This window comes from Hevea brasiliensis, chromosome 4 (genome assembly GCF_030052815.1).
Source record: "Hevea brasiliensis isolate MT/VB/25A 57/8 chromosome 4, ASM3005281v1, whole genome shotgun sequence".
In the NCBI taxonomy this organism is placed as follows: Eukaryota; Viridiplantae; Streptophyta; class Magnoliopsida; order Malpighiales; family Euphorbiaceae; genus Hevea; species Hevea brasiliensis.
In genome coordinates, this window is record NC_079496.1 from 21,933,480 (window position 1) to 22,005,568 (window position 72,089).

General features: G+C 30.9%; 3 protein-coding genes and 1 pseudogene across 4 annotated transcripts; 2 read left to right on the forward strand and 2 right to left on the reverse strand.

Moving 5' to 3' along the window:
• Positions 1 to 17,567: 17,567 nt before the first annotated feature.
• Positions 17,568 to 18,536, reverse strand: LOC110640188 (cell wall integrity protein scw1-like; annotated as a pseudogene).
• A 384-nt stretch (positions 18,537 to 18,920) lies between these two features.
• Positions 18,921 to 26,098, forward strand: LOC110640189 (uncharacterized). 2 transcript variants are annotated; one of them, XM_021791401.2, is made up of 9 exons: positions 18,921 to 19,098; positions 19,192 to 19,291; positions 19,394 to 19,574; positions 20,176 to 20,248; positions 20,342 to 20,521; positions 24,705 to 24,802; positions 25,046 to 25,134; positions 25,235 to 25,408; positions 25,680 to 26,098. In XM_021791401.2, the coding sequence occupies exons 1-9, from the start codon at positions 19,056 to 19,058 to the stop codon at positions 25,849 to 25,851; spliced, it is 1,110 nt and encodes a 369-aa protein (XP_021647093.2). In that variant the 5' UTR covers positions 18,921 to 19,055; the 3' UTR covers positions 25,852 to 26,098. The 2 variants fall into 2 exon arrangements, with proteins under 2 accessions (XP_021647093.2, XP_058001573.1); XM_058145590.1 differs by having other exon boundaries at positions 18,934 to 19,098; positions 19,375 to 19,574.
• Positions 26,099 to 28,656: 2,558 nt separating this feature from the next.
• Positions 28,657 to 30,957, forward strand: LOC110640190 (photosystem II 10 kDa polypeptide, chloroplastic). Its single transcript, XM_021791404.2, has 5 exons — positions 28,657 to 28,872; positions 29,022 to 29,080; positions 29,822 to 29,877; positions 30,528 to 30,580; positions 30,666 to 30,957. Exons 1-5 carry the CDS (start codon positions 28,722 to 28,724, stop codon positions 30,758 to 30,760), a joined length of 414 nt encoding a protein of 137 aa, XP_021647096.1. The 5' UTR covers positions 28,657 to 28,721; the 3' UTR covers positions 30,761 to 30,957.
• Positions 30,958 to 34,710: 3,753 nt separating this feature from the next.
• Positions 34,711 to 38,930, reverse strand: LOC110640181 (NAC domain-containing protein 21/22). The gene is made up of 3 exons (XM_058145591.1): positions 38,629 to 38,930; positions 36,058 to 36,335; positions 34,711 to 35,337 (listed from the first exon to the last, which is right to left on the reverse strand). The coding sequence occupies exons 1-3, from the start codon at positions 38,795 to 38,797 to the stop codon at positions 34,864 to 34,866; spliced, it is 921 nt and encodes a 306-aa protein (XP_058001574.1). The 5' UTR covers positions 38,798 to 38,930; the 3' UTR covers positions 34,711 to 34,863.
• Positions 38,931 to 72,089: the final 33,159 nt, after the last annotated feature.

Here is a 72,089-nt window from a genome sequence, read left to right on the forward strand (position 1 = left end):
TTTTGAACAATATGAAGTTAGAAAAGAACTCAGGAAATTGCAGTCATACCTTTATCGTATGATTTCTATTCTTATCCTTTAGCTTACATAATACCCTTACTACCTCGAGAACTGATTCTGCAGTAATTTTATTTATTTGTTATTATTATTATTTTCCATGTTTACTCAATTAGCCAAAACTTAAGATTCCGGGCACCCATACCCGTTATCCAATTCAAAGGATTTACATCAATCGTGATCTGATTATATATGATTCCTATAATAGAACTTGCATCCTCCGCAGGACACCCGAGCCAACTACTCTCTCCACACTCTACAGTCCCATCTGGGACACTATTCTATAAGTCATCATTATCAGCGATAACCTTCGATCCCTTCTGAAAAGATAGATCTATACCCTAACTTGCTGCAACAAAGGTACTACATTTACCACCTTGCCCAAAACCATGTCAAATTAATATCTCTCTTATCATATCATAGCTCTGTAAATCATCAATTCATAGTTTCGACCTTCTCTAGGTAGTAGAGTTGTACTTTACATCTTATTGACACACACAAGGTATACTATTCTCACTAAACTCTAAGCAAAACATCTGTCGTACTACAAAAATGATCCAAAATTCCATACTGAGGACTAGATGATCTCACTCTATAAGTGTCACGTTTACTTTGCAACTAATCCGAAATCTCTGGTCTGATGGTAACTCTTGATGTAACTCTAGCTCATGCTAGGGTAACTGAGTCACTGACTCTAGTTATCACCCAACTGTGACCTTTCAATATTCTAACTCTAGACCCCTAACCAGGAGTTCCCAACTCCTCTGCAGATATAGAACTCTGTTCTGGCATAACTGTACCAAAACAGAAGCCATCTCAAACACCCTCATTATGGAGCACCACGGGGATGCACGCAACTCTACACAATAATCTCATGTCGGTATTGTAATCTGCAGCTTACAGGGCAGACATCGAGAGTATTGTATAGTTACTACGATACGTCCTGATACACTAGGTCTCTTAATCTCTTATCTCTCTTGAATCTTCTATTATCATAAACTTATTCTAACTGGGTCATCCACTGATGACTGCCAGTAGTGGTATCCTCATCCTTATCTAGGGCAACTGTACTTTCAAGACTCACTTTTATGTACTCGTGCCTTGCACGAAATGGGCACACCATTTAAACCCATACTGACAAAAATATAGTATTTATTGGAGTATGTGTTTCCATGGTAGACCTCAATAAGTTTGCTAAATCTATTTCATGTTTCTATGTACTCCACGAAAATCAAGACACTAACTGAGGTACTCTTATATTTCCCGAGGTATAACGCAGAATCTAGAAACAAAGAATTACAGAAAAAGACGAAACAGAATCCTATACTCCGCATGTTACATCCTAACAAGACTCCTTTTACACTCCCAAGTATATTATTTCCCATGAATCTAGAGCCTAAGCTCTGATACCAACTTTGTCACGACCCAACCTATGGGCCGGACCGGCACTAGGACCTAGGCCAGCTTAAAGACCCTAAGGCCCGTAGTAAGCCTAACTATTCCTCAAATCCATAACCAAGCCCACAATTTAGGCCCAATATGCGTATAAAATAATTTAAATCAAACTGTTATAATTTCATTTCGGGCCAACTAAATCCAGTAATTATCAGAAACTGAAATTAGGGGAGCTTAGCTCAACCCTGTTACATCATTTACAAACTATTTAAAACTCATAAAAATTTTTCATTTATTAATACAAAAACTTAAATTCACGCAGTCCCTGACAGGATTAATACTACTACTAGTACATGCGGAGTCCTAAATTACAAATTTGGAGAATAATAATACAATTAAGTAAACTTTTCATAACCTGAGAGGAAAGGGATAGATTATTCTGAAAAATGTCTCCTCCTGTAGCCTAGAAAAATATGGTGAACAGGAGTGAGCGTTCGACTCAGAGAGTAAAATATCAATTTTAACCATAATCTCTATAACTATCTAAAGCTAATGCACCCTGTAGAGTGAAATGCAACATCAGCAATAATTTTCACATCATAATAACAAAAAGGTAATTTGGAGCACTCACACACCCAGTAATATCAATCAATACATATATGGGAGCTGATCCCCTATATAGCTCTCTTAATCCAACCTGTGCCAGTGAAGAACTCAGCTCGGACTTCCACTTAATAACCAAATCGGGGTCCCAGCGAAGAACTCAAGCCGTGTCTACCCAGAAGGACCGGGTCCCAGCGAAGATCTCAAGCTGTGTCTACCTGTCCTATCCATAGTCCACACCACATCACACGCACGCCAATGCACGCACACTGCTCCAAATTACCACAACAACATCCAAGGCACTTTAACAGTTATGAATGCAACATAAAACGTGCCTAGAGTTTAACTACATAGATACATACATATAAGTGATGCATGGGCATGCTTGAACATATAATAATAGTGAAATTACAATTAAAATTAATATTTTACTCACAGTACACCGATGACTATTGTGGCTGCTGGATGCAGAAAAATAGCTGATCTCGATCACCTAATAATTAAATTATAAATTTATTAGTACTAAGTTAGAATAAAACTCTAAAGAGGCAATAGACAGCCTAATTTATGCCGGAAATCAGGCTGAGTTTCCCCTATACCTGGGACCTACCCAACCTGCAAAAAGGCTCAAATAACACTTCTAAATTCAACTCATATCTCATCATCATTATATGGCCCCTCCTGGGCCCTCCAAACCAAGCAATACTCAAAACCTTAAAAATTATGTTTTAGTCCCTATAATTGACATTTTGTAAAAATCCACTCAAACATGCTCTAAAAATTTTAAAATTTTGTCTCGTGGTCCTTAATAATATTATAAGGCTATTGTAAAATGAATTGAAATTTTCTAATCAGCCATGAATATTTTATTCAAGAATTTTACTCGATTCCATAAGTTTCCAACATCTAACATATTCTTAATTCAACCCAATTCAATATTCACATATTTAAACCTCCATCCTCAAGCTTCAACCAATTATATAAAATTTAATTATCTTAATTTCAAATAATCTTATATGCCCATATGCTAAAAATCTAACTAAAATCCATCTATATTTTTCAAAAATATTCTACAATCATTCAAAAATTCAACAAACACCATAGAATATCTCCAAATAATTTTACTTTCATTATATATTTTTCTTAGAATTTTTCTCCAATTTTTCCTATTTAAGAAACACTGTATTTATGCTCCACAGACAGAGAAATAATAAAAATTGTCTTACTCGAAGTTTATCTGTGTCTCAAAAATTCCAAAAATTTATGAGGAAGCCTCTGGAAGTTGAATCATCTCCATAGCCCACCGGAGCCACCGCCGGAACCACCGCGCACGGTGGCCGGCCGTCGGTCGCCGGCGACATTTGCCGGATCCGATCATACCATCATGTTCCTCTCCTCTTCCTCAGTCCATAGATGGTCTCGGATCGTCGATCCAACGGTCGGATCGTCCTAGATCTGACGAAAAAGTTTGAAAAACCAGAAACTTCTCTCCTCCATATCTCACTCATCCGACCTCCATTTGTTGCAAAATTGGTATCAAAAGAAAGCTCTCGGAACAAGCTTTCCAACGCCACCAGAATCACCTCGATCGGACGTCTGATGAAGCTGAAATCGCGTCGGAAAGCTGCTGCCCGCTGTGCATGCGTTTTCTCTCTCTTCTCCCTCTCTTGCCGCCGTTTCTGGTGTCTGGTCATCGCCAGCCGGGTGGGGAGTAGCTTGGGAGGTCGCCGGCCGGTCACCGGAGAAGGAAAGAAGAAGAAGAGAGAGGGAAGGAGAGGAGAGAAGAGAAAATGGGGGAGGGGGGGTTCCTCCTCCCGATTTTCAAACTCTTTTTTTATTATTATTATTATAAAAAGCTGGCTGTGACAGTGGAAATCCACTGTCACACGCCAAAAGTCCCATCTTTTTTTTTTCTTGTTGTTACATGGAGAGTCTAAAGGACATGGACCACCCTCAGAAGGGAGATGGTGTTGGAATGAAGAAGTACAAAAGGTAGTGAAGAGAAAAAGGAAATGGAATAAGAAATTACCTAAATGTGATAATAATGAGGCATATGAACAGTACAAGATAGTAAAGAAAGAGGCAAAAAAGGCAGTTAGTCAAGCAAGAGCACAAGTCTTTTGAAAAGTTATATAAGAAACTTGGAACTAAAGAAGGGGAGAAAGATATTTATAGATTAGCAAGGAGGAGATAAATGAAATGTCAAAATCTCAATTAAGTTAGGTGCATCAAGGATAAAGAAGGAAAAGTGTTGGTGAAAGATGAGGACATTAAAGAAAGATGGAGAAATTATTTTAATGATCTCTTTAATAATAGTCAAAATGGTAATAGTGTGAATATAGACTATAGAACGATAGAAAAGAATATGAATTATACTAGAAAGATTGGATCTTTAGAAGTAAAAGAAGCACTTAAGAGAATGAATGTAACACCCTCCCGGTAACTACTCCGTACATCCTGCTGTTCCGGTGACCGGTGTCGGTCCGGACAGCTAGAACGTCCGGAAAAATATTTAAACTAAAGTGAGGGACCATAATTAACTCAAATATTAATAAGAAAAATTTGGTAAAAATTTTAGAAATAAAATACAACCGAGTTAAACGAGCCGGTGCCCAAGCGATGGGTAACCAGAGGGAAGTTGCGGTTCTCGCAACGAGGAGTCCTAGACCCGGGGGAAAAATTATAAAATAATTTTTGGGACTCCAGAGAAGGGTTATTGAGGTTCCCATGGCATTAGAATGCTAAGAAAATACCTAGAAAAATTTTTCAATCGGTACAGATAATTTTGGCCCGTTGAGCCAAACGGAGGGCATTTTGGTCATTTCGCCTTTAGAGGTGATTTTTGGCTGACTTGTACAGTTAAGTAAATAATTAATATGACATAAAATATGAATAAACATTACTAGAAATTAAATTGGAAATAAGTAGTGGAGAAAAAAAAAGAAAAAAGAAATAAAAAGCAAATTATGACATAATGTGAGGTCATTTAAAAGCTTCCACCAATCAAAATTTAACAACCCTTTAATTAACCAATAAAAGAGACCAAAAATGGACCAAAGGAGAAAAAATGCAGCAGCCATCTTCTTCACAAACAGCCAGCCGAAACCCTCTCCCCATCTCCCTCTATTGATTTGCAACAAAAGCTTCATTTCCCTCTTGTTTACACTACTAAACCCTAACCCCTTTCATTAAAACTTGACCATATCTCTTGGGGAAGCTTTTGGCAGCCAAGAAGAGGAAAGAAAGTGAAGTTTTGAGTTGGGAAAAAATTCTGCCACTTAAAGGTTTATGCACTATATACCTAAAACTCTTTAATTTCATGTATAGGAACTTGAATATAGTAAGAAAATGAAATTTAAATGAACAAAACTCATGTGTATGTGTACATGAATTTCGGCTGCCCTATTGAAGGAATAGGAATGAGTGTTTTTGATGAGCTTGGAGTGAACTAGAAACCATGTTTGAAGTTTATAAACATAAGAATAGTGAATTAGTAGCTAACTAAGGTAAATTGTATAAATCATGACTTTGAACTAGGGTTTTGGGAGTAAAATGTGAACTTGGCTTATGAAATTGTTAAAGAACATTCTAATGGTCAATTAGTTACCATTTGAGGAGATTTGACCATAATATGGACTGAAAAAAAAAATGGCAAAGTGAATGACTATGCTGCCTAGGGACAGCAGCAATGGACTGAGATTTCAGTCCAATTACACAGCCATAACTTTGGCTGTGTTGGTCCAATTGGTGTTTGGCCAATTGGACATGAAACTAGGCTTATAATGGCACATTTTTGCTGAAGAAACCATGCCCAAAAGACCAAATCAAGAGGATCAAAAGTTGGCCCCAATCTGGATCCCCTGCAACAGCACCTGCAGAAATGACCAAATGAACAGTAACTGTTCATTTGGCCATAACTCACTGTAGAAATGGTCAATTGACCTGAAATTTTTACAGCAACAAGTTACGACATAGACAAACAACTTTCATGAAGAAACATACCCCAAATTATGGCCAGAACCTATTCCAAAATGCAATCACAGTCACTGTTCATGGTATTGTAGATTTGGTAATTTCTGCAGAATGGAAATCCGGCCAGCTGTGGTTTTTGGACCATATCTGGAGCTTCAAAACTCCAAATGGAGTGATTCAAAAAAGGAAATTCAACTAGACAAAATAAGGAACAACTTTCATGTTTACCATTTCCTCAAATTCCCACTACAACAGGGCCCAATGGAACAGTAAAGTTGGGTCACAAAAACTGAAATTTCTGCCCTTTTAGATTTAAGTTGAGAAATGGTAATGGTGACCAATTCCAACAAGTTTTAAATGCCAAATGTGGTATGTTGGGAGTGCCAAAGTCAATGTACATATTTCCTATCCAAAAGTCAACATTTTTGTTGACCAATGAGGTGAATAGTAACACCAAAACTTGAAATTCACAAATTGAAGAATTTAAAAGTTTCAAATGCCCTAGTATACCTAACAAGATTGGTTTGGATAGTTTGGCATGCCAATAGGGTTCGATTAGCGATCGCACATGGCAATATGCCATTCCGTGATTTTATGGCTTTTAGCCATTCGACCTTGCATTGAGATTTGGCCTTGTGCTCGATGTATTCTGACTTGTTAGCTGCTGCACACCGAGAGATGCATATGTGACCGATGGTGTGACAGCCCGAGGTACTAGGTACCCAGTGCCAGTTTACCCGTTTATCCAGTCCAGTCATCTAGTGTAGGTTACTTGGGCAACCAAATGAATGAAGGTGAACAAAGTTAATGAAATGATGGATATACCAATACCAAACAAACAAATCATACACATTCTATACATATTTATTTTCTGCTATTTTCTTTTATTATATTATTGCACCACTAAGCATTATTGCTTAGCGCGTTGCTTTTGCCACACGTAGGTACTGGAGATACAGATCGTGAGCCCAGTAGACCGTAGACTGGGTGAGTCCATCCTGTAGTTCTGCACAGTGTCCATGTCACCTCAACTTCTGTAGTGCATTGGTAGGACACTAGGCGTCATTTTGATATTTTGTAGCTAATTTTTACTTCCTCATATGTATTTGAACTTATGTAATGTATTTTGATGTTCATGTAAATAATGAAAGTTATGGTTATGAATGCAAAATTTGAGCATTTATTTATTGTTATATATGAGCATTATGAGAAATGGATGTTTGAGGAATGAAAAGGTTGTTGAGAACCGAAATTGAAAATTGTTGAGATTTTGGATATTGGAGTGAGATGATTGAATACAAATATTGGAAGTGTTTTTAACAGGTTCCGAAGAACTGTTTTCTCCATTTTTAGCCGGTACTCTGCCGGATTTTCTTTAAAATTTTCGGAACCTCAAATAAATGACAATTTCGATAAATGGCTTAAATAAATTATCTTTCACAAATTATATTCAAAAACATGATATAAATTAATTAAGGTATATTAGAGTGTGCCGGTACACCGTGTGGCATTACTTACTCGGGTATACTGTACACGGGTAAGGGGTGTCACAATGAAAGTGGGTAAAGCCTGTGAACCCGATGGAATACCAATTGAAGTGTGAAAGTTTTTAGGAGATATGGGAGTGGCATGGTTAACTAAATTATTTAATAAGATTCTAAACTCAAAGAAAATGCCTGATGAATGGAGGAGGAGTATTGTAGTACCTATTTTTAAAAATAAGGGAGACATACAGAGTTGCTCGAACTATAGGAGAATTAAACTCATGAGCCATACTATGAAATTGTGGGAGAGAGTTATGGAGCATCGACTACATCTTGATACTTCTATCTCTCTCAATCAATTTGGCTTCATGCTCAGTCTTTCAACTATGGAAGTGATCTTTCTCATTAGAAGCTTGATGGAGAAATATAGAGATGTGAAGAAAGATCTACACATTTATTGATTTGGAGAAGGCTTATGATAGTGTTCCAAGAGATATTTTATGGAGTGTGTTAGAATAAAATAGGGTATCTATTAGGTACATACAAGTATTGAAAGATATGTATGAAGGAGCAATTACTATTGTGCGCACAGTGGGAGAAGACACAAGAGATTTTCCTTTCTCAATTGGATTACACCAAGGATTAGCTATAAGTCTTTACCTTTTTACATTAGTTTTAGATGAATTAACGAAACATATACAAGAGAGTATTCCTTGGTGCATGATGTTTGCAGATGATATTGTTCTGATAGATGAGACACGAGAAGGAGTCAATGGAAAGCTAAAGCTTTGGAGAAGTACTCTAGAGTCAAAGGGCTTTAAGTTAAGTAAAACAAAGACAGAATACATGCATTACAAGTTCAGTGAAGGCCAAACTGGTGATAAGGAAGGAGTTAGTTTGGATGGAGTGGTACTGTCCCAAAGTAATCACTTTAAATATCTCGGTCAGTCCTTCAAGTAGATAAGGGATGTGAGGAGGATGTTAGTCATAGAATTAAAGTCGGATGGTTGAAGTGGAGACATGCCACGGCAGTTTTATGTGATATTAAGATTCTCAATAAGTTGAAAGGAAAATTTTACCGTATAGCCATACGACCGGCTATGTTATATGGTAGTGAGTGTTGGACACTGGAGGAGTCGTATGTGTCTAAGATAAGAGTTGCAGAGATGAGAATGTTAAGGTGGATAAATGGCCATACTAAACTAGATAAAGTCCGTAATGAGAGTATTAGAGAAAAGGTAGGAGTGGTGCCAATTGAGGATAAATTGATAGAATAGAGATTGAGGTGGTTTAGTCATGTGAAGTGTAGACATACGGAGGCTCCAGTTAGATAAGTAGAGCACATTAGGTTAGATGATAGAAAGAAAAAAAAGGGATAGACCTAAATTAACTTGGAGGAGAGTAGTACAACATGACCTAAAAGCATTACAAATTTCTGAGGATTTAACCCAAAATCGTTTAGAGTGTAGAAAGCGAATCCATATAGCCGACCCCAAATTTTTAGGATAAAGGCTTAGTTGAGTTGAATTATATCTTGAAAATCAATTATTGTAAATTAGAGAAAAAAATTTTAAAATAAAATTAAAATTAAATTATTTTATTATAATAAATTAAAATTTAAGGGCAAAAATAAAATAACTCTTTAAATTCAGCAATGATTAATACAATTTACTGTATCTCCACGCTTAGTTATAGTTATTTTTACTGCCATCATTAATTACAAGAAAGAAGACATTCTTGGTCAAATGAATCACTCAGCTTTTCACATATCCTATTTGAAGTCTTAAAATTTTATACAAGTATAATTCCATTGATTTTTTTTTTAATTTTTATATTTAAAATGAAAATTTTAATTTTTTTAAATTTAAAAAATTTATTTTTAAAAAATAAAAATTAAATATAATTATGTAAAAATTTAATTATATATTTTTTATTACAAATGATTTATTCCAAAAGAAAGGTATTGTGCATTTGAGAGCAGTAAGCAACTCTCAAATTTGAAGGCAAAAGATTCTTTACAACTTTATAAAAAATAAAGATATATTTATAATAATTTAAAAATTTTTAAAAATATAAATATATTGATTTTTAATCGATAATTAAATTCAGTCATTAATTACTATAATATAAAATTATCATTAATATTTTTTAGAATCTCATTATTCTCCTCTTTCCACACAACATATATAATTATATCAATGAAATTAATTTTTTTTTATTTTTATGTTGTAATTAGTGATTAATTAACTCTTGAATGATTGTTTGACAAATTTAAGCATCATGGGAAGGTGGCAAAGATATCATAGCAGTCTTTACAATGTAGTTTGAATGACTTGAGATAGGGAGATAATTTAATTATAGTTGTTTTAGAAAATTTTCAATGTATATATTTAATTCAACATGGAATGGCTTTGCTGCAGTTGGAGAGATGGCTCCACATTGCCAAAGCCTTCATTGACTAAGATTATAATTCTATTTATTCTTTCTTAATTCAAACACACACATATATTAAAAACTTATTTTATTAAATTATTAATTTATAATCAAATATTTATCACAAAGGGAAATAATATAATGTTGACTGAATGAATTTAAAATAATAATAATAATAATATAGCAAAATGATTAAAAATTAATATAAAATTGAGAGATTATCAACTTACATGTGTGTAACCTACACAATTTATTATATCTTCTCATAATTTGCCCCATGATTTAAATTTTTGAAAGTTGACAATTAAATTCACTATTCTGTCTATGGAAATTATGCATGCCAAATTTCAATTTAATCAGACATAAATATATGTGATTTATTTGTCATAATACAGTTTGATGCTAAATTATATTTATCAAAATATTTAATTTTGAGAATTGTCTAGATAACAAATCTTTTTTATTATTTAATTTTAATATATACATTTTTTTTATTTTTTTTATTATCTTATATATAGAGTATTATCTATAATTTTTAATATGTATATTTTTTTTAATAATATTTTAAAAATTTTTAAAGGAAATTGTTAAATATTGGTGTTTAGAAATTCTAAATTCTTTTGGTGTTTTGTTGAAGTGAAAGAATTAATTAATTTAAATTTAAATAGTTGTAATTTTTTTAAATAATATTTTAGTTGATTTATTTTGTAGATTTTATTGTTCTATTAATAGTATAAATTAACGTAATTATTTTATAAATTTAATCATGAAAGTTTTAAAATTAATTTTATTTATTCGATAGGCTTAAATGATTATAGCTTTTTCTTAGTAGTTTAAATGGCCATATTTATTTAATTGAAAAATGGGAATTTAAATTTTATTGAGATATTTTCAAAAATTTATAGGTTTAAGTGATTTATTTAATTTAATTAGGGCTTAAATGACTTTTGATTTATTTCACAGGGAGTAAAAAAGCTTTTAACATAATAAGTTAAATGGTATTTTTTTATAATTAATTTACTTTTAATTTATTCTTTTAACTATTAAATTATACATTATCAAATTATCTAATAGTAGTTATTAATTTTTTTTTATTTATTATAGAAACTCCCAACTTACATATTTGTTAAGCAAATTACAAACTCTCGCAAAAAAAAAAAAATCCTAAACTACATGATATTTTTTAGAGAAAATTACAAAAAAAAAAAGAAAATCATTTAGTTTCACTCATTTTCACTTCAGGGTTTAAGGTTTCTTTTATAATAAAATGATACCATGAGATTACTACCTATTATCAAATCACGACTTCTAGCCTAACATCATCTAACTATAAGAGTAAATTGTAATACTAGTTGATAGAACTTTATTCAATTTATCTAGATATAAGGAAAATAACTATGAAATGTTAGTTTTTTACCGTTAATTTTTAAGAGTCATATTGGTTATGATTAGTTGTATTGGTTAACAATACTAACGGTCATATCGGTTATGATTAGTTTTGTTGATTCACAATACTAATGGCTATAAACTGCTGTAGATTGTTTTCCAATCTTCTATACATATGATGTAGATTTTATGGATTCGATAAATTTTCTTTTCTTCTTCCTCAATTTTTATTTCAAGAAATATCAATAAGAAATCTTTAGGAATTACTACTTGCAGGTTTTGGTTGGTTTTGTTATATTCTGGAAATGATTTGCTATAACTCTACAGTAATATATAAGGGGTAAACATCGCTTTAAAGAAAGTGTTCTCATGCCTCTAAATCAACAATAGATTTATTTTTATTCAGTATTTTTTTTCCAACAATTTTAAAGTGATATTCGCAATGGAGCCTAGTTCAGAGTTTGCAATCAAGATTATGAATCAAGAATTTTTGAAGTTAAACAAATTTGATGGCACCAATTTTACCCACTGGAGAGACAAGATGTTATTTATACTTATTGCTTTGAAGATTGCTTATGTATTGCATCCTTCCTTAATGCCGCTCCCTAGACCAACATCTGATGATACTGAAGCAACCAAACAAGTAAGAAAAAAAACGTAAGGATGATGAATTTTTGTGTAGAGGCCATCTTCTCAATTCTATGATAGATTGTTTCTATGACCTATTTGCTTCTATGACATCTCAAAAAGAGATTTGGACTGCATTGGAGACCAAGTATAATATAGAAAAACAAGGTGCTGATAAATTCTTAATCTCTAAATTTTTTGATTTTGTTATGGATGAAAGTCATTCAAATTTGGATCAAGTGCATGAACATCAAATCTTAGTTTCAAAACTTAAAGATTTGAAAGTAAATGTTTCTGAACCACTATAATTTGGTGCTATAATTGCTAAACTTCCTCTTAGTAGAAATGACTATAGAAAATAGTTGTTACATACTTTTGGGAGTTTTACTTTAGACTAACCCATGAAGCATTTAGGCATTGAAGAAGAATCACGAATTCGTGAAAAGAAATTCGCTTTTGAGTTTGGTAATAAGGTAACTTATATTGATAGAAATAATAAATCTCAAAAAGGCTATAAAGGAAAGAAGAGGAAGGGTTTTGAAGCAAGTGATTCAAATAACTTAAATAAATTAAAGAAAGACAAAAATTGTTATAATTGTGGAAAGAAAGGGCACTTTAAATATGATTGCAGGTTTAGAAAGAAGCCCAAAAAGGATAATGCTGCCAGTACCAACAATGCAAATAATGCAAATATGGTCAAGGAGGTCGCAAAAATTAGTCACAGAATTACATATGGCTACGGTTTCTGATCAAATGACTGGTGGTATAATTCTGGTGTTACTGTTTATATCTGTAACAACAAGTCTTATTTTAAAGAATATAAAGAAGTAGAAGATGGACATGAAGTATTAATAGGCAATCATGATACTGCAAAAGTGCTAGGAAAAGGTAGTGTCGAAGTGTTATTAACTTCTGGAAAAAAGCTTTTTCTTAATAATGTGTTACATGTTCCAGATGTTAGGGAAAATTTAGTGTCTGCAAATCTATTATGTAGGAAAGGGGTTAAGGCTATCTTAGAGTCGGATAAATTAATCTTGACTAAAAATAGAGTTTTTGTTAGGAAAGGTTATTCATGTGATGGGATTGTTAAGTGTTAATAATAATAATAATAATAATAATAATAATAATAATAATAATAATAATAATAATAATAATAATAATAATAATAATAATAATAATCCACATGTTTCTATTTACACTGTTGATTGTTCTTTTTCTTTATGGCATAATCAGTTAGCACATGTTAATTATAAATCATTAAAATTTATGGCCAAAGATGTGTTAATAAGTTATGTCAATGAACATAAAGAGAAATGTGAAATCTGCATTCAAGCAAAAATGACTAAGCAATCTTTCCCTAAAGTTGAAAGAAATACTTCATTGCTTCATCTTGTGCATTCTACTATATGTGAACTTAATGGTAATTTAACAAGAGGTGGAAACAAATATTTTATTACTTTTGTGAATGATCAATGATATAAATGTTCAAATTGTACAAAACGAAAGTTGAAAAAAAGAAAAAGAAAAGGAGAAACTAAAAATTTTGTGCATTGATAGAGGTGGAGAGTATTTTTCAAATGAATTTTCCTCTTACAGTGAAGAGCAATGAATTATACATCAATCAAATGCTCCATATACCCCACAACAAAATAGATTATCAGAAAGAAAAAAATAGAACATTGGTTGATATGGTCAACGCAATGCTCCTTAATATTAGTTTACCTTTAAATCATTGGGGTGAAGCTTTGCTTACTGCATGTGCGCACAACATAATTCCATCTAGAAAAACTAAGGTTTCTTTATATGAAATATGGAAAGGAAGGAAATCTAGTTTGAATTATCTTCAAGTATGAGGCTATTTAGCATTCTATAGAATTCCAGACCAAAAAAAAACTAAGTTGGGGCCAATAGCTCTAAAAAGTGTGTTTGTAGGGTATGCAAAAAATTCCAAAGCATACAGGTTGTTAGATTTGGATTCTAACATTATTGTTGAGTCAAGGGATGTAGAATATTTTGAAAGTAAATTCATTAATGACTCAACTGATTCTCGATTTATACAAATACAACAGTCAAATAAAAATTCTGAAAAATCTTCTGGTAACAAAATGGTTGAAACTGAACCTTCTTTGGAACCTAGAAGGAGTCCAAAAGTTAGAAAAGAAAAGAATTTGGGTCTAGAATTTATTTCTTCTCAAGCTATTGTTTCCTTGTTAAAGGCAATAGAAACGAAGTTACCAATAAAATACCCATTATCTTTAACTACTGTAAATGATCCAAAGACTTACAATAAGGCTATGGCATCAAGAGATACTGCATTTTGGAAGAAAGCAATAAATGATGAAATGGACTCATTATTATCTAATAATACTTGGTTCCTAGATGACTTACCTCCTAAAGGCTTTAGGCAAATAGAGCGCATAGACTATTTTGATACATATGCACCTATGGCAAGAATAACATCTATAAGAGTATTGCTTGCATTAGCTTTTATTTATAATTTATATGTACATCAAATAAATCTTAAAACAACTTTGTTAAATGGAGACTTGGATGAGAAAGTATATATGGAATAACCTGAAGAGTTTATTCTTCCAGGAAATGAGACAAAAGTATGTAAGCGCTTTAAGTCATTATATGGATTAAAACAAACTCCCAAGCAATGGCATGAAAAATTTTAAAACAAGCTCCCAAGCAATGGCTTGAAAAATTTGATTATGTGATTTTAGAATATGGTTTTGTGCATAATAATGCAAACAGGTGTAAGTTCTAATATGAAAGGATTAGTTGATATTAAGAAGTACCTATCTTCAAGATTCAAAATGAAAGATTTAAATAAAGTATATACTAGCTTAGGTATTAAAATAAAGAAATATAGTGAGGTTGTTGCTCTTTGTTAATCTCAATACATTGAGAAAGTTTTAGGAAAGTTCAAATCATTTGAAAGTTGAAGAAGTGAATACTCCATTGGATGTTTCAGTTAAGATAACTGGAAATTTTGATAGATCTGTAGCTCAATTAGAATTTGGAAATGCAATAGGCTGTTTAATGTATGCCATGCATTGTACAAGACTTGATATCTCCTTTGCTGTGTGTAAACTTTCGAGATATACTAGCAATCCTAGAGTTGAGCATTATAAAGCAATTGGAAGGATTCTAGGATATCTAAAGAAAACTAAAGATTTGTGTTTGAATTATGGTAATTTTCCTATTGTTTTAGAAGGCCACACAGAAGCTAGTTGATTAATTGTGTAGGAGATAATAAATCTACAACTAGCTAGATTTTTACTTTAAATGGTGGAGCTGTTTCTTAGGCTTCAGAGAAACAGGCATGCATAACTCATTTCATAATTGAATCAGGGTTTATTGCTTTGGCTACGGCAGACAAAGAAGCATATTGCTCATGAAATTTGTTGTTAGATATAAAATTGTGGCCACAACTGATGCCACCCATTTCTTTGCATTGTGATAGTGAAGCTACTATGTTTTAAGCAAGATTTACAATGGAAAGTCAAGGTATATTAGCTTAAGACATGAGTATGTTAGACAACTTTTGTCAGATGGCATAGTTACTATAATTTATGTAAGATCTTGTAATAATTTGGCTGATCTGTTCACTAAAGCTTTCTCAAGAGATAAAATTAAAACTATGTCATTAGGAATGAGTTTAAAACCATTCATTTAAATTTATCAATAACAAAAACCCAACCTTCATTTACTATCCTACTAACTAAAGGGTTGGGTAATAAGTTATTGAGTAATTGAACACTAAAAACAATTCGTTTAAGACTCCTATATATATTTTTAGTGAATCCATTTAGAAAGGATGAGTAATTTAATTTTAGTGAATTTTAATATTAACTTGATTTTCACCTATGTGAACATAAGGAGTGGTGCCACTCTTAACAAAGTTTGAGGATTAACTTTGTAAATGTTCATGAAACAGGATATAGCACAAGGCCATAATAGTGCTAATGTCTTTGATGGATATTTCTTGAAAATGTTATAGTTTTATGTGTGGGGTAATTGTGGTTCTAAAATATGAATAAGGGTTTAAACATTAATTTCACCAATATTTTCTAGAATTTTGAATTATCTATACTAACTTGAGGTTTAAGTTGAAAAAACCTTCTTGAAAGCATGAAGCTGTTGATATTTGCACTGCTAACTTATATTACCATCTAATTGGGAGATTATAAGAGTAGATTGTACTACAAGTTGATAGAACTCTATTCAATTAATCCAGATATAAGGAAAATGATTATGAAACATTAGTTTTTTACTGTTAGTTTTTAAGAGTAATATTGGTTATGATTAGTTGTGTTGGTTCACAATGCTAATGGTCATATTGGTTATGATTAGTTGTGCTGGTTCACAATGCTAACAGCTATAAACTGCTATAAACTATTTTCCTATCTTGTATATATATTTCACAGGTTCACTGGATTAGATAATTTTTCTTTTCTTCTTCCTCTTATTTCTACAATTTTTATTTCAAGGAATACTAATAAGAAAACCTTCAAAATTGCTGCCTGTAGGTTTTAATTAGTTTTGTTGTATCCTGGAAGCCATTTTCCGTAACTTCGCAGTAATATATAAGAGGGCAAATATCACTTTAAAGAAAGTGTTCTCATGTCTCAAAATCAACAACAGATTTATTTTTATTCAGTGTGTGTTTCAACACTAACCATGCTAACATGGCTTAAAAAATTAAGAGATTATGAATAAAAAAAATAAAATTGACTCTGTATCTCTCTTTTTGCTCTCTCTCTCCCTCTCTCTCTCTCCCCCCTCCCCCCCTCTTAAAACCTTTTCTTTCCCTTTCTCTCTCTTCTTTTCCTCTTCTTCTTCTATCCCTGAAATCCCTCCTTATCTCATGAATAAATAAAACATAAAATATAGTCTCTTGCCCATTAAGAGATCCCTCCACTCTAACAAGAACCTAATTTGCTTCTTCAATTGTGAACTTTAGAGAATAAAAAGAAGCATGATACCCCGCCTCTAATAGGTTTAAAACAAAGCTCTATGAGAGAAAAGGCTCCATATAGGAGCAAAGCCATGGTGCATGTCTCTTTCTATCGCAACTATGAGAAGACATTTAAGAAGCCCCATTGTCCCTATGAGAAGGAACCATTTTTTTGCTATGAAACGCATAAATTAATACCATATTATTGTAACAATAATGTTGTTCATTATAGAAAAATAGAAGACTTGTGGTAGAAGACCCACTTAGTGTTTAAGATTAATAATGAAACTATACTCCCTTGCTATGATACTTTTCCCTCAAACCATGCATTATTATTCGCTTACCTAATGGCACCGACTACCACAAAGATTAAGCCAAAAATCCCTTTCTCATAGGGCTAAGAAGATGGCAAAAAATATGAAAATGAGGCCACCATCAACATATGCTACTACAACTACATGCCCTAGAGAAATTAGTATTTCATGACTAGATGGTGCTTTTATGATAACATTATGTGCATTCATGCATATGAGAAGAGATGCTAATGCTAATGTTAATAATGAAATGGATGCATGCAACAACTGCAAGATTGATCCTATCATGTATTTCTCGATGCATAAGGACCATAGTACATCCCCTTTGAGCTACTAGCAGGTAATAGTTGGTGGAGCTCCATGGGCATTAGGAGAAGCAGCAGGGTGACTTCCATCTTTTCTCTTCTCAAATGGGTTCTTCGAATATTGTATTCACATGCCAACATAACCAGAGCTTGGGATAACAACACCTTGCAATGTACTGTGAAAATTTGTTGTATTGTTCACATCTTCAAATTCAATAAAACAAATAGTATGCCTTTCTTGTCTGAAAATTTTCATTTGCTTAAAGCACAGTTGTATGCTAAATAGACCCTTCAATTCTCCCTCATTGATATTCTCTCCAAGATTACCAATAAGTAGGGTATTGCAAGGAGGGTTATCTTTTGTATTCTGAATAGGTTCATAACTACTAAGAGCTAGTATGGGCATAGGGGGTAGACATTAGTACTTAAGGAACATGATGGCCTCCGTATGAATCATATGGAGGTGGAGTAAGGGCCAAGCAGGGGCCATGTACCCATGAGATCCCCAGATTGGAGCAGAAGGAGGAGGGTGAAATGGAGATGGAGTTGTATAAGCAGTGTGAGAATAATTGCTGCTAGTTCTCAAGCGTTTACTTTGATCATAAGCATTAGAATATATTATTATTTCTCTTTTCACAAATAGATTCTTCTTTGCCATCTCTATGCAACACTGACTTAGAATCCGCATAAAAAACCATGTCTTGAAAGCTATTGGATGCAAAGATGAAATTGGTGGGGGAGTATGGATTATAGTGTAAGAGAGAGTTTTGGAGGGTTCAATATGCTTTGAGCCGCACTGTAATGCTACTAGAATGCTTTTGACTCTTGATGAGAAAAACCCTTACGAGATCTTTTAGGGTGAGGCTCTTTTCCTGCAAGATGAACCACTATGGTCTATTAGATGAGAGTAAGAACAAGCTTGATTATGTCTTGATCTTGGCTTCCTTGAGTGCCTACCGTAAACACTTGGCTTCAAGTCTTGTAAATCACTATGCATGAGTTCTTACTAGGCAGAGGCACATCAGGATTGGAAGGTAGGTGAGGGTTATATATTCATTTATTTACATATTTTAATTTTATTTTAAATGCTATTTAGATTTATAATTAAAAATTATTTTTAATTAAAAAGTTAATACTAAAAATTTAGATATGTTTAGCATTATTGATGTAATTGGTATATAGAAAAATATATTTTTAAATATATTAATTAGGGTATTAAAAAGTAATTTAAAATTAAATTTAATAAATTTTATATATTTTTTTAAGTTAGTTTTGACGTGAAACCCAATGCGTGGAATTTATTATACAAACCACATGGCTCATTTTTATCACAATTTTAACTTACGTGGCAGAACCAAATTTGTACTTTGCCTTAAATTTTGTACATTGAATTTTATCTAAGCCATTAAGGAACAAGGTTAAAACAATCCTAGTCGAGCTCGAAGGCGATCAGCATTCAGCAGCGACTTGGATCTCTGATTCTCGCTCTCTTGTCTCTGTATGTGAAGCACACACCATGAGCAACATTGTTACTAAGGTCGCAGTGGTTGGAAGTGGAAGTCAGTATCACCTCTCTCTGTTTCTCTTTCTTCAATACATGTCTCTGTGTGTGTTTTTGTTGCTCTTTATGTGAAATTTTATGGTTGGGGCAGTATCTGGAGCTGTATGCGCATCAACTCTTGCAAGGAATGGAGTTTCAGTCACCCTCTTCGAATCCGCCCGAGGCCCTGGTGGCCGTATGTCCCAGAGAAGGTAATTGAAATCTAACACTATTAATTCCAAATTTTCATTAATTTCCCCCTTTTATTCAGAAAAGAAATTTGGTAACTTGGCAGTCTTTGAAATTTCGTATAGAGAAATTGCTGAAGATGGGAAGGAGCTTTTGTTCGATCATGGTGCCCCATTTTTTAGTATTAGCAACACTGATGTGTTAAAGCTTCTTCACGAGTGGGAACTGAAAGGTCTTGTTGCTGAGTGGAAAGAGAATTTTGGGTCTTTCGATTGTCTCTCCAACAAATTTCTTGACATAGATCAGGTTTAGAGCTATTCATGCATATCAATAAATCATTGACGTTTCCCATTAGGTAATGCTTGGTTTTATATTTATATTTTGCTGACTAAAAGTGTTAACAGTTTTACATGTATAATTTGCTCGCAACTTTTTGCTTTTGCCTAAAACTGTGTGATTCTTAAAATGGAGCAATTATTTAGAACTCCTGGTGCGTAAAAAACGAAATTTATAAAATTCACCCGGAACACTGAAAAATAGTGCCTCTCACACATAATTTCAGTTATTTCTTATATTAAGGGGATTGGATCCCATGTACTGTAAGAGAGGTATCTCCACCAAAAAATAATGAGCCTGCTTTCTCATAAATGTTGGGTCCATATAAATTGTGGAAGATGGATTCCATGTTCATGTGAGAGTATGTGCAATATTTTCTATTTCACCTGGAGCATTGAATAATCCCTTAAAATTTTAGTAAGCATGTAGCCTGTCATTGTGCCTAAACTGTCTAATGTCAATTTTAGTTTCGAGCAGATACTTGATGCGCGGTAATAACCAATGAGCTAGACATACATTTTTTTTAATCTGCCTTTATCATGGCCATGACTTTTGATATTAATTTATTTAGGAAGGATTGGGCAAAAGATATGTTGGTGTGCCGGGCATGAATTCTATTTGTAAAGCATTATGCAATGAGACTGGTGCGTAGTTATCTTGCTTCTTTTCTTTTGGAATGGTTATTGCTCAAGGTCAATGCAAGCCTAGAAAATTGCCTAATTTTTATATGTTTTCAGGAGTGGAAAGCAAGTTTGCGATAGGAGTTGGGAGGCTGGACTGGTTAGATAGTGAGAATTCATGGTTGGTGATGGGCATGGATGGACAAAATCATGGTTCTTTTAAGGGAGTGGTTGCATCGGACAAAAATATTTTTTCTACGAGATTTAAAGATGTGACAGGATGTCCACCACCCCTTGGTAAGCATTTATACTCTCTCTCTCTCTCTCTCTCGCCCCTATTTAAAAGTGATAGTTAGAACCATATTTGTCAAATCAAGTTTTAAAATCCTCATTTTGTGAATCAAGAATTGAATCATATTGTTAGATTTGGTATGAATTCTCAAATTTGATTAAGAACGATGTATATCTATTAAAAGACACAAAATATGAGACAGAGTGATCATATGGCCAATTAGACTTGTGCTTGATTCTAAAGGAAATGCAAGTCCAAACCCTACCATGATCCATTCTTCTAGGATATAAATGCATATATGAATTAAAAAAACATAAAATAATGTATTACCATGTTGTATTCGTTTTATTAAAATATTTATGTTCCATATCATCTAGCCATATGCCATAAAAGTTGAAAACCTATACTGTTTGTTTATCTATGAATGATCTGTTTGCTTCATGAAGCCAAGCCTTAGTTTTGATGACTTGTGGCTATACCATGTTCACAATAGGACCTACAAATAAAAGGTGGAAAAAGTATGGCTGAAAATCACAATAGATGGCCCATATAAGATGGGCATAAAATGTTGCGATGTGACAACAATAGCTAATTAGCTGTACTTAATGGAGAAAATAAAGAAAAAGATAAGAAGGAAGAGGGTAAAGAGTGTTGGTGGAAGAAGGTACCTTCTAACTGTGTCGTAAGTTCATTGTTAGCCTGGGGGAAAAAGTGAAATAGGAGTAGAAAATGCATATTTATGCACAACTATAACAGTCATTTGGTTTTGTTTAGCTTTAGGCATGTGGAAACTTTCTTTTCTAATTTTTTTTTTGATAAATTATTTTTTAGTCCCTGAGGTATGCCAAAATTGACATATATATCCTTTTAAAAGTCAATGGTTTGGTCTCTATAGTTTCATTCTGTCAAAATGAAGGTCTTTTTGTCAAAAAGTGTTGTTAGTTGAACATGAAATGGCCTTAATGCCCTTGCTCTTCATCCATCTTCTCCAAATCTTTTATTGCAACACCATCACCCTCTTCTCACCTCATCTCTTCTTCCCCATTTTACACACACAAAACTAGTGCACTGCAACAATACAAAGAAAGAAATCCATTTAATGATTTTTTGCTTGTTTTTGTTTATTACTGATCACTTCAAAAAGAAAAGGAACAGAAATAGAAAAGAAAAGAAAAAAGTAATCTAAGCCCAAATTGCAGTGAAGCCGTCGATCCTGCAAGATGTAGCCTCAAAGTGCAAATTATTCAAAGAATTGATAAAATGATCTCATTAAAAAAATAAATAATTAAATTTGATTAATTTGGTTTTAAAGATTAAAACTCTATAGCTAAATGATCCCAACTCGTGCTTGCTCCTCACTTGCCCTGTTCAATTCTTGCTTTCTTTCGTAATATTGAGTGCGCACAAAATCAAGAAGAGAATGACGCCATCGTAGCCAAAAAAAAAAAAAAAGAAAAAAAAAGACGAAAATGGGAACCAGGACCATGGGTATTCATGCTGGCAAGTGAGAGAGATAGAAAGAGTTGTGCGATGGAAATTGAGCTGTGGGTGTTGCCGAGGATAATCTTATCTTGCTCACATCCCATTTTACGCATAGCAGGAAGAGGAGATGGAGGTTTTGAGAGGTAAATGGAGCTGTAAGTGGTGCCAAGTGCTGGTGAGAGAGATGGAGAGAGTTGGAAGTAAGGTGAGGGTGTTAAAATTCCTGGATTGAAGATGTGAGCGCCAAGAGGAGTGGAGGAAGAAGAAGCTTGTTTTGGAGATTCAGTGTTTCAGTAGATTTATCTTTTTAAGGGCATTTTGGGAAATAAAAGTTATTCTTTCCCATTTGACTGACTTTAACCATTGGCTAATAGATTTATTAGATGGAAGGACCTTTAATTTTAATGGAATGAAAATCTAAGGACAAAACCATTGACTTTTGAAAATTGAGGATATATGTGTTAATTTTGACATAACTTAGGGACTAAAATGCTAATTTACCTTTTTTTTTTTTAAATCCAATTTCAAATTATTTAGTGGAAGCTTTAGGGTGTCTTTTCACAATAAGATTGAAGTAAATTTTGACTTTAAAATCTTTAGGCTTCTATAGACCAATGGGGAAAGAATCAAGCGAATCAATTGATTCATATCCATTCACCTAATTCACCATCGATTCATTTGATTCAGGCATATGTGTGATTTGGCCTATAGATTTGAATTTCTATGGTGGGGAGTCTACTTGAATTATACTATTTGAGTAATTGTTAGAACATAAAGTTTTCGTTTATGGGTATATATTCCAGTCAAATATTGATTTCCCTTTTTCCCCTTAAACAATAGTAATGTTTTCTTCAGAAGCAATATCTGTAAACTTATGGAAATAAGATCATATGTTCATCTACAAGCAGTTCTTCTCTTCGATGCTGATATGAAAATGAAAGTGTGTGCCTCTTTATCTTTCAAATAACCTTTGAGTTTCTACTAAATATACATTCATTTTGTTGAAAGGCTTAACGGCCAAAAAAATTCAAACCTTTGTGCATTTCTGTAATATTGTCTGACTTTTTTATTTTGGCAATTTGGTCTTGAACTCTTGATTTCAAAACTTATTTTCAATTCTATCCAGTGGATCAAAATTGAAATAAAAAAATATTTTATCACCAATTTGAACAAAAAAAAAAATTGTCAGTATTAGTTGCCAGTCCTTCCTCATGCTGTAATCAAATTATTTATTTTATTCAAATTGATAGTAAAATATAATTTTTTTTTCTACTTTGAACAAAAGAAAAAAATTGTCAGAATTAATTGCAAGTCCTTCCCCATGTTGTAATCAAATTATTTATTTTATTCAAATTGATAATAAAATATAATTTTTTTCTCTAACTTTGACCAATTGGACATAATTGCTACTAAGTTTTGAAATCATTACAAAATTGCAAAAACAGCCAAAGGTTTGGATTTTATATATATATATATACCATTAGGTTTTGTTGAAACTACAAGATTATTTTGTTTTAAACTAGTAGGGAGATGCATAATGCTTGTGGTCGTGTTAATATCGCTATAAAATTTGAACGGAGATGGAAATAAAATAATTGGGAATGTTTATACTACAAAATAAAATGAGATAAAATAAAATGAGATAAACAATCTCATACTGTTGGAGTGTGTTGAAGGATTCTTGATAGGTTAAGGAAATTAAATTCATATGCCTATGGAGGATTCACTTTTCCCTCCTTAAAAATCTTCTTATGGATCTTTCATTATATAATGGAACACAAAAAGACTCAACATAATTAATTTACCTTGTGTTTGGATGGGAGAATTTGAAATATGATATTCAAATTTGATAAAAGTATATATTTCATTCAATTGATTGGAGTCCTGAATATATATTAAGCTAATAAACATGAAGTTATTTGAGTGTGGATTTGAAATAATTTATAAATGGTGTTATTTCAAAACCACTCTAAAAAGTTCTTAATAAGAAAATGGTGTAATTTGAAATCCATAATTTATCAATAATCTATATTAAAATTAAATCCAAATCCCTAATTTCAAATGTTGGAGTCCAAACATAGCAGTAATTCATTTTCCTTAGATTTTCTCAATGTAAGGACAGTAAAATCCTTAAGGGCCATTACTAATGGTAAAATTCCTGGACGTAAAATTACAGTAGTGTCAAACAGCCAATAAAAGTCTTGGAAAAGGCCTTTTCGTGCAAAAATGCTGAAGGTTAAAACTGTCTCCAAGTTGTCTCCCTGAGGACCCTAATCCAATGGGAGAATTATAATTGGGTTATTGCATTTTGAACTGCTATTGTCATTGCCTTCTTTCCTTTTTCATCAGTTTCTCCATACTTTTCTTTCTCCAAATTTTGTTAAGATATTTTATGATGCTGCATGTGCTTGAATTATGTGTGCCTTACGCTCAATTAAGGACATTTGAGAATGTAAGTTAACTAATTTTTAGTCTTTTTGCCCCTATTTCATATATACTTGTGAGTAACTATTTATGAAATAAAAAGGCGAACTTATCCCCAAATGAGGAAGGTGTATTCCTTTATGTACATGTTATGTTTAATCAATCACAGGTGTTTTCTTTTCGTTTCCCTTTCATTTTATCAGCCTTTATTGCTGTTAATCTGTTGGTCTAGAATAGAAAAAGCTGTTATCTTAACCCATTATCCATTTGTGATCAATCCAGATTTGAGTTTGGCTCCAGAATTGGCAATGAAGTTGCAAGATATTCCTGTTAATCCATGTTTTGCTCTTATGCTGGCATTCACTGAGCCTTTGTCTTCAGTAAGTTACAAGATATTCCTGATAAGCAGTTTTAGAACTTCGGAATTTTGCATAGATGACATTGGTAATATGATTGTATGACCTGACTTCACTTCAACACCCTCTTTTCTTCCTTCCCTCTTTTGCCCTTAGTCCTTAGACCCTTGGATTGTGGTTGTTATATATCTTCTTCAATCTTCCAAATAAAATAACACATTTTGCGAGGCTTATATATCCTGACGGAATTTTGGCATGGTGATTAAGATACCTGTAAAAGGCTTCTCGTTCAAAAATTCTGAAGTTTTAAGCTGGGGTCACTGTGACAGCAGCAAGCCTGGTCATTCAACCACAAGGTATGCATTTTTGTTTTTTCATGTGTATTAATGGGGAGAGAGAAATCTGGTTTCAGTGTTGTTTGGAATGTTATATTTATCATCTTGTTTCATTGTGCAGTGAACGATGGGTATTGCATTCAACAGCAAAGTATGCTCGTGATTTAATTGCTCAAACTGGACTTCAGAAGCCTTCAACTGCAACATTAACAAAAGTTGCTGAAGAATTGTTGGAAGAATTTGAAAGAACTGGACTCCATGGCTCGCAACCATTTTTCAAAAAAGCTCATCGATGGTCAGTATTTAGGTCATTATGTTTATTTGATGCATAAAAATTCATCATCATGCTTCTAATCATTCAATTTCTCTCAGAAATACAACTTATGTAGATTTTCTTGCTTTCTTTCTTTTCCCTGCTGTATAACATCTATGGCCCAATAAATTTTTGGGATAAAGGTTTAGTTTAGTTTAGTTTAGTTTAGTTGAGTTGAGTTTATAACATCTGTGCCCTATTCTGTGTTCTGTAGTGTTGACTTTGTTGTTTCTACTGGTGGATGTTTTGCTAGGGGAAGTGCTTTCCCAGCAGCAAGTGTAGCTGAAGAAGAAAAATGCTTCTGGGATGGTAAGAAGAAACTGGCCATCTGTGGAGATTTTTGTGTTAGTCCAAATGTAGAAGGTGCAATACTTAGTGGCTTGGCTGCTGCTGCAAAGTTCATAGAAGCACCGGGTTGCTTGTAGGGTAATTTTATTATGTATTTCTTTCCCCTCCTTATCATTCTAAATTATGGTGCAATTTGTTTCTATGAAGTTGAAAGTAATTTAGAAGCTACAGCCAATTACTCTTTATGCCAAAATAATAAACAGAAGGTACGTAATTGCTGATTGTATTGGCTATGTACATTTTTAACTTATTTCCATTGTTGTAAAGCTTTGACCATTTAAATTTTGCAAAGTCATATAATATGTCATTCCTTATTTGACTTCATTGGTTATAATTTCTAGATATTCTTCTCCAAAAGTAGCTGTTTCAAATTTTCAAGCTTCATTAGACTTGCATACTTTCAATTGCTGATGTGCAGTGTATGTCTGCTCAAGAAACAAAGGAAATACAAATAAATGGTCACCAATGAGGCCTTAGTCTAGTGGTAAAATTAATCAAAGTTGAGGTCATAGAATTAAGAGGAGGTTTTAAATTCAGGTCTCTTTAATATTGGGTTGATTATATTTTCATATTATTTGGTTGTGTTTACTTTGCAAATGTATTTTGACTTACGTAAGTTCTAGTTGTAATTAATATGATATAATATATTTTGTACTTTATTTCTTAGTAAAAATAAATAAATAAATAAACAAAAATTCTGATGTAATGTTGGGTAGTTGAAATATTTTAGTAAATGTCAGGAAATTATATATTTTAAAGCACACATTCATAAACACTATTTCTGTTTAATTTTTATTTATTATATTTGGGTTTTTTTTTTCAAATTATTTATTGTATTTAAAAAATTAAAGAGTATTAATTATTTTTTAATTTTACCTATTATGTCTACTAAATACAATAAATAAATAAATAGAGTAGTTAGTTGAGATAAAGAGTGATTTAATTAATTAATAATATATTTTTATAAAAAATAAATTATTTAATCATTTTCTTGATATTTTCTAAAACTCAAACGCGAAAAATAAAAATGGGCGGAGGTTCTTTTGATCACATATTATATATATTTTTATAAAATTTTTGCTTTCATTTGCAACTGATTCTCATGGTTTAATTTTATAAACTAAACAAGCATAAGTAGAATAGATTAAGAGTGAGTAAACTAAATCAAAAAATTGAATTATCAATTAAAAATTAAATAAGTTAAATAAAAAAGTGGTTAGCTTTAAAATATTTTAGCATATAGTTTTATTTTATAAAATCTATAAATCAGCAAATTAAATAAAACTAAAATAAATAAATAACGTCTCATGATTTATTAAGTATATATATTCTGAATAATATGGGCTATAATGCTTTTAATTTTAAATCATAATTTTTATAAATTTAATTTTTAAAATTAATTTTAAAAATTATAACATAAAAATTATTAAAAAAATTTATATAGTATATACTGCAAATGATTAAAATATGTATAATGAGTTATAAGATTAAAAAAATTGCAAATTTTTAATTAGGATAAATTATATTTTAGTCTATGAGATTAGTGAAATCTATTTTAACATTTTAATAAATTTACAATTTATTTTTTTTTTCAATTTTCTATTTAAATTATCATTAATTTTAAAAAAATATAACAAAATGCCATTTTATTATGAATTTTAATATTAAATAAAATAGTTTCTGAAGTTTTAATTTATTAACAAAATAATTCCTGATATAGCAAAATTAAAAATTTTAATTATTTTAATTTTATAAATTAAATATTTATAAATTACATATTAAAATTTTTGACATAATTAATTTCAAAAAATAACTATTAATTACAAAAATAACTATTATTAATAAGGTAAAATTTTACAAACTTTAACTATTAATAAATATTAATTTTTAATTATTTTTAATTATATTTATGTTTTCTATAATACTATTTTATAATTATATAAAATTATAAAAAAGGAAAAAAATAATACATACACTTTCACAACGTCCAAATTCGTCCAGGCCCTTTTCCTGTTTGTGTTTACCGACAAAACTGCAACCACAAAACCAGCAGGGCTAGACCTAGCCTCGATCGATTAAGCTTTTTCCAATAAGCACATTGATTTTACAGCAAGCTCAGTGGCTAACAATGAACAGAGGGTTAGCCCATCGGATCCAATGTGAACCCATAAAAAGAGAGTCGAGTTTTGAACTTTTCAGATCATTTTGTCTCCCACCATTGCAAATCAACTCGCCTCAAAATGAAGAGACCTTCTTGACCACTTTCATCATCCAAATTTGCTACTCTCTTATTAACAAAGACTCTAAAATAAATTTAGCTTTTAACAATATATCTTATATATTATTAAAAATTATAAATAAAAATTATTGGTAAATCCATAATAGTATATATAACTCTTTATCACTTAAAATTTTTAATAATACTCTAATATTAATTTTTAGTATTATATTGTTTATATTATTTATTATGTTTTATGTTTTTTTATATTATTTATTATTTTAATATTATGTAGGAAATGATATTAAAAAAGTATTGTTGAAATATATGTTTGTTGTAAGATTAATTGTGATTATAATGATGAAAATTAATTTATAGATTTATTAAAATGTTAAAATTTTAATATAGGTGATTTTTAAAAAATATAAAAATTAATTATTCAATTTTAAATACTGAATTGTTGAATTTTTTTTAATTATTTGTCAAAATAATTTTTAACCTATGGACTCAGTCCACGTGTGCATGTGAGGATGAAGGTGAAGGATTTGCAAACCGCCAATCCTGATAATGTTTGAAATATCATATCCAGATATAAGCCACAAAGCATTGCCACGTGGCAATGTGGGAATCACAATCCTGAGGTAACTATTATTAATATAATAATTATTTATTATTATTTATCGTCCAAGATTGAAAACCAAAGAAAGGTAGAGAAGGAAGAAAGAGAGAATGGCAGCCTCAGTTATGGCTTCGGTGAGCTTGAAACCATCTACTTTCAGGGTTGAAAAATCTTCAGTGAGAGGTCTTCCAACTCTCTCAAGGAGAAGTTTCAGAGTCGAGGCCAGTGCTCGCAAGAAGTTAAACACTGATAAGCCATATGGTCTTTTCTCAAATCTTCTCTCTTCTTCATATGTACAAGACCCATATGCTTGCTTTTTTTTTTTTGTTTTTTTTCTTCTTCTTCTTCTGTAATCTTCAAAAGAGAGTTTTGAATGATTAATTTTAGGGTTTGGAAAACTGTTACTGTAGGAATCAGTGGTGGCATGAACCTCAGGAATGGCGCTGATGCCTCTGGAAGGAAGGCTAAGGTTTGTGTGTCATCATATTTTTCTTGCAATCTATCAACTTAATTTGTCCTCTCGTTAATTAATTATATTCTTTTAAAAAATTATTTAAACATAATTTATTATAAATTCAAGTTAAAAATATGTGAATTTCACTCATTATATATATGTTAATATTTTATGTTTTATATATTCAATGATGGATGGAGTTTACATAAGAATTTTTTTCATCCTTTTTAAGAATTTTTTTCATCCTTCTCATCCTTTTAAGTTCTGTTTATTTTATAAAAAATTAAAAATATATTTTCATGGAGATATTTAAAAAAATTAATTAATAAAAAATATTTTTCTAATTTTTAACTTTAATAATTTTATTAAAATATAAAAATACTTATAAATATATTATATAAACGCATATATTTAATTTAATATTATAATTAAATAATAAAAAATATTTTTATTTTCTTAAAAAATATTTTAATATACAAATTATTTTTCATTAAATAAATGTAACCTTAAAGTTGAAATATAATCATTCATGCCCCTTTTCTATGGTGTTCAATCTATAATCAATAAGCTTATTAATTGAATCTATGATCAAATCCATAGGTAATGCGAGTTGCATAGTGTTATAATCTATTTTTACAATATGAACTGAAAATTTGTAATTTTGATTTTTTTTTTAATTTTATATTTTTGATAATAAGATGTTGAAATTGATTTAATTATTTTTAATTACATAATCTTCAAACTTAATTGATTCAGGGAAAGGGTGTATACCAATTTGTTGACAAATATGGAGCCAACGTGGATGGATACAGGTATAATAACTTTAATTAGTTTATAGATTATGCGATCCTCTAATTGTAATCATAGTTTGCAATTAACTTAAGATGAAAACACCCATTAAACCATGAATTTCACAGTAAAGAAAAAGAAGAGAAAAATATTTTGAGTGGTGCATTAAATATACAAAATATACTAAAAAAAAAATTAATATAATTATTATATCATATCTTTTACTTCAATTTACTTTTTTTTTTTTTTTTAAATTTCAGTAATTTTATTATTACAGAAGTTATTTATTTTAGTTGAAACTGAAGTTTAGTAATCAATTTAATGACTTGAGTAAAATTTAATATGATGTTAATTGTTAAGAGTTTAAATTCTAATAATTCTCATTTTCTTGTTTCACTTTGTGATTCTTAATAAATTTATCATGTATATATGAAAAATATATAAATCTCTCTATCAAATATATATATAAAATGTTATTTAGTGCAGTTTATTGGTCTTCCTTTATCTTTTAAAGTGTAGGAAATGAGAAAATCTTGAATCCGAGTTTTCTCATTTACCTATTTTAAATTATTCATCTTTATGATAAGAAAAAGAGATTGCTACCTCTCTCACTGTGTGACTCGCCAATTGTTATTAGCTATTTTGATCATATTTTGTGATGATTGATGTACAGCCCTATCTACGACACAAGGGACTGGTCTCCAAGTGGTGATGTTTATGTTGGGGGTAAGTTGAATTTAAAACAAATGATTTTCCTAATGTGGAATAAGTTGAACAGAATGATCATATGCATTGTCATTGAAATTTGCAGGAACTACAGGTTTGGCAATATGGGCAGTGACACTAGCTGGGCTTCTTGCAGGAGGAGCTCTTCTTGTTTACAATACAAGTGCTTTGGTACAGTAGCTTACTTCTATTTTGGTTTTTGTTAATTATGTATAATTTTATCTCCTCAACAAACTTCCCAAAACCAATACCTTGTGCATCCCTATTTGTAATTTCCTATTTCCTATGGACTTGGTAACTCTTCATGTGCATTTCCTATAAACCTTTATTACTACTATTATTATTATTATTATTATTTTGGTTGCTTTAGCAATCAATCCACTCTTTGTCATAAATTATTAGGATGATAATCGGTGATACCGGAAGTATTTGGATGATGGACACGTGTACAACGTTTATGGTATGGAAATGAGATGATACAAGTACTTAGGGTGGCTATATGACTGCTTTCTGCTTCCGAGTACTTTTATAGGATATATGGAAGGCTATGAGTGTGTCTAAGCGATTTGGACACAGCCGGAAAGAGATTCGACTTGTTCCTTGCAAGACAACAAAAGCTAGGGGCCAAAGAGATTATCCTACTTGGCACTCCGATGCTTTGGTAAAAAGAGTTGTAAGAATGTTTTACCTTAAGACAGTAAATAACTATATATACTATAAAAAAGACCAGTAACAAGCAAACACGTGTTGGTCTTTGGCTAATGGGACTCTGTCATTCAAATATATTTCTACATAAGATCAGTGCATACCATACTTAGGGTAACGATGATCCTGACACATTTGAAACGGCAATTATAAATAATTTAGGAGTATATGTATGTTATATTAGATAAGTGGTCAAGTCAACCTATTAACAAATAGTAAATAACTTAAAATATAAGTCGGAAAAATGTTTGAATTGTCTCAGGGTGGCACATATCCTTTGTTTACCTGTTATCAGGTTGTATATTTTAATCATTCAAGGTTAGAACAACCAGACAGGGAGATCGAGTGACCTTGGCATCATTCCGAGATGTTGTAGTCGGCCTATAATGTATTATACTTATAATGTGATTATCTGGTTATAAGGTCACCCGAGAATAGTATCAGGGTTCTTTCCCGAGCTGTATAGGAAGTAAGGTTTATATGAAGACATATGGTGTAGATCTAAGTAATGGGACAGTTTATAAAGTATTGCTACCTATACATGGTACCTAGTGATATGTTTTATACTTCTTTCTATTTAAGGACACGAGATATCTATCCAAGTAGACGGATAATTTATATTGTATCACATGATGAGGATCTAATCTTGTGCTCTCTTCGTTTCTTCCATTCTCCACTACTGTCTTTTGGTGATATTTTTTTGAAAGTGAGTCTTTGATTAATCCTTAAACATTATATGGGTTTGCCTTGTAGCATATCTTATTGTCTGTGAGTTTATTTTCACTGCTTTTGATTGGTGTTTTCTTTGAGGTGATGAACTATAAATGTTGAGGATCTTTGGTTGATGAACTATAAATATTGAGGACCTTTGAAATTAAGTACAATTATACATAATGCAAAATTAAATTCTCTCTAGTTTTATATTAGTTTACTGCGTTTCATAAATGTTGAGGATCTTGTCGCAACAAAATTAGAGAACAATTATATAAGATACAAAATGTTATGTTGTTTGATCTACATTTATGGGAGAGAATTAGAAATTTCATTATGGAATAATGGAGATCAAAATGATGCTAAATTGTCTTCAACCTCACAATCCTATACCCCATACAGTTAAAACATAAAAAAGAAAGAAAAAATCTACTTAAAAATAAAAATTTTACAATCAATTCAATTAATTTTTTTTTAAATTAATTCTCTTATTTAAAAATATCAGTTTAAATATTTTTTTGCTTTATTTAAAATAAGTAAAGATTATAGGTTTTTTTTAAAAAAAAAAAAAAAACTAGGATGTGTTTTTAAAGTTCTAAATAGTTTTTGGGACAGTGGTAGGTATAGTGTAATTAAGACTATTAATCTTCTTAAGGGATGGACCTAGGTATATAGGGGCCCTGGCCCATTTTTTTATTTTTAAATAATAGATAAATACACTAATTTGGCCCCTAGTCCTCACAATTTTCATTTTTAAAAAATTTGATATATTATAATTATAATACATTGACTCTAAAATAATAATGTTAAAATAATAATAACCTTGCTTAAAAACTCTATGCATAAAGCAAGCAAATATACAACCAAGAGATTCAACATAATTGTGTGATTAAAGATTTGTTTGTTTTGCAAAAAATAATTTGTATATAAAAAAATATTTTTCATAGAAAATATTTTTTAAAAATAAAAATATATTTTTATTATTTAATTGTTTTGTTATATTAATAGTATGTGTTTATATAATATGTATAAGTATTTTTATATTTTAATAAGATTATAAAAATTAAAAAAAAAAGAAAATAAATTCCTTTTTAAAAAGAAATTTTTTTAAATAACCTAATTTCTCTTTCTATTAGAAAAATAATTTTCAAACTTTTCTTTAAAATAACCATCATTGATATTTTTAAATTAAAAATTAAGAAATTTCATAATGAATGATAATTATATTTAGTAATTAATATTTTTTTATTATTTAAATTTGAAAGATCAAAATAATTAAAGATTATATTTAGAAAATTAAATTATATAATAATTATATATTACAACTGTTTAAGCAGTACAGAAAAAATTATCAATAAATTCAATTAAAAATTGCTATTTAGTATAAATGTGATAAACTTAAAATCTTATTTTCTTTCAAATTTGTTTTATAAAAATTTGGATTACCTCTTCATTAGGAAGCAAAAATGGAATATATATAAAATTAACATATGTGTTTAATGGGTATAATTAATAAATAATCTAATTAACTATTGGTTTTTCCTAGCTCTAATTAAATTGAACTTTCTAGGCATTTGTAATAATAATAATAATAATAATAATAATAATAATAATAATAGCTACTTATTTTAATATTAAAGTGTAATAATTAAATAATTTATAATTAATATATACATATATTAAATAATAATAATAATAATAATAAAATAGTATAGCATGTTTAATATTAATCAAAGTAATAATATTATTTATTTATTAATTATACTATAAAAATATAAAAAACTAATGAAAATTTAATATTAATATAAATTTCTTGTTTATTATAACTATGAAAATAAAATTTTATTTCATTTTTTCATAATTTATTATATATATAGCATTCAATATATAATTGAAAATATGTCTTTATTAAATACGTACTAAAATAAGATAAATAAAAATAAAATAACATTAAAGTAAATTAAAATTTGTTAAATATATAAAAAGGAGAGAGATGACAAAGTATTTAACTCTATATGATTACTTTTATAGTATAATTTTAAATTATTTTATTAATTTTAAGATTTATAATTCTTAAATTTTTATAATTAAACGAAACAACTAAAAATTTAAGAATCTTTAAATGAAAATTTTATAAAATTATTGAAATATATCTAATATTTTTAATTAGTTAGCCATAAAAATTATAGTAACAATGGTAATAGTAAAGATATTTGATAGTAATAGTAATGTAATAATTATTTACATTAATTATTATAATTATTAAATATAATAGATTCTATATGGTAAGTGTCGGGAGGCAGCACTAAAGTTTAAAATGACATGCGGTAATAGCAAGGGTAAATCTTTTTGCTTTATAATGAATGCCACACGACAGCACCAAAATTTAGAATGCCACAAATTCTACAAGATCAAACCTATGAAACTTAAGGAATGATGAAGGAAATAAAAAAAAAAAAAAAAAAGGAAAGAGAGGGAAAAATAAAGCGATTCCCATAGCAGCGATGAGCGAAATGGGAGCAGCCTCTTAACTTATATCTACTTTATAAAGAATTTACTCCTTCGAGAATTTTTTTTCTCCGCTAAGCAACTCTTTTCAAGGACAATAATCAAACCAAATACATTTACAAGCTTGACTTTGTGCTTGTAAACCAAATATAAGTGTTCCTACACTTAAAATTTTTCTTAAAGTTTCACTAAGTTGCTTGATGATCTTTATGATCACAATAAATAGCTTTACTTTGTTTTTTTATATATGTCACTCTCAACTTATAAATACAAATTCAAGAACTATTAACAGTGAGAGAGGTGATTTTCCTAAAATGGGACATATATTCCTTGAAACAATCCCTTGAAAGCCACAAAAATCAGTAATGATTATTCCATATGTTGGACATACCCACTTCAGATAAGTAGCTCTCTGAACTTCCTTCTCCTATGCTAGGAGATCCATGAATGTTAGGATTGCTTTCCATCTTGTTAAGTTGATTCAAAACAGCTTTGATTACTGTCTTGTCACAAGAGACACTGTCTAAATTCGGACAAGTACTACTAATAGGTATTTGTCCAAATGCAGTTGAGGTCTTTGTGGGTATTATGTTGGAGTCCATTTGAGAGATGTGTGGGAAAATTAGGTTGGGTTGGCTTGGAGAGAAAATGGAGAAGCAGGGCACTTGGTCATACTCATCTAGGTAGGGTTGAGTTTGGTCAAAAGTGATGTAAGAATCCATTAATGGTGGAAGAGATGGAGAGCCTGTGTCATCTTCATAGCAGCTTCCCATGCTTTGTTTGGCAGCAACTTCTCTATTTTTATAGAACACTCTACACAAAACCCAATCCTCCTACATAAACCAACAAGAAAAACCACACAATGTCAAGATTGATATATATTAATTTAGGGTTTATAGCTTGAATTTCATTGGTGTAGGTTAAGACTGATTGATGATGATATTATTGGTTTCACATATACTCTATAATTGATGCTAAATAGTAAATTGTATAATGATTACAGCTAGAAATAAACAATGAGGCTTGCATAAGATCCTAAAATTAAAAAAAAAATGAATTAGGGATATATCATCATAGTTGAGCAACTAGCACAATTTTATATTAGCATGCTAGTCATGACCTTAAAAAGAAAGACAAAAGGGAAACATCAAACATGCCATTGAAGGTCAAAGAATTGGACATAAATGATGTTAAAACTTTGGTAAGATGCAAGATGCACCATGATTCTTGCAAAAATTCAAGGGATACATATAGTACCATTTGAAAATGATAGTTTTGTCAAAATTAGATAACAAACTTAACCAAATCATTTCGCATTTTAACAAGAAGTCATAACAACTTGCAAATAAATAAAAATGGCAAATAGTATTAGAATTATGATATCTAAACTCTAAAAAAATGATAAATAGGAAAATTTATTAGTGCAATTGTTATATATATATATATAACGGATGGATTTTGATTATTTATTATAATGAGATTTATGTGAGATTCATCATAATCAATGATACAATGCTTGTATTCTAAATTCCTCGGTAAATGGATAAATATACCTTAGGTGGAGAAATCTTATTAGGGTAAGCAAGGGATCCCTCGAGACGAAACTCATGCATGACCCATTCAGTTTTTCTTCCTTTGGGAGCCCTGCCCTTGTAAAAGACCAAAGTCTTCCTCATCCCAACAAGGGTGCCCTTCCGAAGGACAGGACGGTCCTTCCCAGTTGCCTTCCAGTAGCCTGATGCCGTTGCCCTATTTGTTCTTACTCCTGTTGCATATTTTCTGTCTCTTTGGCTGTAAAAATACCATTCTTTTCCCCCCACACATGCCGTTTCTGCTCATAAATTTTCCAACACATTTGTTATTAATAATATATACACATTTTTCACTTAATTTAATCTTAATAACCTCAAAAATCTTGTAATTAACTCCAATGATTAATACAGTTTACAATTGAATTTGTTTCTATCAGAATTTTGGAATATATCCATTAAAAATGTTATATTTTCTTCAAAATCCCTACTCACAAATTATGTATTTGTCTTTTTCTTTTTTAAATCCCATAACACTATAATTGAATGGTTTGTTTTTATCTATCTAGAAGTGAACAAAAAATCTATTATATTGTAAGGAATTTCTTATTTCCAAGTCAACTTTTATATAGTGAATTACCTACTTAATCATGCATTATTGTCAAACCATTAATGTTCACAATTGGAACAATAGCTATTTCTTAGCATATGATGTTATAATAATGAGAAAATTATTATTTAATCAATATATTTTAATAAAACTAATTATTTAGTTTTGATATTCTAAAAAAATATACTTTTTAATTCTTCTATTTTGATTTTATTAAACTATTTAATTATTCTATCAATAGTGTATTTTTCAAAATATAAGAACTAAATACTAGTTTATCCTATAATAATTCATATTTTATTAAAAAAATTACAAAAGATATATTTTTTTATATTTACAAAAGAAAAAAAAATTACTTACTTTAATTTGACTTAATCAACAAGGATTCACAATTATATATTTTATATGTCATAATACAAGATACTAAATTCATAATTAAATGATCAAATGATACTCATTTATTTATAATTTATAATATTAAAAGATTTCAATTGTGAATATTGTAATATTTTATGTGATAATTTAAGTTTTAAAAGAAGTGGGAAAACACATGAGGGCACTTGACATAAAAAATTTTGTAATACAATGTGGCTCATAATTAAGATGGCTGCATTCAAAAAAAAAATTAAGATGGCTGTGTAATAGTATAATATAATTATATTATGTGGTTGAGAGGTCAATTTCAGTCTATTAATTGAGAATTATTGAAGGTAATTAATTTTCAAATTAAAAAAAATAAATAAAAAAAAAATTCTTGCTTACGCAGGTTGCACCTGCAGATATAGTTGTTAAAGTTTCAAACTCAAGATCATCATGGACGGTGGGACTCAACACAGTAATTTTGAAAAACAAACTAACATAATAGTTAATTCTATTTTATAAACATGGAATTTTTCTTTATTGTATTATATTTTTCATATATGATAGTAAATTTATTTTTAATAAAATTAAATATAAATTATTTGTCAATAAAATTAAAAGGGAAAAAAAATCTTATCACTTAATTTCACCAAATATTTAAAGAAAAAGAGATTGTTAATGACTTTAATTTCCAAAGTTGATCAATTCAAACATATATATATATATATATATATATATATATATATATATATATATATATATATATATATATTGAAAAGAAGAAATTAAATTGAAATTTATAATTAATGAATTTTAATTTGGTGATATTGAAATTATTTCTAGAATTATAAAATTTTGAGTTCAATTTTTACCCGGAGCTAATTATACTTAAAAAATAATAGAATTTGTAAGTTTGATTGGATGAAATGTGATAGTTAATAAGTGTGTGGAGGGCATAAGGAGGGATTAATTATAAGGATTTATGACTTAAATTAGGGTCTCTTTGTTTTATCTTCCAATGTCTTTAACAGATTTTGGTTGGGACAATGCCAAAACTGTCAACTTCTTCTAAAAAGAGCTTTGAATATGATATTTCTGGTCTCTTATATATTACCAAAATTGTATTTATGATTAATTTGTTTAATAGACACTTTCCACCTAAAATAATTGCAGGGATTAAGGAAGGACAAATAAAGGCAGATTTTTTTTGTCAAATATAATTTTATATATATATATATATATATATATATATATATATATATATATATATATATATATATATATATATATATATAATTAACTTTTGTTAAGATTCAAACTCGAAACCTTATAATTTTAGAGACGATTTTAATACTGCTGAATTAACCTTCTTATAATTAATGCTTATTTTGATTATTATTAATATTAGCATAGTTTTTTGTCAACCACAAAACTGCAACTTGCTATGACAAATCAACCTTTAGCTAGAGAAATTATTTTTTTCATCAGAAAGGGATTGGAAATTAGAGTGAAACAAAGAAACCTGAAGATGTAATCCTCCAGGTGGTGATAACAGGTAATCATCTATGCTGATAACAATAGGGATTATCAAAACAGTATAAATAATAATAATATAAGAAACTCACCAGGAATATCCCAAGGTTCACATTTGTTGAGGTCAACTTCTATCATGAGAAGAGAACCAGAATGAGTAGTGATCTTTTTCATCAAGTAATCACACACAAGTTCTTCATCTTTTGGGTGGAATCTAAACCCTGGAGCCAACTTTGACTCCACCATACTTATGTTGCTCATTTTTCTCTCTATCTACTTTCAACAAAGCTCTGAAAGAGAGAGAATCTATAGGAAATGGAACCAAGTATATAAGAAAACACAGAAGGAAATGAAACTAATTAGGAAGAGAGAGAGAGAGAGACAGCAAATATGGAAGCTGAAGGAGGCCAAGTTGGGGCAATATATAAAGGATTTGAGTATAAAGAAAAGGGTAATTAAAGTCAACTTAATTTTATTAGCTAGTTAATTGGAAGGTTAAGGGTTTTTGGTATGTGTCATGCTTACATGGCTATATCAATCCATGTCAAACTGGTAAATTGTACACCTAAATTTGATATTCTTTGCGCTGTTTATTTATGGAAAACAGTGTTTTTTTTTATATTTTCCATTTTAAACTCTAATTATATTTTTTTGTGAAAAACAAGAGAAAATATGAAAAACATATTCATTTATAATAATAAAAATATTTTCTAATTCAAATAAATAAAAAAATTATTTATACCTTTCACAATTAAAAAAAATTATAAAATATATTTAAAATTTATTTTATTTTTAAATTTTTTAATATGTGTTATTTATTTATTTTATAATAATATATTTTTTATAATTATAAATAATTATTTTGTTAAATAATTATCTAATTTTAATGATAAAAAAATTATAAGATAAGTTTAATTTTAAAAATATCATTATTTTCTATTTTAGAAAGCAGTTAAAAAACTGAACTTTTGTTTAAAAAAAATAGAGAAAAACAATTTAAAGTTATTTTTTAAAATTTTAATTAAATTTAAAAAAAATAGTTTTTTAGTTTTTTATTTTGAAAATTGATACATGTGATTATAGAACTATGTCTTTTAGTGTAACATACCGTGCAGAAAGGGAAGGTCTCAGCTAGAGTAGTCACCTGGAAGGATAAGGCTTGTTGGTACCCTTATCCAAATGAGGGGCAGGAATGAATAGAATCATGCATTGAAATGTGGGAAACTAATCACTAGAATGAGGGGTAGGAATTAATTAAATCATACATTGAAATGGAGGAAACTAATCACTAGAGGCGCCTTTTGGTAGAATGGCCTGGAGAGTTAGAACAACTCTGGGGTTAAGCGTGCTCGCTTAAGAGAAAGCTTAGGATGGTTGACCTCCTGGAAAGTTCTCCATTCCACCTATAAGACAAAACCGTGAGGCTCAGAATGGAGTGGGCTAAAGCGGACAATTTCTCTAGTGATTGAAGCAGGGGCGTTACAGATGGTATTAGAGCGGGACCCCCTTTAGTAGATGTATGGTTCGAGGACGAATCAGGCGAAAGATGGTGGGCCTATAACATCCCGTGCGAAAAGGGAAGGTCTCGGCTGGAGCAGCCCTCTAGTAGGGCAAGGCTCGTTGGTGCCCTTGTCCAAATGAGAGGCAGGAATGAATCGAATCATATATTGAAATAGGGTAAACTAATCACTAGAGACGCCTTTTGGTGGAATGGTCTAGAGAGTTGGAAGAACTACGGAGTTAAGCGTGCTCGCTTGAGAAAAATTTTAGAATGGGTGACCTCCTGAGAAGTTCTCCATTCTCCATTCCACCTATGGGACAAAACTGTAATGCTGAGGATGGAGTGGGCCAAAGCGGACAATTCTTGGAGCAGGTGCGTTACATTTAGCTTTTTCATGAAAAAATTTTTCCAAAAATAATCCAATTTTCTGCAAGTGAATAAATCTTTTATTTCTTGGAAAATTATTAATTGCCCCCCCAAACCTTATTGAAGAATAGGCCATTTTCTCTTCTTTTGGGAATTCGTTTTTCTCAAGAGTCCATTAGAGTTAAATTCTTCTTGGCCCAACAAATCATAAGATATTAATAAAATAAGATCTAATTAGTAACCTAGTGAATTAGTTGTGGGTCACTTTATTTAATTTCCCTCCAATCAAGATATTTAATTATTTCAAATGAAAAGAGTTTAAATCTACCTAACATGTTGATTAATTAAAATATCATTTTTTTAATTAATTTAATTTAAATTGATATTTAAATTACTAAATTTCACAATTTTAATCGAATTTCATTTACTAAATTAGGAGATTGGGAAAAAAAAAGAATAAATTATTTTGATTATTAATACATTAATAATCAATGATCAAATATCTAATGTATATTAAATTCAATTATTTTAAAACAAATTCTAATTAATATAAAAAAAATTAATGAAATTTCAATGGCTATTAGCTTTTTGATCAAGCCTAAAAGTAAGCAAAATAATTAGGAGAATATATAATTCCCAGAGAATCTAATAAGATGACCATAGATAGTTGCTTGTTTGATGTCATACATTGAAAATAAATAAATAAATAAAATTATTATGCAATGTTATTAAAGCATGAAAACTCACAGAAATGATATTCCAATACATATCACTGAATTAAAGTGTTAGATTATTTATTTTAAAATTTTTTATTAGTATAAAATAGATAAGAAATATTTGATATATCAACTAGCCAATTTATTAAAGTTTTTTTTAGGTTATAAACCTTTTTTTTTTATGAAAAAAAAAAAAACATTTTCCCTCAATTTAAAATTATAGCGTCACCCCTGCGTAGGCCATTCCATTGGAGGAACGAAGAATTGACTACGAGTAGAATTAGAATATTCTTTTATGAATGATTATCTAGGCAAATCGTAATTTCTTATCTACATATATAAACACTCAAATAATAAAAAATTATTGATATATATTTTTATGTGAGACTTATTATGATTTTAATTAAATTGATAATGATTAATTAATTGAGTATATACATTCGAGTGTAAATAAGAATTACTCCACCAAAATATGCATAATATCATTAATATGTTAATATATAGCAGAACAAAGACTTAAAGTATAAAATATAATTAAATGATAAAAATTTATTAAATTTTTTCTACTTACTTTGTATTAGTGAAATATCTTTAAATTTATGTTAACACTAGTTATTCATTATTAATTTATTTTAGTAATATAAATTAATATAGATTTTTATGTTTTATATTTTCATAATTATATTATAAAATTATGTTAATAATAAAATTTTTAATTAATTATAATTTTATTTCATGTGATAATAAATAAATAAACTGATTAAAAGAATTTTTTTTAAATTAATTGACATATATCAATAAAATAATAAAAAAAGTAAAAAAAAAAAACATATGCAATGTGATGATTTTTAGAATATTATTATTAAAATTCTTATATTTTAGATATAAAAAAAATTTTTCAAAATAACATTTTAAATTTTATAAATAATTGTTTATATATATATATATATATATATATATATATATATATAATTTTTATAAAATAATTCACCATTTTTCTAATCTAAAATTATTTAAAAAATGATTAATTTTGGAGATATATAATATGACGAGTGAAGTTTTATAATATCTAAAATTGTAAATTTAAGAATTTTAAAATTATTAGAAAATGTAGTAAATAGAATTTTAGATCATTATTATTTTTATGTATAGACAAAATTTTAATAATTAAAATTTAAAAATATTTAAATAAAAGATAATATTAATATGATAAATTAATTTTTATATAAAAAATACAAAAATAAAAAAGAAGTATGCCACATGTCAATTTTTTTAAATCCTCATTAAGTGAGTTGGTACACTCTTGTAATGTCATTTTTAAGACATAGCGTTTTTTATTTTTTTTTATTTTTTTAAGAATAGAGATGGATGAAAAAAAAAAACTAATAGGAAACTTTCCGAGTGAAGACCACACCAACAACATCACCATGGAGCAAAGGAGCAAGACCTGTCAGAGGAGCAGTCAAGCAAGATAGTCCAAAAGGAAATCCATGAGCCAGAGAAGCCAACCAATCCACATAAGCATTTGCTTCCCTGTAGACATGATAGAGTTGAACCCTCCAATCTTGGCACAAAAGAGTCCGAATGGCTGTAAGCAACTCGCCATTATAGTTCAACGACACAATCTGACCCAGAATACTTTTATAGGTTATTAGACTGTCAATCTTAATGACCACTTGCTTATAACCAGCATTCCACGCAAGGCTTAAACCCCTATACACATCCCAAAGCTCACATCATAAATATCACAACATTTGAGATTACTCTCAAAACCAATAAGCCATGTAATACTCTATTTGCATAGCCTAGTAAATTATATTGTTTCGGTGATCGATGTCGATCCAGACAATTAAGAGGACTGAAACATATTTAAGACATATAGAAAAGCCCTGATAAAAAATAAATAGTGATCACTAGATAAAAAAGTAAAAATAAGAAAAACAAAGCATAAAAAGTTAAATGAGCCGGGAGTCACAATGACGGGTGACCTTTCCGGGAAGGGACTGCGAGGGCCATCTTAACTCGAATTCTGAACCGAAAAATGTGACACCGCAGTCCTTAGGACTATTGCGAACACAGTGGAAAAGAGAAAATCACGAAAAAGAATTTTTAAGTAGGTCAAATAATTAGGTCAGGGATCCGAAAGAAATATCGAATAACTTGTTAACCGGATTGAATCAGCGAGGGGCAATTTGGTCAATTCACCCCTAGAGGTGACTCCTGACCTAACTGTCTAATAATATCGAAGAAACGAAAATTTCAGAATCAAAAATTAAATTAAAGAACTATTGAAAAATTAAAGAAAAAGAATAAAAATGCGACTTATTACATCATGATGATGACATCATATATTATGTCAAAATTAATTTTAATTTCTCAACCTTTTTGACCAAGTCAAATAGCCAAATAATTACATAAAAACAAAAGAAATAAAATTTGCTTCATTTTCCTTTAGTTGTGCCGTCCCCTCTCTCTCCAATTCTCTCTTAAACCTCCATGAAAGATCACCATTAAAGCTTGATTCAAGCTTGATTTTCCATACACATAACCCTAAATTTCCCCAAAATTTTCTATAAAAGCTTGCTATCTCAATTAGAAAAGAAGATTGAAGAAACAAAGAAAAGGAAAAAAGAAGAGAATTGAAGAATTGGACATCCAAGTTGAGGTTAGTAATTCAAGTTGAAAATTTTAGTTTATTATTTGTGTGTTTAGCTTAATTAAACTAGAAATCAACTTAAAAATCAAAAGAAAACTATTATGGGGGACTAAAGGGAAATTCGGCCAGCATTAAGGGGTATTGATATTTCATGAATTTGATGGAATTGAAGTGGTAGTTAAGCTAAATTAGGTGTATAAAGGTTAATTGTGAACTTTAATTGCATTAGTTAAAGAAATTGTGTAAATTAGGGTTTTTGGCACTTAGGGTTTGGAGAAAAATTTAGAGAAAATTTGTAATTGATATATTGGAACCTAATTGAGGTTTGAAATGGTCATTTGGAGTCATTTGTGGTGTGTTTGAATTGATAGAACCAAAGTGCAATTTAGATTAGTCAGGATTCATATTCTAGCAGCTTGACCTAGGTCCCTTTCAAGGATCAAAATTGAAAATTTTCTAACCCAATTGGTGTGATGCTAATTGGGAATGAAACTAGACACATAATGGACTATTTTTTGTTTAGGAAGCATGCCCAGAAAATAATCATAGCCTAGTGAACAATTAGGTCAAACTCGAGTGTAGTGCACAGCCACTGTACCAAAATGACCAAATAAACAGTGTTTGTTCATTTGGCCATAACTTGAGCTATACAGGTCCAAATGACCTGATTTTTGTGGCATTGGAAAGGTATGACATAGTACTACAACTTTCATGAAGAACATAAAATCAAATTCTGTCGATAACCCAGTCATTTTTCCACCCAAAATTAGTGGTCTAAAACTGCCAGAATCAAATTAGGTGCCCAGAAATTCTGGGTTAAACTAATCCGGCCAGCCATGTTTAAATGACTATATCTTGGGCTACGAAACTCCAAATGGAGTGATTCAAAAAGGGAAGTAAAGTTAAGACAATAAAGAATAAGTTTTATGAAGAATACTTTGTTAAATTCGCACAGCAACATGACCAATAAAATAGTATAAAACAGGACATTAAATCTAAAAATTTTGAAATTGTACCTAAGAAACCTAAAATTTGAAGAAACAATAAAAAACCAACAAATTAGGCACCCAAAATGTGGTATGTGGGTATAATTGGATTTTCCATACCTATTAAGCATAAGAAAGTCAACATATTGACATGAATAATAACCCCAAAATGAAAATTTCCAAGAACGTTTATTTAAGCATATTAGGGCTAGAATTGATTATATATAAATAAATTATTAGATTTGTTATGAGATAAAATACTGAAACACTTTAAATTGCTTGTTTCAGCTGAAAAATACCTGGAAAAGGATAGGGCAAACTGAGTCAAGGCCTAGAGGCGACTCACATCAGGTTTATGCACAATATCTTTTCACTTTCGATTTGCTATTAGAAAATTTATTTGAATACATTTTGGAGCAATTTATGCTAAATAATACTTTGAGAAATGTTGTGTTGCCTACTTTGTAAATGGAAATTTGAAATGAAAATTAATTAATGTTTTGCATGAAATGTTGAATAATATGATTTTGAAATTGTTTTTTATTCACACTTAGTATGGTAGTCCCTTACTATGTTCCTCCTCCACTTGTGGGGTTAAGTTTGATATTTGATCATTTTCCTCCCTCTCTGGCTTGCCAGTTTGAGGTGAGTTTGGATGAGTACTCATTAGCTAGCTAGCCACCTCCCTCATTGATTTCGATTAGTGGGGCGAGTTTGCCTTGTCGTGGTGTATAACACGGCATGTTTGGAAATTTTGTGTCATGACCTAAGTTGTGTTATTGATTGGCAACACTGTGTTTATTAAATTGTTTGATCAAATTTGTGTTATATTAAGCTTTGAAAATTGTGAAATATTTAAATTATGATTTGTTATAAATGTGATTTGAAAATTGAAATGTGATTGTGAAATATTTGAATTGTGAATTGATAACAAATGTTTTATATTATGCATTTTATACTTTATTGTGCACCACTGAGTATTTTTATACTCAGCGATAACTTCTTTTGCTGTCGCAAATAAGAGAAAGAAGAAAGCAGCAGAGTGAGCTGTTGTTGATAAGACTACACTGACTTTTTGTACGGATATTTATTTATACCCTTATAAATTTGACTTGATGTAAATAATCTTTTGTTCATATGTATCTAAATAGTTAGATGAGCAGTTGTATATTAAAGTTTATAATAATATTAATTTTTATTTTCCTTTTGTAAATTAAGACTTGTGTATGTAAATTTAATTTAATGCAATGTTTATGAGTTTATCTAATTATTTTAAAAAAATTTTCAGTTGTGAATTTTGAATTGAAATTTGGTTGAATTGTATTGAATTGAGAATATATTGGCGGTTGGAGTTGAGAAATGAAATTATTGGGAGTGTTTCACAGGTTTTGAAGATCTGGTTTTTTCCAATTATGGACTGCACTCTGCCGAAATTTTTATAAAATTTGCAAAAACTTTAAATTGATTGAAAATTTGATATGTGGTTTAACTTCAAATAAAAGTTTTTAATTCCTATCAAAAGTGCTCACCACTTTCAAAAAGTAAGAAAATTGTTTTAAAATTCCTTGTAGTGTATTTAATGGGTTATCGATAGGTGTAATTCGGTAATTCATTAGGTACACTACGGAATCATGTTATGCCTTACAGAGGGGTAATGTGTGACAAGCCAATTACCAGAAGCACACCGAATAAGACCTCTAGCAATACCTCTGCCATTCATAACACTGCCATCAATGTTCACTTTAACCCAATCATTCGAAGGATGGGACCAACCTACCTTAACATCATGATACAGTTTCAACAAGATATTATAAACATCACCATCAGTCGCATTCCCCAATTCTTGAAAGAATTACTCGAATCCGATCATGAGGTGGATTGTCCCTGAGAAAATAATACCATTGTGCCACTTCTAGGTAGGCCGCAAGTAAATCCAAAAATCATACTCCAATCCCCATTTTCCTTACCAAAGTCATCTCAAAGATTAGATTCAATCTAGTCTACAATACTTCCATTTGAACATTGCTACTAGGTTGGGACATGCACCGATCAGCAGTATGACCAATGTTACCACATGCATAACAAACATCAAGGAGATTCTCATACTTAATATCAAGATTGAGCCCTCCTATGCAGGAGGTTCCAAAGAGTGGTTTAGAGAGATCCATTTTAATTGCTAACCGAGCAAACTTACCCCTATTTTCCATAAATGTACAGTCGTCCACTTTAACAACTATATTGAGCTTCGACCTGATTGCCTAAAGAACTAGATTATTATAGTAATGTACAAGCAAACCTGGAAAACGAACCATACTGCTACTTTTGATGGCAGATTGTTCAAAGGAACTAACTCATGTGTCCACAATTGCACTATGAGATAATGGCACAAAACTACCCATGGTCCTCTAATAAGTGCTTTTGTCACATCTTCCACCTTCACAAACTTAATGAGAAAATAACCATTATCTAAATCAATAATAGAGTACCTAGCTGAAGGCTTCCATAAGGATTCAATATGAGCACAGAACAGTTTATAACCCAACTATTGCCCTAACAATTTAACCACAACTAAGTTCTGCTAAGGTTAGGCTGTGTTGGTCCAATTGGTGTTTGGCCAATTGGACATGAAACTAGACTTATAATGGCACATTTTTGCTGAAGAAACTATGCCCAAAAGACCAAAGCAAGAGGACCAAAAATTGGCCCCAATCCGGATACCCTGCAATCAGCTTCTGCAGAATGGCCAAATAAACAGTAACTCGGTAGCAACTCCGTACATTCTACTGTTCCGGTGACCGGTGTCGGTCCGGACAGCTAGAACGTCCGGAAAAATATTTAAACTAAAGTCAGGAACCATAATTAACTCAAATATTAATAAGAAAATTTTAGTAAAAATTTTAGAAATAAAATACAACCAAGTCAAATGAGCCGGTGCCCAAGCGATGGGTAATCAGAGGGAAGTTGCGGTTCTCACAACGAGGAGCCCTAGACCCGGGGGAAAAATTATAAAATAATTTTTGGGACTCCAGAGAAGGGTTATTGAGGTTCCCATGGCATTAGAATGCCAAGAAAATACCTAGAAAAATTTTTCAATCGGTACAGCCAATTTTGACCTGTTAAGCCAAACGGAGGGCATTTTGGTCATTTCACCTTCAGAGGTGATTTTTGGCCGACTTGTCCAGTTAAGTAAATAATTAATATGACATAAAATATGAAGAAACATTACTAAAAATTAAATTGAAATTGAGTAGTGATGAAAAGAAAAGAAAAATCCATAAAAATGCCAAATATGACATCATTATGATGTCATTTGAAAGTCTCCACCAATTATAATTAAACAACCATATTATTAACTAATAAAAGAGACTAAATCAAGACCAAATTAACCAAAAATACAGCAGCCACCTCCTTCCCCAAAACCAGCCAAAACGTAGAGAGAGAGAAGATAGGGTTTCCACCATAGCCATTCTTTGCAAGCTTTCATTCTCATGCTTCCTCACCATATTTCCTCAAGACCCCAACACTAAAATGAATCCTTGGACCTAGAAGAAGTGTTTGGCAGCCAAGAGAGTACAAGAAAAGTGAAGATTAAACTTGGGAAAAAAGTGCCACTTAAAGGTTAGTGCATTAGATACCTAAAACTCTTTATTTTCATGATTAATAACTTGAATTGAGTAAGAATTTGTAACTAAAATGAACAATAATTATGTGTATACATACCATAAATTTCGGCTACCCTATTGAAGAAATAGAAATGAGTGTTTTGTTGGACTTAGAGTGGATTAGAAATGATGTTTAAGGTACATATATACAAGTATAATGAATTGGTATGCTAACTAAGGTAATATGGGTGAAACTTGAACTTGGGCTAGGGTTTGGGAGTGAAAAATTTGATTTGGCTTATGAAATGGTTAAAGAACATTCTAATGGTCAATTAGTGAGCATTTGAGGTATGTTGACCATAATTTGAGGTGCATTAAAGTGTTACAAACTGAAATGGTAGGCTGCCTTGTGAGTGCAGCAGGGTGGCTGGAATTGCAGTCCACTTAGACAGCCATAACTTTGGCTGTGTAGGTCCAATTGGTGTTTGGCCAATTGGACATGAAACTAGGCTTATAATAGCACATTTTTGCTGAAGAAACCATGCCTAAAAGACCAAAGCAAGAGGACCAAAACTTGGCCCCAATCCGGATACCCTGCAACAGCACCTGCAGAAATGACCAAATGAACAGTAACTGTTCATTTGGCCATAACTCACTGTAGATATGGTCAATTGACCTGAAATTTTTATAGCAATAAGTTAAGACATAGACAAACAACTTTCATGAAGGAACCTACCTCAAATTATGGCCAGAACCCATCCAACCAAGTGATTCCAGTTACTGTTCATGTTACTGTAGATATGGTCAATTCTGCAGATTGGCAATCCGGCCAGCTGTGGTTTTTGGACCATATCTAGAGCTACAAAACTCCAAATGGAGTGATTCAAAAAAGGAAATTCAACTAGACAAAATAAGGAACAACTTTCATGTTTTCCATTTCTTCAAATTCCCACTGCAACAGTGTCCAATGGAACAGTAAAGTTGAGCTACAAAAACTAAAAATTCTGCTTCCCTTGGTTTAAACTTTGAAATGGTATAAATGCTTAATGCCAACAAGTTTTGAATGCCAAATGTGGTATATTGGGGGTGCCAAAGTCAATGTACATATTTTCTATCCAAAAGTCAACATTTTTGTTGACCAATGAGGTGAATAGTGACACCAAAAACTTGAAATTCACAAATTGAAGAATTTAAAGGTTTCAAATGCCCTAGTATACCTAACAAGATTGGTTTGGATAGTTTGGCATGCCAATAGGGTTCAGTTAGCAGTACTGCACATGGCAATATGCCATTCTGTGATTTCATGGCTTTTAGCCATTCTGACCTTGTATTGAGATTTGGCCTTGTGCCTGATGTATTTACAGCTTGTTAGCTGTTCTGTTGCACACCGGGAGATGCATATGTGACCGATGGTGTGACGGCCCGAGGTACTTGGTACCCAGTGCCAGTTTACCCATTTATCCAGTCCAGTCATCTAGTGTAGGTTACTTGGGCAACCAAATGAATGAAAGTGGACAAAGTTAATGATATACAAATTCAAAACAAATGAAATATATACATTCACTACATGTTTATTTTCTTGCTATTTCTTTTATTTTATTATAGCACCACTAAGCATTATTGCTTAGCACGTTGCTTTTGCCATGCGTAGGTTCTGGAGATACAGATCGTGAGCCCAGTAGACCGCAGACTGGGTGAGTCCATCCTGCAGTTCTGCACAGTGTCCGTGTCACCTCAACTTCTGCAGTGCATTGGTAGGACACTAGGTGTCATTTTGTCATTTTGTAACTAAATTTTTGTTTTCTCATATGTAATTAAACTTGTGTAATGTATTTTGAGGTTCATGTAAATAATGAAGATTTATGGCTATGTATGGAAGTAATTTGAGTATTTATTTGTTGTTTATACATATGAGTACCCTGAGAAATGACGATTGAGAACTGAAATTGAAATGTTGTTGAGATCTTGATATTGAGACTTTGTTAATGAATTGAAGTTGGGATTGTTTGGAAAATTATTTGGAAGTGTTTTTAACAGGTTCCGAAGAACTGTTTTCTCCATTTTTAACCGGTACTCCGCCGGATTTTCTTTAAAATTTTCGGAACCTCAAATAAATAATATTTTTGATAAATGGCTTAAATAAAGTATGTTTCATAAATTATATTCAAAAGCATGATATAAATTAATTAAGGTATATTAGAGTGTGCCGGTACACCGGGTGGCATTACTTACTCGGGTATACTGTACACGGGTAAGGGGTGTCACAGCTAAAGAGCTTTTCATTCAAGTTGAGGCGAGATCTCAACTGAGAAACTATGCTCAAAATCACTAATAACAATATCGTTTAACATGGTATCATCAAGTCCCATAGGTATATCATGTGTCTCCATGTTACCAAAACTTACCATCTTGTCTCGAAAAGAAGTGTCTTCCCTAAAATGAACCTGTTTCATTCCTTGATCATCGATGCCATCTCGAGTCGATGGGGAAGCATTCCCAAAACCAACTTCAAGTGATGAGAACCCCAATGGACTTGCCAAAGAACCCCAAGATATTTGATTTAATTTTCCATAACTCTCATAATCAGATTCTTCTAATTGAAATTACTTAACTCAAAACCAACCTTGTGGTAGAGAACCAAGTAAATGTTCAAATAGGAACAATAAAGGATTCAAGACCCAATACCAGCTTGTGGTAGAGAACCATGAATATCAAGGTATTAATTCTTGCAAGCTAATTAAACTTATTAAGAAGAAAAGTTCAATGAACAACAATAGAGGAGAAAACTCTCTCAATAATTAATTGATAATCAAAAGATGTCAAACATACATGAAATATGAAGTATTTATAGGTGTGTAACACCCCTATGTTCGGTAGTGCGTTCTATTGTTCCAGTGACCAGTGTTGTCCGGACAGCTAGGATGCCTAGATCTACACTTAGATATGGGTGAGGAGACATTAAATAATGAAATAAAAGAAAAGAAAATACAAGAAAAATAAAGAAAAAATAATAGTAATGAAATGTAACTAAGTTAAACGAGCCGAGAACCATAGCGATGGGTGACCGCACCGGGAAGTTACGGCGTGGACCGTTGACTAGCCCTGGACCGTTGGGAACCCTAGAAAATATTTTTAAGACATAATTAAAGACTTATTGAAGTATAAATATCATTAGAAATATCAAAGAAAAATTAATTAATTAGTACAAAGAAAAACGAGAAATCGAGAAAACGACAAAACTCGGTGTTACCGAAAAATCGGGAATGCAACCTGAACAGGGGCATTGTGGTCATTTGACACCCTGAATTATCTTTTGACCTAAATGTACATTAAAAATAAATAACATTACACTTTAGAAATGTCATGAAAAATTAAATTGTGACACATTATAAGAATAGTGAAAGAAATGGAGGATAAAAACTAAATTATGAAACTTTAACTAAACAAATATTAAACCTTTACCTTAGTGCTCCACTAACTCCACTTAAGTGGACATTTAATCACCATATGGACAGAAGATAACTTCATCTTCAACCTTGAGAATAACCAGCCGAAACCTTGGTGCAAGAAACCTCCATGGCCGAATTGCATGCAAGCTCCAATCCTCACTTTCAAGCCATAAATTCATCTAAGTCCCTTCCTTAAAAGTGATCCTCACACCATAGGCAGTAGATAGGTAGCAAGAAAGTTAAATTTTGGTGAGGTTTTGAAGAACTTCAAAAGTGGTAAGTGTGTATTTTCATTTTTTATTTCATTAAAAGTGTAACCAAGGTCGTGGGTAGTTGATTTGTGGAAGAATTTTTCAAGTTTGATGAATTAGTGGAAATGTACATTTTGGCAGCCATGGAACTTCACTATGAACAGTTTGTTCTTACATGTAAATAGTGGTTTGAATGATGATTTAAATGTTTGATTGTATTATAGTTGAATTCCATGAGTAAGGTTTGATTTGTAAGCTTGAAAATTTCAAATGGAGGTTGATGGGTATGTGTAAACTTGTGGCAGCCTCATGAAGAAGATTGAAGTGTTTGAGTTCATGAAATATTGTTGAATTATGTTTTCATTTATGGTAGCATGTGTATATAAATAATTGTTTGAATTTGGACATGGAAATGAGTTATGTTCATGTGGTTGAATTGTGGTAAATGGGACTTTAATTGTTGTAAATGGGACTTTGAAAAATTCTGTATTATAGTGTGTATGTTGAGAGTGGTTACAAGATGCCAAAATGACAAAAAATGTGAAGTAAAATGTGTTAATGTATGGTACAACCAGAATTGGCATGGAAGAGTTAACTTGGTAAGTGTTGAATGGGTAATTAGTAAAGGATGAACAATGTGCAATAGGGCAGTGTATGTTTTGGCTTAGAACCTTAAGTGTGTAGCTTCAATTGGTATGAGACCAATTGAAGGTGAAACTAGGCACAAAATGTGCCAACTTTCATGAAGGAAGCTTACCTAAATTCTACCTAGAAGGTGACTTGAAAAATGACCAAATTCGGATTAGTGAATTGAAAGCCTGAAAATTGACCATTTGGGCAGCAGTTGGTGTTTTGGCCATAACTTACTCAAAATAGGTCCAAATGACCTGGAATTTTTACCATGAATAGTTTAGACATATATCTACAATTCTTATGAAGACACCAAAGCCCAGAAAAGGCCAGAACCAAGCCAAATAGCTTGCACAAGTTCGGGTATAAAAACTGGCTGAACCAAAAGTGACCTAAAAATGACTTAAGCCTACCATTTTAGTGCATTATGTCCAGCATTGGTAAATTGACCATAACTTGGTCTACACAACTCAGAATGACCTGAAATTTTGCTCCGCGTGCAATAAGACATAGATCTACAAGTTTGTAGTTTGGACCGAAACCCGAAAACCGAGAGAACTAGGTCGTTCGGCTAGGTCAAAATAGTACACCGAAATCCGATAAATTGCAATAAAATGCAATACACTTGAAAATGAATTTGGTAACATATACCAACACTAAAGGGCTCTAAAATGTGACATATTGATAACATTGGAATTGACTCACTTAGAGTGCATCAAGGGTCAACATTATAAGTTGACTAATGAAATAAATTAAAGGGAATAGTACCAAGAAAATTTAGATATTGGATTTTATGGTTGGAAACAAATTCATTGAGTACTGAAACACTTTAAATTGTTTATTTCAGTTGATAAGGATATTGAGAAGCATAAAGAACATTGAGTCAAGGCCTAGGAGCGACTCAAATCAGGTTTGTGCACAACTAGTTTTTAACTGATTTTGTTCTGAATATTTCATATGATTAAATGACATATTTTTCTTATGTATTATGTTTAAAAAGCATTGGATTTAATTCAATGATTATTGAAATTGTTATAGTATGTATGAATTTAGCTTTGTGAAATGGTATTTCTACAAGTATTAAGCATTGTTGTGGATTGAATAAATTATGTTTTGGAAAATTGTGATAGAACATGTTTTGAATTGTGATGGGCAATTTGCATGGAAAAATGCACATTTATGATTTGAATTGTGATGAGCATAAAAATTATTGGATATTGGAATTGACTTTGAATCGAATTGTATTGTGATTTATGCTCACTAAAAGGATTGTGATATTGTTTTATATCTTACTATAGATGCTTGACTAGGTTATTACCTGTCTCTCTTATTTGTTGAGAAGAAAATGGAGTTAGTTGTGTTTTGATTACTATGGTACGTGCACAGGCTTAGATTCTCCTCTTATTAGAGGTTAGATCTAAGTTTTTTTTATGTTATGGCCCTTTCGGAAGATTCATTATTGTGATGTATACTGTGCACGATGATTCGACCTCCCCGACCATAGGGAGTTAGAATCTGATTCGACCTCCCCGACCTTAGGGAGTTAGAATCACCCCGAAGATGGCCCTTTCGGATTAGTCTTGCATAGTTAGTGAGATAAAGAATTGTTTTTGAGATAAAGAATGACTTTTGAGATAAATAATGGTTTTTGAGATACATAATGGTTTTTGAGATACAGAATGTTTTTGAATAGTAAAGAATTGTGATTTCAATTATGATTTATGTATAATTAATTTTGTTAGAATTACCTTAAATGGGTTGTTATGATTTGTTAAATTAAATTTCGTTATCAAAGTCATTTTATACAAATGATTTACATTATTGGCAATGAATATTCTGAGTTTTGGAATTTGATGAGTATTCAGATCTCTAAATTATTTGTAGTAAATTTTATCAATGTATATTGTACTATGTTTTAAATTATAGTTGTGCACCACTGAGTTCACCACTCAACGATAGCTTTGTACGCTGTCGCAGGTGAAAAGAGCATAAAGCAATTGAGTAAGCTTCTTTGAAGAGACATTCAGATCAGCTCCAGGTATACCCATGTACACAGGTTTTGATGTATGCATATAATAATATGTATGTAAACTATTTGAGCAGTTGTATAAAAACTCTTGTAAAATATTTTAGTATGTAATTAAATGTAACTTATTGTAAATGTAAATTTGAGATTTCATTTACCTGAATAGTTTTGTAATATTAATTTTGAGTTTTGTAATCAATGAAATGTTTCCTTTATGATGAGGTTGGTTTGAGAATAAATTGATTTGATTATTGAGATTGAATTGTGAGATGAAATGAAGTTTATTGGAGTTGTATTTGAGAAATCATATTGGAAGTGTGTTTATTTTTCAGGTTTGAAGAACTATTTTCTTAAAATACAGCCGGCACTTTGCCAAAATTTTAAAAAATTTTATAATACCAGATTTTAATCGATGATTTAAATTTCACGAAAATTATTTTAAAATCCCTTGTAGTATATCTAATGGGTTATCGGAAGGCGAAGTACAGTAATTCATTAGGTGTACTACGGGATCATGTTACATCTTATGGGGAAGTAGGGTGTGATAAGGTGGCTGCCTAAGACTTAGGTTATACATCATATAAAACCCTACAAATAAGAAGGAATTACAAAAAAAAAAACACAAAAATCATCCAAGCAGGTCACATGCGTATCGCATGCCAAGGGCGTGCGCCTCTCGTCATTTCACGCTCTGGGTGAGAAACCTATGGTAAGAAAATTGCAACTCTTCCTTTAGAACTTGATTCATAGCCCAGACTGTGTGCCTTTCCATTTTCACACCCTAGCCATGAGATTTGCGGCTCTCTAAAGAACTTAGCGAAATTTGGCAATTTTAGCACTTGAAGGGTAATTATGCTTATCCTTACATATGATGATCTCTATTCATGTACAATTGAACCAATATAAGCCATTAGAGTTCCTTAAGCATGCCAAGTTTATAAACTCTATTTATGCATACTTGAACCAGAACTATCCATTTGAGTTCTTTGAGCATGCCAAGTTTATCAGTCTCCACTTGAATCATTTCTTGAGAACTTCCTTGAAGCTTGGCGCTCTCATTATCACATCATACCCCCCCTTTTTTAAAGAAATTTATCCTTGAATTTACACCTTCATCATAATAAAGGAGAAGATTACAAATATTAAGATTGGCATTAATATCATATTCACTTTGAATATCCACTTTGTAAACACAAAACTCCTCTTTATAAATTGAACAATTTAAACTCCCCTAATCAACTTCTACAAAAGCATGTTATAGGACGTTTTTCTTGCATCAAGACAACACTTATACTAATCCCATAATCATTACATTCAATCTCAAAAAGTAAGAAATCAATACAAGAACACTCATTTCTATCACTCATAACATATCCAACAAAGGTACCCCTTTCCATGTAAGATAATCACTTCTTCAAATTAGAATGCAGCTCTTCTTCTCTTAACAGATCAAATTACATCTCAAGTGATGTAAATGTTTATCAATGTCCTCAATAGATGCTAATATGTTGAATTTTCCAATATTTACACACAACAAATGATCAACATATCCCATGAAAATGACTTCTTTGGTGCAAAATGCACACTTCTTTAAATTATCATTCAAATTCTCTTTTCTAGCCACATCATTCACACATTTCAAATATTGTAAGTATTGTTCCTTTTTGAGCCATATGCCAATATATCATCAAAATATATAAGCAATTCATACATTGAACATTTAAGAACACAAAATCCATTTATTCTAAATAAATATTCATCATGTTTATAAGGTTCTTGAATTGCTCTTTTCTCACAATCACCAAAAACACTAAAAAAATTATCAACAACAACATACAAATCTTTCACATACCAAAACCTTAAGAATTTATCATTAAAAATAGAGAAAAGAGTACTCCCTCTTAATGATACATCAGTAACCACATTCTCCTTTCCTTGCTTGTACTGAATAACATCTCTATAATCCTACTCAAAAGAAATAATAACACTAGACAAAGGAATATCAAAGTTAGATTTTTTCACATCATTATCAAAAAGAATACTCTTCACTTTCTTCTCACTTCTTTCCTTTTGCCCCTCAATTTCTTTCTTCTCGAGCTCTCCCTCGTGTTTTTCTTCACTCTCCTTACTTTTCTTAATTTCAAAATTTTTCTTTTTACTCTTGCTTTTTTGACTCTCCTTTTGCCTGAACACTCCCCTTTTGCAAATTCACTCATCTTTTTTTCTTCAATCTCATTTTTCTCCTCACTTTCAATATTTTTCCCTTTACACGCATGTTTGGCCACTCTTTCATTTTCTCCTCTATTTTCACTTTCCTTTTCAATTGCTTTTTTAATTCTCACTTGGTCCTCAAACACTTGCTTATGACTCAATGGTGCAAGTGTAATCTTTCCACCATCTATCTCAAAGAATATTGATTCTTATATCCAGCATACATAACTCTCCTTTCTAATTGCCAAGATTGGCCAAGCAATAAATGAGAATTTTGTATATGAATAATATCACAAATAACCTTATCTTTATACCTCCCAATAGAAAATGAAACCAATATTTATTTTGTAACCCTAACTTTTCTACACTTGTTTCAGCTCTTTAATGAACTAATCAATTCTCAAATAAGACAACCAACTCACAAGGCTCAACACAAAAGATATCCAAGAATGAGATGAATAAAATGAGTTTACAAGAACAATATATAATGTGACATTAGAGCCAACAAATGAAAGACAGCAAATTAAGAATAAACTTTTACAAAAAATATCAATGAAGAGTTTTAGTACAATGATCAGCCCAAAAATTGTATCCAACAATTGACACCTTCAACCAAGTAATGTCTCAATGCAACCAACAAATAACTCAATTTGTATTTCAGCTCGTTGCAATTTTTAATCACAATTTTTTTTATATGTCAAATTTTTTTTTATCTAAATATGCAAAACTACCAATAAAATGATTGAGATATAACTATAATTGTTAGAATAATCAATTCAATACAACAATTACTCAAAACCATAGAATATAGTTCTGAGAGACATTTCATCAAACACCAATATGTAATTAGTTGTATTGATTCAAAACCCTCAATAATAATGTCAATACCCAACAATGGAAATGAACAAATAGATAGCTCAAAGGACTCGCACGAATGAACAAATTAATAGACAAAACTAAAGTAAAAACATGCAAAGAAAATTAAAAGACCAAAACAAAAACTGATGGGTAGAGAAAGAAGATCAAAACGCAACACAAACACAAGAATTCCAAAAGACAAAAATCTAACACAATAGAATTTAATACCAAGCACAAAATTAATTGAAATTAACAAATAAAGGAACAAAGATAACCAACCTGATTAAAGACCTAAAGATCTGATACTAAGATGATGAGAACCCCAATGGACTTGCCAAGGAACCCCTAAGATATTTGATTCAATTCTCTAGAACTCTCACAATTAGATTTTTCTAATTGAAATTATTAACCCAAAACCAACCTTACCCAAAACCAACCTTGTAGCAAAGAACCAAGTAAATATTCAAATAGGAACAACAAAGGATTCAAACCCAATAATAAAGGATTCAAACCCAATACTAACCTATGGTAGAGAACCATAAATATTAAGATATTAATTCTTGTAAGTTAATTAGACTTACTAAGAAAAAAAGTTCAATGAAGAACAATAGAGGAGAAAACTCTCTCAATAATCAATTGATAATAAAAAGCTATAAAAAATACATGAAATATGAAGTATTTATACGTGGCTGCCTAAGATTTAGGTTGTACATCATATAAAACCCTAGAAATAACAAGGAATTACAAAAAATCCAACACAAAAATCATCCAAGTAGGTCCCACACATCTCATACGCCCAGGGCGTGCCCCTTCCTTCATTTCATGCCTTGGGAAATTAACCTACTATAAGAAAATGGCAACTCTTCCTTTAGAACTTGACTCATGCCCCGAGGTGTGTGCCTTTTCATTTTCACGCCCTGGCTATGAGATTTGCAGCCCCCTGAAGAACTTGAAATTTGGCACTTTTGGCACTTTAAGGGTAATTATGCTTAGCCTTACATATGGTGATCTCCATTCATGCACAATTGAAGCAATATAAGCCATTTGAGTTCTTTGAGCATGCCAAGCTTGTCAATCTCCACTTGAATCATTCCTTGAAGAACTTCCTTGAAACTTGATGCTCTCATAATCACATCACCAGGGCTTGGCTTTAATTTATATATATCTGTATGTGTGTGTGTGTGTGTTTTTTTTTTTTTTAAACACATCTCACTACATTTATAATATGGTCATTTTTTTTAATTGTACTATAATTGTTTTAAGTATTAACACTTCTTATAACTAGGCTGTATTTATATAAATTCTAAAATTTTCTTCGCAGAATAGTTGTAAAATTCAATGAAATTACAAAAAAAAAAAAATTCTAACAACAAAGGACAAATAGAAACACCATTAATACTATAACAAAATTTAGTATATCAAATATGAAGTATCACAAAGAAATTGACCCTATTAATTTTATATATATATATATATATATATATATATATATATATATATATATATATATTTCAATTCACTCCGCTGATTGTGACTAATTAAATTTGAGAACACACAATGGAGATGACATTGATCTATCAATTATAAATATTAATGCATACACTACAAGAAAAGCAATTTAGAAACATAATTTTCCATTTCTAATTTGGTTTAGAAAAGGATTAGAAATGGAAAAAATCCATTTCTAATTAGTACATTGCTAATAATTATAAAAATAGAAATTTCTATCCGTTTCTAAATTGGAAACAGGTTAGAAACAGATAGCATTTTGCTCTATCTATTTCTAATCCGTTTCTACTTTTTCCCATTTCTAATATATTTCTAGTTAGCAACGGATTATATTTCGTTTCTAATTCAGAAAAAGAGATTAAACCATTTTAAATTAGAAACAGATTCTTGCCCGTTTCTATTTCGGAACGGAGTTCCATTTTTTATCTGTTTCTAATAAGAAAAAATTATTTTGAAAAAAATTTAGAAATAGATTTTTTTTTCATTTCTAATTAATAAAGGCAAAAAATAAAAAATAAAAAAGTAATTTATTGTTAAATTAATTATTTTGAAGTCATTTTAAAATTAAATTTTTTAAAAAATAATAAATTACAACTAAAAAATACAACATAAATACTATCACTAGCATTGTAAAATAAATATAAAAATATTAAAAACAAAATTACTAATGAAAAATACAAACGGAAAATTACCATTATATGTCATAATAAAAATATTAAAATATAAATTATTAAAATTTTATTAATATATTACTAACAAAAATACATTAATACTAAAAACAATATAAAATATTATTAAAAAATTACAAATAAAATAAATTAAATAGAAAATTACCATGATAAATTATAATAAAAATTACTAAAAATTAAATTATTAATAAAAATTAAAATGGGAGAAAGAGTTATGAAAAACAAAGGATAAGAGAAAAATGAAATAAAAGAATATGAAAGAAAATGAAAAAAATGAGAAAATGAGAGAAAAATGAATTTAAAAAAAAAACTATTAATAAAAAAATAAGAGGAAAATGAAATGAAATATGAAAGGAAGAAAATGAGAAAGAAAATGAAATAAAATTGAAAAAAGAATGAAATGAGAGAAAACGAACTAGAAAAACAAGTATAAATGAAAAGGATAAAAAAAGATAAAAATTATATGAAAGATAAATGAAGAGAATGAGGAAGAAATGAAAGGAAATGAAAGAAATAGAAATGAAAAGAAGTGGAAGAAAGAGTGGAACGAGAGAAAAGAAAATGAAAGAATGAGTGAAATGAAAAATGAGAAGTTTTTTAATAGGTGATTTAAAAACGGATTATATTGAAAAGGCAGCTGTTAGTTGCCACTTATTTTGTATTTATTTAGGGGATTTGTTTAGAAATTTTTGTGTGCATATTTGTTCTTACCTTTTGTTGTATGATTCTGATACAATTTTGATAGTTTAGCTTGATTAGGAACCTATTTGTTAGCTTTAATTTTTTATATATATCTTTGATTTCTGGGGTAATAAAGATCAGAATTCTTATTCCAAAATTTCTTAGTTCTTTTACATGGTATCAGAGCCATGGCTGATGAAAAGAAAAATGAGAGTTCTGGATAAGGGAAGAAAACTTCTAGTTCTTACACACTGAATTCGAATAACAACCCAGGTAACTTGATTACCCAAGTTCAGTTGAAGGGCGAGAATTACGAAGAATGGGCGCGAGCTATGCGGACTGCATTGCGGGCCAAAAAAAAATATGGTTTTATTGATGGATCTGTTAAGCAACCAGCAGATGACTCACTGGAACTTGAAGATTGGTGGATGGTTAACTCTATGCTGGTTTCTTGGGTGTTTAACACCATTGAACCGATACTTAGCTCGACCATCTCGCACATGGAGAATGTAAAGGATCTGTGGGAGGATATTAAATAGAAGTTCTCGATTGGAAATGGTCCACGAATGTAGCAACTGAGATTGGATCTGGCGAATTGTAAGCAGGAAGGTCTACCGATCGTGTCCTATTTCGGAAGACTCAAAACGTTATGGGATAAAATAAACAACTATGATTAGATACTAGTGTGTATCTGTGCAGGCTGTAGATGCAATCTTACCATTGAATTGGAAAGAAAGCGTGAAGAAGAGAGAGTTCATCAGTTTTTGATGGGCTTGGATGAAGAAGGATACAGAACAGTGCGCTCTAATATTTTGAGCACTGAACCCTTGCTCAATTTGAATCGTGCCTATGCTATGGTTGTTCAGCAAGAGCGGGCGCGAACTATGACACGAACCAAAGAAGAAAGAGGCAATCCTATGAGTTTTGCAATTCTAGCAGGAAGTCGAAATTCAGGGGGGGATAAAGACAAATCCTCAATTTGTTCTAATTGCAACTGAGAGGGACATGATGCTGAAAGTTATTTCCAGCTGATAGGTTATCCAGAATGGTGGGGTAATAGACCATGTGGAACTTATGCTGGACGAGAAGGTGGTCAAAAGCGTGGCAATGGAGCAGGACGTAGCAAGGGAGGAGTTGCCCGTGCTAATGCCACACAAGCAACTGGAGTTGATGGTGGGCGTGGAATTATAACAGATTCAGATCGAAAGGGTCTTAGTGGATTAAATAAAGTGCAGTGGGCTGCTTTACTGGGCATGTTGAATTCTTGTCAGAATGGTGGCAATGAGAGGCTGACAGGTATGCAGAGGATATTTCCTTGGATTATTGACACAGGAGCTTCCCATCATATGATAGGAACGTTGGCATTTTTGAGTGAATTGCGTGACATTATGCCATGCTCAGTCGGGTTACCTAATGGAGAAAAGACCTTGGCGGTGAAAGAATGAACTGTGTTGCTTGGAGGAGACTTGAAATTGCAATGAGTCCTTTATGTACCAAATTTGAATTGCAATCTGATCTCTGTATCACAACTACTTAATGATTCAAATTTGGTTATTCAACTCACTAACAAAATTTTTGCTATACAGGACCTAAATTCGAGAAACTTGATTGGAGTGGGTGAGCAACGCGAGGGGCTGTACTTTCTCAAGGGAGTGACATCGGTACATGCTTGCAGGGTAACTGCACGTCTTTTGAGCTTTGGCATAAGAGAATGGGTCATCCTTCTTATAAGGTGGTATAGTTAATTTCAGAAGCTAGTAGCATATTTAGGAAAACTAATAAAACTTGTGAAGTTTGTTTTAGAGCAAAGCAAACAAGAGATATTTTCTTTTCTAGTGACAATAAAGCTGATGGTTGTTTTGAATTGATACATTGTGATTTGTGGGGACCTTATAGAGTCCCAACTTCTTGTGGAGCAATTTACTTCTTAACAATTATTGATGATTACTCTCGTGCTATTTGGATATATTTCCTGAATGGAAAACAAGAAGTAGTTTTGTGTTCTTAAGAAATTTGTTGTGATGGTTAAACGCCAATTTGAAAAAAATGTGAAAATTGTCAAAAGTGATAATGGAAGTGAATTTATGTGCTTGAAAGAATATTTTGATGAACAAGGAATGTTGCATCAGACTTCCTGTGTAGGAACACCTCAATAAAATGGCCCAGTGGAAAGAAAACATCGTCATATTCTTAATGTGGCAAGAGCCTTGCGTTTTCAAGCAAATTTACCCATTGAATTTTGGGGAGAATGTGTACTTGCAGCCGGATATTTGATTAATAGGACTCCATCTATGTTATTAAATGGTAAAACCCCATATGAGATGCTCTTTGGGAAATTACCTTCTTACAATCACGTTCGGGTTTTTGGTTGTTTGTGCTATATGCATAATCTGAATCGGGATAAAGATAAATTTGGTAGTAGAAGTCGTAGGTGTATTTTTGTTGGGTATCCATTTAAAAAGAAGGGATGGAGATTGTATGATTTGGAAACTAAAGAATATTTTGTATCAAGAGACGTGGTATTCACTGAAACAGAATTTCCATATGCAAATGAGAAAACAATGGGTGATGAACTCATTAAAAATGGAGTTGAGGAGTTGGGTGATGAAGTTGATGGTTTAGAGAACAACTTGGGAAATGAGCATGATGAAAGTGTGGGTAGAGAAAGTGAGGTGAATCCTGAAACAGAAGAATTGATCCATGAAAACAGTGAGGGAGTGGATAGAGGTGAAGTTGTTAAAGAGCAACTAGGTAGGGGACAAAGGGCCAAGCAACCTAGTGTTCGTTTGAAGGATTATGTGACAAACGCCATCAAAACAAGCCCCTCGGTATGCTCACCTTCCCAATCTGATTCCTCAGGTACGCCTTACTCTGTAGCACATTGTGTGGGTTATGATAAATTCTCTGCACAACATAAATGTTTTTTTTTGCAGCCATTACTATAGGACATGAACCAAGCTCTTATGTAGAAGCAGTTAAGGATGAACGGTGGAGAGCGGCTATGAGAAAAGAAATACAGGCTTTGGAGGATAATGGTACATGGACAGTTGAAAATTTGCCATTTGGGAAGAAAGCAATAAGAAGCAAGTGGGTATACAAAATTAAATACAATTCTGATGGAAGTGTTGAACGATACAAGGCGCGGTTAGTGATATTGGGAAATAATCAAGTTGAAGGCATAGATTATCAGGAGACTTTTACTCCTACAGCAAAAATGGTTACTGTGCGCACCTTTCTTGTCGTTGCGGCTGCAAAGAATTGGGAACTCCATTAGATGGATGTCCAAAATGCTTTCTTACACGATGATTTGGGGAAGAGGTTTACATGAAGATGCCACCTGGATTTACTTCTCAATCACCAGGGAAGGTTTATAAATTCCGAAAATCTCTATACGGTTTGCGGCAAGCACCTAGACATTGGTTTGCAAAATTGGCTGCATCTCTGAAAGCTTATGGATTTCAGCAATCATATTCAGATTACTCTTTGTTCACTTTTCTAGCTGGGACTATTTAATTGAATGTGCTTATTTATGTGGATGACTTTATTATCTCCAGCAATGATGTTTTCGCTGTATAAAAATTCAAGAACTATTTGAGTCATTACTTTCATATGAAAGACTTGGGGAAGCTAAAATTTTTTTTAGAGATTGAAGTAGCCAGAAACTCGAATGGTATTTTCTTGTGTTAACGTAAGTATGCATTGGATGTAATTTCAGAAGTTGGATTACTGGGTTGCAAGCTAGCTAAAACTCCTCTTGAACAAAATCACAAGCTGGCCCTTACCGAGAGTGATGATGTGGATGACCCTGCTCAGAATAGGCGTCTGGTGGGACAGCTTATTTATCTAACAATAACTCGGCTCGAGTTGTCTTATTGTGTGCATATTCTTGCTCAGTTCATGCAACAACCGAAGAAAGCCCATTGGGAGGCAGCTGTCAGAGTTGTGCATTATTTGAAAGGAAATCCAGGTTAGGGTATACTACTGCATGCTAATTGTGATCTCAAATTATCTGCTTACTGTGATTCTGATTGGGCTAGCTGTCCTTTGATGAGACGGTCTTTGACCGGTTATTTTGTTCTTTTGGGTGAATCCCCTATCTCGTGGAAGACTAAAAAGCAACAGACAGTGTCTCGCTCATTCGCTAAAGCTGAATATCGGTTTATGAGTACTACAACTTGTGAACTTAGATGGTTGAAAGGATTATTGAATTCTCTTGGTGTAGTGCATACTGAACCTATGAATTTGTATTGTGATAGTCAGGCAGCTCTGCATATAGCTGCTAATCCTATCTATCATGAACGTACCAAGCATATTGAAGTGGACTGTCATTTTATCTGTGATGAGATATTGAATGGTAACATTCGAACAGATTATGTACGTAGTTCAATGCAACCTACGAATATCTTCATAAAGGCGTTGGGAAATGATCAGTTTGACTTTCTTCTTCGCAAGTTGGGCATTCGAGATCTCCATGCTCCAACTTGAGGGGAGGTATTGGAAAGGCAGCTGTTAGCTGCCACTTATTTTGCATTTATTTAGGGCATTTGTTTAGGAATTTTTGTGTGCATATCTGTTCTTTTGTTGTATGATTCTGATACAATTTTGGTAGTTTAGCTTGATTAAAAACCTATTTATTAGCTGTAATTTTTTATATATATCTTTGATTTCTGGAGCAATAAAGATCAGAATTCTTATTCCAAAATTTCTTAGTTCTTTTACAGATTAGAAACCAATTGTAAAATTCATTTCTAATTGAAAAAATGGAGCAATTTTTCTCTCCAAAAATTACAAATGGATTTTGAAATTTGTTTTTAAATTTGAAACAAAATAAAAATCGATTTTCATATCCGTTTCTAAATTTTAAAAAAATGTGCAATAATTATTACTACTAATTTTAAAGTCCACAATTTAGAAATAAATTTCAAAATTCGTTCCTAACTTTGAAAACGGATTGGGGAGTCAGTTTCTTTTTTTTTTTAAAGGGTATTTCCCTCCATAATTTTTAATTCTACGAGTTAGAAACGGAATTAAATCATTTTCTAATTTAGAAACGGAATTTAGAATTCATTTTTAAATATTTAAGATTTATTTTCATTCTTTACAATTTAGAAATGGATTCGGTAATAAATTTTGAATTCTTTTTCTAAATTTTTAAGTTTCTTTTCATTTTCGACAATTTAAAAATGGATTTGAAAATCCATTTCTAAGTTTAGAAACATATTAGAAAAGAAATTAAATCCATTTTTAATCTGTTTCTAAATTTAGAGGTAAACTTTTTGGCACTAAATAGAAGTTTTCCGTTTTTATTTTTTTTTCTATTTTATTGCTAATACGTTTCTAAATATCACGTCATTTTTTTGACACTAAAACTAGTAATAGATTCTTTTTCGTTTCTAAATTTCTTTTCTATTTCATTGTACCATTGTAAATTAGAAATGAATACAATCCATTTCTAATTTCTGTTGCTATTAAATTTTTAATATAAATTGTCAGGTTAATCTTATGTTAAATTTTTAATTTTAAAATTATTTAAATTTAAATAATTTTATATTTTATGCGAAATGAAACGAATTCAAGTTAAATATCCGAATTATGTGAAAATTAATTTGCCACCTCCATTCAGCCACAACAATGAGCCTTTAAAAGGGAATCAACGCCAAGCTAAGGAACATCAACCACAGATACTTGATGAGGTTATGAAATAGCTTCATCGCCAATCAATTTGTATAATCTTTTGGAAAAAGCACGAGTACATGTAAAATAATTTTAATACAGCGTAAAAATCATAAATATAATATGAATCATAAATATAAAATTTAACTATCACCCTTAATAATATATTTTAAATAAATGAATTCTCACAAATTTAAAAAGCATACCTGATGTGAAGTTTAATTAAATCATAACAATAATTAAGAGAGACTTTTGATTTAATAAATTGATTTCTCTCTCTTAATTCTTTTTTATTCACACACAAACTTTAATGATGGAAGACTTTCTCGAAATGATCCTAATATCTCAGACTTTATGAGAGAATATGCGTAATTTTATGATACTAGCCAAAAATCCTATATATATAAGCTTCTAAATGTATATCACTCACTTGACAGGCACAGATTTAAGTCATCACCCTCTTAATTTCCTACTTAAAAAAAAAAAACAAAATAAGGTTCAAAACTCTAATTAATGAAAATTTTCTGAGATGGTGACAATTAATAAGCTGCATGTCATTGTGAGCTCTATATCCATATTTCAATAAATTGAAATGAAGCCTATCCATGACTGGTCAATATTTCAAGTCCTTTATTAACCAAATACAATCATCTCCATCAGAAAGTGGTCAATTACATTGAGAATAACTTTCAACGTTTCGTATTTTACCAAAAATTAAACACTAACTTGACTTTGATCAAACAAGTATTATTGTATGAGAGTGAAAGAATTCTTATCCCATCAAAATTTATAAATAATCACTTCAGTTAGGATAAATTTTTTGTTTTTATTCTCATATTATGTCATATAATAATAATAATAATAATTAAATTTTATATTTTGTAAAATATCTTTTGCCTATTTTTTTGGTTTTTTCCATCAATAATGAGTGAAATAGTTCAATACCCTTAAGATAAATTATTATTTCGTCAATAAATTTTATTATCATGAACACTTTACCTCTAAATTTTTATTATTATCTTTTGACTAATGGTTAAATTGATAAAAATAATCTGAGGGACTAAAGTATATGAAGAACCAAAATTTAAGAATATTTTCAACTATTTTGTAAAATGTAGAAATTCAATACATAATAATATAAGGACTAATAATAATAAAAAAGAAACTTATCATTTCAATTAAATGTTTGTGTTTGTTCTTAGACGGCTTTGAAAGATCATCCATTGGACCATTTCTCAAAGAAAGGTAAAAAAAAGGAAAGAAATGGTAAACTATAATTTAATCCTTAAAGTTTAGTTAAGCCTACAATTTAGTTCTTATAATTTTAAAATTAAGTAATTTAGTTCCTGATATTATAATTTCAATTAAATTACCATTAATTCTAGAAAAAATAATCAAAATGCTCTTTAACTATATTTCAATCTGAAAACAATTTGTTTATCTAAATTTGAGAGTCCTTGTATCTCGAGAATCTTTAAAAGCAAGTGCATATGTAGGATGTAATTGCCCCCAAAACTCATATTGAAGAATAGGTCCCTTCTCTTCTTTTGGGAATCCATTTTTCTCAAAGTCCGTTAGAGTTAAATTCTTCTTGACCAAACAAATCATAAGATATTAATAAAATAATATCTAATTAATTGGTTACCTTGTGAATTGGATAAATTTTGACAATTATCTCTGAACTTATCTAGTTGTAACATTACAGTCTCTCAACTTAAAAATGTAACATAAAACACCATCAACTTCAAATTTTATACAGTAAAGTATCTCTAACCTCCAATTATCAGTTTTTCAGTTAGACGCTGACCTGAACAGTTCTACCATGGAGCTTAATCAGTATTTCTCTTTTCTCTCTTAAGCTATGTGTAAATTGAATCTTTTTTCTCTCTATAGGCAGAATAATTTTTCATACGTAAAGAGAAAAATTTTACACTTTGCATAAGAGAGGAGGGATAAATATTGACTAAATATTATGCAGGAGTTATTTACATCAGTTTTTAACTGAAAAATCAGTAATTGAAAGTCAGAGGAATTTTATTGTGTAAAATTTGAAACTTTGGAGGGTTTTATGTTATATTTTAAAGTTAAAGGACTATAATGTTATAACTATATAAGTTCAGGGACAGTTGTTAAAATTTATCGCTTGTGAATTAGTTATGAGTAATTTTATTTAATTTCTCTCCAATCAAGGTATTTAATTATTTCAAATGAAATGAGTTTAAATCTACCTAATATGTGGATTAATTTAATTAATTTAATTGGAATTGAGATTCAAATTAAATCTCATTATTTTAGAAATAATTTTAACATTATTAAAATAAATTTTATTTATTAAATCAGGAGAATTGAGGAAAAAAGGAATTATTTTGATTATTAATAAATCAATAAGTAATGATCAAATATTTAATGCATATACATTAAATTTATTTTTTAAAAAAAAAATATATTTTGTATAAAAAAATTTAATTAATAAATTTCTCCAGCTATTAGCTTTTTGATAAACCCTAAAATTAAGTAAGAAAAATAATTAGGAGAATATATAATTCCAAGGGAATCCAATAAACATTCCCATTAAAAATTAATTTTATTCATTTAATTGAGTCAAAATGTTAAATATGTTAGTTTAAATTCAAGACATATAGATAATCGGATTAATTCTTTATTGAATTTTTAATTTTATGAATAATTTAAATTTTGATAATTTCATATTTTATACAAAATGAAATCAATTAAAAATCACTTTAAATAATTTAAATTTTGATAATTTCGTATTTTATACAAAATGAAATTAATTAAAAATCACTTTAAATCCAACGAATTTATATTAACTTAACGAATCGTGTCAAAATTAATTTACGACATTTATTCGCCCACAACAATGAGCCTTTAAAAGGGAATCAACACCAAACTAAGGAACATCAACCACAAATACTTGATGAGGTTATGAAATAGCTTCATCGCCAATCAATTTAATTGAAGACTTCCCTACCACAACTTAATGTTGCATTTGAATTTGTGTATTTGGATTTGAATTTTGAAATTCAAATATTGAATTTAAAATTTAAATTTTAAATTTTAAATTTTATAAATTTAATAATATCTTATTTGTATAAAAAAAATGTCAAATTTTAAATTTAAAGTGAAGGTGGGTAGTGGAGAGTATTCAGTCGATTCGGTTCCGAATCAAATCAAAATTAAAAAATTAATTTTGTATGAAATGCTAATCGAAACCGAATCAAATTGAGGGAAGACTGAATCAAATCGAACCGATTTAGTTCGGTTCGTCAAGCCAAATAGAACACTAGAAAAGATGCAAACGATGATGTTTTTCACTTCACTCTACAGCCCAACAATATTCCTAAATCAAATTGTAACACGTAGTAACTCTGTGCATTCTACTGTTCCGGTGACCGGTGTCGGTCTGGACAGCTAGAACGTCTGGAAAAATATTTTAACTAGAGTGAGGAGTCATAAATTACTCAAGTATAAGAAAATTTTAGAAAAAAATTTTTAAAGAAATAAAGTAAGATAAGTTAGGGTGCTTCGACACTGAATGTAGCACATCTCGCTAAGTTACACTGTAGCCAGGTGAGGGGTGTTACACAAATTCACAAACCCAAAAACACCCAACAACAAACACAAGATTTCCACAAATTTTAACAGAATCCTCACAAAGCATTAGCACAATCCAAATTTAAAATCTTCAAAGTTTCAACTGAACATATAAGTGAAAATTATAAAAAAGTATCATATAGTTTCACCCATTTTTCATTTCAGGGTCTGAGTTTCACTTTATGACAGAGTGAAACATTGAGGTATCACATCATTAGCAAAAGATGATTTTCTATCTTTCTCCATCAAAAGCTGCTAACGTGAAAAAGGAAGCTACTAGCATCAAAGAGAAAGCTGTTAACGTGGAATATAAAATAATGGTAAAAAAAATTATCACGTGGTTTCACCCATTTTCACTTTAGGGTCTAAAATTTACTTTGTGATAAAGTGATATCCTATAGTAATACTTTGATAGCATGTCACAATTCAAATTATAGGCTAGACCAGTACTAGGATTTGGGTCAGCATAAGGCTCCCGAAGCCCATAGTAAGCCTAACTAATCTCTAAGCCATCCATCAAGCCCATATTTTGAGCCTAATTTCAATAAATCAACTGGACATAGTACAGCCATAACATGGACCATCCAACGGAGAGTTCTTAACTCACTCGACCTATAATCTCAAAATAAAACCATTTGAGGAGCTCAGCTCACCCTTACAATCATCCACAAATCAATATAAAATCAAATGGAAGTCCAACTCTCTCATCCAACAAGCCATCCATCCACATATTTATACATACATAGATTAATAAGTTTACAATCTCAAAATAATTAATCTTACAGTTCCAAGCTAAATAAAATAGTTCTACACATGTAGAGATCTAGAATTCAAATTTAATAATACAAAATATGAAAATAGAAATTAATAGACCTGCAAGGAAGGAAGCAGGTTAAACATAAAAATAAGCTCTCCTGTAACCTGAAAAAATAGGGTGAACAAGAGTGAGCGTTTGACTCATAGAGTAATATTGATTTTACATACAATTTCTATAACTACCTATGTCTAATGCATCCCTAAGAATAAATGTAACACCTTCATATAATTCAAACAGGTAAAGTCATAATCACATCAAAAGTAATCTGGAGCACTCACACACCCGTGTGTCACATCCATACTCACACACACACACACACACACACACACACACACACATATATATATATATGGGAGCTGGTCCCCTATACAGCTCTCTCAGTTCCAACATCTACTAGCGAGATCAACTCAAAGCAGTGCCTACCCCAACTTATCCATAATAAGGATCGGATCCCAGCAAGTCAAGCTCTAGCTGCGTCTACCCGTCTTACCCATGTCCATATATACACCATATACACGCCAACTCAGACACACAGCTCTAAATTGCCGTAAAATAACATCACAGCAATATTATCAAGAACAAATGCAATATAAGACGTGCCTAATTTTTACTACATACATATATGTATAAGTGATGCATGAACATGTTTTGAATATATAATAATATTGAAATTATAAATAAAATCAATATCTTACTCTATTAGTCGAACGCTCACTCCTGTTCACCCTATTTTTTTAGGTTACAGGATAGCTTATTCTTGTGTTTAATCTGCTTTCTTCCTCGCAGGTCCATTAATTTCTATTTTCATATTTTGTATTATTAAATTTGAATTCTAGATCTTTGCATGTGTAGAACCATTTTATTTAGCTTGAGATTGTAAGATTATTATTTTGGGTTTATAAACTTATTAATCTATGTATGTGTAAATGTGTGGATGGATGGCTTGTTGGATGAGGGAGTTAGACTCCCATTTGATTTTATATTGATTTGTGAATGATTGTAAGGGTGAGCTGAGCTCCCAAAATGGTTTTATTTTGATATTAAAAGTCATGTGAGTTAAGAACTCCCCGTTGGATGGTCTATGTTATGGCCAGACTCTGTCTAGTTGATTTCTTGAAATTGGGCTCAAAATATGGGCTTCATGGATGGTTAGAGATTAGTTGGGCTTATTACAGGCTTCAAGAGCCTTATGCTAACCTAAGTCCTAGTGCCGATTCGGCCCATAATTTGGGTCGTGACAATAATGATATCAGAGCCAACCTCCTTTAGTACGGTGTAGTTCAAGGATGAACCAAGGGGAAGTTGGTGAGCCTGTAACAT

Excerpts from the sequence above, each read along its gene's own strand:
- LOC110640189 (XM_021791401.2), top strand. The coding sequence starts at position 19,056 with ATGAGCAACATTGTTACTAAGGTCGCAGTGGTTGGAAGTGGAA. Across the intron at positions 19,099-19,191 it reads CGCAGTGGTTGGAAGTGGAA|TATCTGGAGCTGTATGCGCA; the intron begins GTCAGTATCACC and ends TGGTTGGGGCAG. Across the intron at positions 25,135-25,234 it reads CCTGGTCATTCAACCACAAG|TGAACGATGGGTATTGCATT; the intron begins GTATGCATTTTT and ends TTCATTGTGCAG.
- LOC110640190 (XM_021791404.2), top strand. The coding sequence starts at position 28,722 with ATGGCAGCCTCAGTTATGGCTTCGGTGAGCTTGAAACCATCTACTTTC. Across the intron at positions 28,873-29,021 it reads AAACACTGATAAGCCATATG|GAATCAGTGGTGGCATGAAC; the intron begins GTCTTTTCTCAA and ends CTGTTACTGTAG. Across the intron at positions 29,081-29,821 it reads CCTCTGGAAGGAAGGCTAAG|GGAAAGGGTGTATACCAATT; the intron begins GTTTGTGTGTCA and ends TAATTGATTCAG.
- LOC110640181 (XM_058145591.1), bottom strand. The coding sequence starts at position 38,797 with ATGAGCAACATAAGTATGGTGGAGTCAAAGTTGGCTCCAGGGTTTAGA. Across the intron at positions 36,336-38,628 it reads TGAACCTTGGGATATTCCTG|AAACGGCATGTGTGGGGGGA; the intron begins GTGAGTTTCTTA and ends ATTTATGAGCAG. Across the intron at positions 35,338-36,057 it reads ATAAGATTTCTCCACCTAAG|GAGGATTGGGTTTTGTGTAG; the intron begins GTATATTTATCC and ends TGGTTTATGTAG.